The following is a 72,089-nucleotide window of genomic DNA, read 5'->3' as shown; positions in this document are numbered from 1 at the left end:
GTCATTTCGGGACTAACATATAATGCACAGGAGGACCCAGAGAAAACCCCCAAGGTTGAACAGGCAACCCTACTCTTTGCCATGTACATGCGGGGAATCGAAACCATGCCACTTGCCTTAATGACAAACTGTATAATTTAAAGTGCATGTGTTTAACCATTCGGACACCCAATGCCCAAAATAAAACAAGATCTTTGTATTAATCCAATTATTTTCCTCCTGTGGCTATAAATAACGATATATTCTATTACTTACTTTCCTCCCGTGGCTATAAATAAAGAATCGTAGGATATTTTCTTCCCATCGTACATTCTAACTAACTTAGCTTTAGTATCCACGGAAACAACCTTCAACAAGAATTAATTACATGTAGCATAAAATTTCAAACAGTAACATACCTAACTGGATGAACCTATTTCAATTTCAAACAGTAACGTACCTAACTGGATAAACCTATTTTAATTTCAAACAGTAACGTACCTAACTGGAGGAACCTATTTCAATTTCAAACAGTAACGTACCTAACTGGATAAACCTATTTTAATTTCAAACAGTAACGTACCTAACTGGAGGAACCTATTTCAATAGTCCTTTGCTTTATCTGAAAGCTGTGAGACAATGATTGTGTTTATAAAAGGTACTGGTACATAAAAAGCACTCTAAGAAAAATCTAGCTCTCGCAAAGACTCATGTCCCATTTCAGAGGACATTTCAACTTATTGCAGAATTTTGGTTATATTATTTTTCTGACTACAACTTGCATGGTAGGCTTATAATGTAAATTTATTCATAATGACCTCATGACCCTGTCATATTTATAATGTAAATTTATTCATACTGACCTCATGACCCTGTCGTATTTCAATATCATATTTCTTATAAAATTCAGCATTTCGTAAAGCTAATGACTCTGGTTTAGCATCCATTGCCTGAAGAAATAAATAATAAAAAATATTAAACTGATTCAAATAGAACATCATACTCTGAACGGGTCTGAAATATTATTCTTTAATAAAGAACACCAAAGCAGCTTTAATGGTAGCGTACATGATAATTTCTGCCTTTAAAGTCAGTTCTGTGTGTGTGTGTGTGAGAGCTGTCCTAATATTGGAAGTCTTTCTTGAAAATGTCTGTCTTCAGCGAATAGTGTTGTACTGTTTTAGCTGATACAAACTTTACTTAATTTAGGTTTATCATCTGATACAAACTTTGTGTAATTAGGTCTATCATCTGGTACAAACTTGTTTAATATAGGGTTATCATCTGGTTCAAACTTTGCTTAGTGTAAGTATATCATATGATACAAACCTTGCTTAGTTTAGGTCTATCATCTGGTAAAAAGATTTATTAATTAGGTCTATGTTAGATACAAACCTGGCTTAATTTGTGTCTGTCGTACAGTAAAATTGATACAAACCTTGCTTAGTTTGGGTCTATCATAGGGTAAAACTGATTCTTTTGACACAATAATGACACGTCCCGTAAACCCTTCTTGTCGTAACGTTTCTGCACAAACAACTGACGCTGGTCCTGCAAACAAAAATATGACATAAATTAGTATATCTGTTATATGAAATCACAATGTAAAGCTGTCATTAATGTGGAATGTCAGAATGACGCTTAATGATATTAAAGAAACATTTAAAGATACATCCTAACCAGTTAATGCAACCAGAGAAAATACTAGACGATCAAAGGCTGTTCCAAAATATGTACAAAGAAAAGAGTAGATGGGTCATACACCACTTTCCATGCTGGACAAACGACCCATGGTGCTACACCGTTGGAATTAAAAACATGAAATAAAACAAACCTCCGCCAACAAGCACAAAAGTTTTTCTGTTTTCTGGGACACTTCCACACATATTCTTGAGTCTTTTACCCACACCAGATGTTGGAACATGAATATAGATTTTACCGTTCTTAACATTCACCTAACGAATAAAACTATATATTTGAAACATATATCAACATGTTCTGTAACACCTCCATGTAATAGTACACTTCCCTAATGCATTGCTTAGAGCAGTGATTCTCAACTTGGGGAGAGAAAGAGAGAAATGGGGTTTAACGTCCACTTGACACAAACTAGGTAATTTCTGGACTAACATATGGTTCAATTTTATTTCAATAGTTTGTTTGCGTGTAGGGGTCTTTAGCAGTAGGAGGAAACCGGAGGACCCAGAGGAAACCCAAAAGGTTGGACAGGCGACCCTACTTCTTGTCAAGTACAACCGAGGAATCAAAACCACGCCAGTTGATTCTCACTAAGGAAGCCTGCTATTTGACTGATGAAATTTGAAACACTGCGATAAAGTAAGTTCATAGCTGTGTATTTCTTCATTTAGTATGATTCATTCTATGTGACTATGACTAGTCTGTGTCTATGGTTTTATTCCGTCTATGAATTGCCATGTTTTTACTTTGCAAAATTCAAATATTTTTTTCTTATTCATTTAGCCAGGCAAGCCGTTATTTTTTCATGTGTTCCAAAGTGTGGCTCAGAGGGATGTTGTCCCACAATAGATAATTTGGAATGATCATCTGAGAATCTGAATAATATTTTGAATGGCCTTAGGTTACAAACATACTTACATCAAATGTTGGTAAACTGTCGAGTCCTGGAAAATCTTCGATATCACCAGTTTGTACGTTAAAACATGCTCCATGCCAGGGACAACGTACAACACCATTACTCATTGATCCTATAATATAAACATACAACACTGTTACTCATTGATCCTATAATATAAACATATAACACTGTTACTCATTGATCCTATAATATACAACACTGTTCAGTGGCAGCGCCGGTGGGTGGAGAGGCAAAGCTGGGGCAAAATCTAAGGTTAAGGGGGCAAAGGCACAAGCTTCAACTACGGGTAGGGGGGCCTCCCCCAGAAATTTTAGAAAAACAGGCTGAAGGAAATGCAGCCTGGCAGTATTTCAGAACACTGATCGTTGAGATAAAGTGTCAAACGACCGAACCTTACGGACGGTATGGGGGACCTCCCCCAGAAAATTAGACTGTCGGAAATGCTGTCTGACAGTATTTAGGCATTTATGAATTTCAAAATCCTCATAATGTAACACTTATTTGAGGAAAAAAGTTACTAATATATTTGGCTGACGTAGCCATATTCTCTCAATTTCACCACATTTCAAAGAGTAATCTCTCAATTTAAATATCTAATTGACCTATGAAAAGTATTCTCTCAACTTTATAAACCATTTAAGTGCCGTGTTTTCGATTCCCCACTTGTAAATGACAAGGAGTATGATCATCTGTCCAAGCTTGTAGGTTTTCCCTAAGTCCTCTCGTTTCTCTTTATCCGTTATAATCTATTTTTATCAAGGGGAGATAATTCTACTCACCATTAATTAATGGAGCACCATAATGTGTACATTTACCACCGACAGCGAAATATTCCTGTCCTCTCTGTACCAGTAATATCTTACCATCTTCTAATTCTACATCTTTCATTCTACAAAAATATTAATTATAATTAATTTCGTTGCATCATGGACTAGGCCTACATCCTCTCGAACACATCTTCGCTAGCTAAGGGTTATGATTCACTTCTCTTCACCCTTGACAGATCTCGATTACATTTTTGAGTTCGCACGCAATGTTACCTGGTGATATATCGAAGTTGCACTCCTTACACTGCCGTCAACGCTAGCTAATGAGAATCCTTTTGTTATACGTAAGTTGGAGAGTTGTGAACTTCGATAGTTTGTTCAGTTTTGTTAAACAAAAACCACAAACGTGTCAACTATATATTTGGGGAATATAACTCAACACTTCACATAGTTGCTGCCTGACTCCAAAAGTATCTTCGAATATGGTTCTTCTGTGTCGTTAAGGCAATCTTTCATAGCAGAAGCGATAAGACTCTGTGTCCGCTGCCATGTGCTCTGCGTAAAACGTTTTCTGATTGGATACAGCTACTGATAGCTGCAACCAATGAAATCTTGAACTGCAAATCCTCAAAATGTATTCGAGATCTGACAAGGCTATCAAAGATGCTTGAACAAGACTAAACCATGGATGCTGTTTCGGATGTATAAGCTGGACATGTCCTACGCAAGTTGGCAAACGTCCGATCAGAATATAATTACTTCTGTGGCATCATGGACTAGGCCTACATCTGGTGGCTGAACTAAGGAATCAAAACAAAATGAAATAGCGTTTAACGTCCTAATGTTCTGCTCTGACTGGGCTAATGAAGACGGGCATACGCCATACAGTGTGCTATGGAGGAAATTGTGCCAGGACCACATTGCTACGGCCTACTCTTATATCAAATTCCAACTGCCAAGGGATCTTTTACATGCATGCGAACGACTAGACACTGTTTCTTGTCAGATCCCCTGTCTTGCACCACTAACAAGGGGGAACTCTACTAGAATATTATGAGGAACATTCTTGGCCATCACCAGGGTTTGAAGCCAGGAGCCCCTAGTTACCGAGCTAATGCCTTACTGAGCCGCTGTGGCTCCCCCCACCCCATTTTTAGAGAGGACGTATAATGATGTATAGAAAGACTAGAATATCTACCCTCCATCTTGGATATCATCCACACTACATGCCTCTATTTCTGTCATGGTTACTGGTTGATTCTGACTTAAATCCTCTCTATTATCAAGTCTGTTAGAATTCAATGGTACATTACCTGTAAATATAGAAACAGTAGTAAATTTCAATTGGTTGTTATTTTCTTATCTTATGTTTACATGTACATACATAGGCCTACATTTGTCTACATATCTAGGCCCACTTTCTACTGTGTGTAGAACAGCTATTCATGTACGATATGTGTTTCAGTCAGTATGCATTTACAACGGCTTTCCATGTACGCGCTTCAGCCAGTGGGTTCAGAAAAGCTTTCCATGAACGCCTTTCCACACACATTTTTTTTTTTGGGGGGGGGGGTGATGAAAATCGGTGAAAAGTAGGGGGAATCCCACGTTAAGGATGTCCAAACTGAGAAATTATCTTCACAGTGATGAAGACCGACACTAGGTCAATTTTACTTTAACAATTCGCTTGCACATAGGGGTCTTTAACAGTGGGAGGAAACTGGAGGACCCAGAGAAAACCCACGAGGTTGGACAGGTGACCCTACTCCTTGTCACATACAAGCAGGGAATCACAACCACGCCACTTGACTCAATGACAGACCATATGATACAACATGCGCATGCTAACCAGAGAGAAGGAGCGAGAGAGACACACGCACTAACCAATCAGTATGCTATAAATAGTTGGTTATATATTTTACATTTAGAACAAAAATTATAGCCCAACATTACTGGCACTGAGTGAATCATATTCAAATCGTTTCAATGGCATTAAGTAATTAAACTTGGAGCCACAGTAGCTAAGTGAGTAAGAGGCTGGCTCGCTAGCCTGGAGGTCGTGGGTTCGCTCCTGGTACTGCCCAAAAATGTTCATCAGGATTTTCCGCCGTGATGGGCAGAGGGCCTGACAAGGACAGCTGTCTATAGTCCTTCTGATGGTATGCAAAACCTGAGATCCCGGGTACACATTAGCGTGCACATAAAAGATTCCTTGGCAGTGGAATTTGATATAAGAGTATGTCGTAGTGCACTGTCCGGGCAGAATTTTCCTCATAGCACACTGCATGGTGTATGCTCGTATTCATTAGCCCAGTTTGAGTAGTCATTTCATTTCATTTCAGTAATTGAACTGGAATATACAGGTAACAATTCTATGGAGTACAAATACTGTTTGTTACTGAGTAACGTTTAACTATAAGCAGCTCTATAGTCATTATCAATACAATGGAAATCTAGCCAACATATGTTATTGATGGTAAATTCACCTTTTATACATTATATAATTATAAGCTTAAACTTAATAGTTATATTAATTGTAGCTCTAAATATTTCGCTTAAAGGCTCTATACCACTCTTGTTGTAACTGAATAATATGTCCCAATCTTTATTCTAGTCAACAAATTGTACTATTTTACAATATTCCAATTAATTGATGATACCAATTTCATGAGTAACAGTGTTGTATATTATGAAAAAGAAATGGGGTTTAACGTCCACTCGACACAAACTAGGTCATTTCGGGACTAGCATATGGTTCAATTTTATTTCCATAATTCGTATGCGCGTAGGGGTTTTTAGCAGTGGGAGGAAACCGGAGAACCCGGAGAAAACCCACGAGGTTGGACAGGCGACCCTACTCCTTGTCACGTACAACCGGGGATTCGAAACCACGCCAGTTGACTCAATGACAGACTTAATGACACAGTGCGCACGTGCTAACCACTAAGCCATCCAACCCCCCCACTGTGTGTAGAACAGCTATTCATGTCTGATATGTGTCTCAGTCAGCATGCATTTAGAACGGCTTTCCATGTACGCGATTCAGCCAGAGCGTGTTTAGAAAAGCATTCCATGAATGCCTTTCTGCACACATTTTTTGAGGGTGATGAAAATCGGTGAAAAGTAGGGGGAATCCCATGTTAAGGATGTCCAAACTGAGAAATTATCTTCACTGTGATGGAGAACGACACTAGGTCAATTGTGATAAACCCGGGCTTTATCGAAGTATATGTATTGCATACTGAAATTGTTTCAATGGCATTTAGTAATTGAACTTGGAGTCTGAAGGTCGTGGTTTCGCTCCTGGTGCTGCACGAGAAAGTTCATGAGGATTTTCTGGCGAGCACGACTGAGGGCCTGACAAAAACAGCTGTCTATAGTCCTTCTGATGGGATGAAAAACCTGAGGTCCCGGGTACACATTGGCATGCACATAAAAGATTCCTTGGCCGTGGAATTTGATATAAGAGTATGTCGCAGTGCATTGTTCGGGCAGAATTTTCCTCATAGCACACTGCATGGTGTATGTTTGTTTTCATTAGCCAAGTTGGAGTAGTCATTTCATTTCATTTCAGTAATTGAATTGGAATATACAGGTAACAATTCTATGGAATACAATTACTGCTTGTTACTAAGCGACGTTCAACTATAAGCTGCTCTAGTTTTGATCAAATAATGGAAATTTAGCCAACATATTATGTTATTGATGGTAAATTCACATTTTATTTATTTTCTAATTATAAGCTTAAACTTAATAGTTATATGAATTGTACAATGTAGCTCTAAATATTTCGCTTAAAGGAGCTAAATCGCTAATATTTGGGAGCTAGAAATTGACACAAATGGGTCGCAACACATATAATAATGTAATATGAATGTATATAAACTGATTTACAAGTCAGTTATGTTCGACGAAATACGCCATAAGTCTCAATAGAATGGCAATCTCTAGCGTCTGGTCATTCCAGTCTACATATCGATAATATTTATTGCCCATGCTCTCCTGAATATGAAGTCACCATTTGACATGACTTAATTGTGGAATATGTCTAGCCTCGTTCTTCGAGTCCCGTGTTACAAATGGCGCTGAAACGCATTATGGTACACGATTCATGTACCAATGGTAAAATGTTTATTTTGTCTTAAATATTGGATATTAGAAGCCCATTTTTTCCCGGTAAGATGACAACATCAATGTTGATTGAAATTGACAAATAAATTGTGTTTTCAATGTTGAAGATTTTGGATGTTATTGAGTTAGAGACTTAGCTACTTTAAGTTATTGTATGCAAAATATTTAAATTGTCTAACTCAATATACATGATCATATTTATAAAAACAATATATGATTACCTTTAATAAAGTATAGGGAAAGCTTGGAATAATGTTAGTTTAAAGGCAGGAATTTATAGATAAATTTCTTTCCTGATTGTTACTTGATATTAGTAGAGAATAAGGCCACAAAAGATATTAAAAATAAGAGCATAATCTATTAATTGACAAGGAAGGCCCATTAGATGTTCATAGAAAATCGGGGCTCAATAGATATAAACAGAGGATTGGGGCCCAATAAATATTAACAGAGACTAGAAGATGATCAGGGAATCAGAGAGAGAGAGAGAGAGAGAGAGAGAGAGAGAGATTAACATCCACAAACTAGGATATTATGGGACTAACATATAGTTAAATTTTGCTTTTTAAAAATTTGCTTGCGCATAGGGGTCTTGAGCAGTGGGAGGACCCAGAGAACTGAAAACCTTACTCCTTGTCATGTTCAAGCGGGGAATCGAAACCACGGCACTTGACTCAATGACAGACACTGTGATTCTACTAGACCACCTCCCACCCCCTGATGATGATCATAGCCAAACTTGGATCATAAAAGTTTACAGGTCTTAAGATTAAGAATAAATTAAATCTGTAACTCGCACTTTTCACAAATTACAATACCTTTTGTAGCCCTGATTTAAAACAAAACACAACTACTTTCTTAAAGATACATTATGGGAGATTAGATAAAGAGCTGACAGTTCTCGCTATAATAGTTAAAAACTAGATAAAAAAAAGAGAATATGCTGAAAATTTCAGTCAAATTACTTCATCCTGAACCGAGATATTGTAAGTAATTAAAGATACATAATGGGAGAATAAATAAAGAGTTGACAGTTCTCGCTATAATAGTTAAAACATAGATAATGAAAAGAGAAAATGCTGAAAATTTCAGCCAAATTTCTTCACACCTAGATATTAGGAATTCAATTTTAGGCTAGCCTAGATCGTCATTACTAACATTGGTACAATAATAAACAAAGTCTTGCTTATCTTTTTTTACGTTTTTTTCACACACCACAAAACGTAGCCAAATCCATTAATATCGCAGGCATCCGATGCCATTGAGAGTTGATTAAGGCCTGGATCAATTAATTAATGTCTAATTAATAGTTTATATAACATTTCAGGCCTAAAGAAAGACCTACAATAGGCAGATTTAGCTCTTTTATAATGTATGTTTAATAGTTTATATAACATTTCAGGCCTAATGAAAGACGTGCAATAGGTAGATTGTATGTTTAATTTGATATTATTTTGACTTGCATATCTTATTTTGAGCCTTGACATTTGAACAAGCTATTGAAATCTGAGAAGAACATGAGAAGATCAACAATATGATCTGTAAGAATATTATATTTATCCTGAATTAATCTGTTATATTTACATAATCTTACATACTATTATCATCTTATATCATCTGAATACATTCAGGTCTTGAGTTCAAAAAACATTCTCAGAACTAAGTTAAGAATTACTCAACTTTCAATCACTGTTTATGAGAAAGATCTTTGATCTAAATACTTTGTACATAGTTTCTTATTGATGTATTTGATACATTAAAACAACAAAAGTTTTATAAGGGGCTATAATTATTAACTAAAGTCTGAGAATGCTTTGTAAACTCGGTGCCTGGTTGTTTATGTTTGATGGCTTCCATGTATTTTAATTCGATACTGTTTCTTGCTCAATGTGCTAACATTGAGATTTCTTGTAGACCGAACATCACTGAAACCAGTATGATACAACGTACCGGAAATATTTCCCCTTTTTCTTGGATTGTTTCCATTATTCTTAGTTTGTTTTCATTTTGAGCGAAGCCTACCAGCGCAACCGGTAGGGTTAGAAGGAGGGAAGGGGGATGGCAATGGATGGTGGGATGGAGGGAGGGAGGATATCAGAACGAGATGAAAACTATATAAACTGTGGAAAATATAAGAAAGAATAAAAAAAGTAATTCCTACTAAATCATAAAATATAAAACATGGCTGCCACTGATGAGAGATTTAGCTTGCCTAATCAAATCACTAATTAATGGCCTTCAGGGTATAAAATAATTAATAATATGTATATATATAATAAACATAACTTGCACTAAGAGTGATTAACAAATTAAACTAATTACAGTTTTGAATGGTGTGAAAACATCAAATTTATTTTTCATTTTAACCTGGCAACGGATGTTAAGCCCTACGACTAACAACAAAGTAATTTAACTGTAAATAGAATAACAAGATGTGATATCAAATAAAATAAAAAGCTGACTTTATATTTGTGTAAGAGAAAAAAAAGGTGAAGGATACAAAACTCCATAATTATAAAAAAGTACTAACTTTCTAACTGAAGTGTATGTCTATTTCTAAACAACAAACTCAATGAATCTCAATTCATTGATGTTAAAAACTATAGTGACGAAGAGAGAAATGGGGTTAAACATCCATTTAACACAACTAGGTTTTTTGGGGGGCTACCATATGGTTCAATTTTATTTCTATAATTCGCTTGCGTTTAATGTGTTCTGATCAGTGGGAGGACACCAAAGGACCCAGAGAAAACCCACGAGGTTAAACGTACAAGCTAGGAATCGAAACCACACTACTTCGATCAATAAAATGAAATGAAGTGGGGTTTAACGTCCTACTGTTTTGCTCCTAAACTGGTCTAATGAAGACGGGCATACGCCATACAGTATTCTATGTGGCAAATTTTGCCCGGACAGTGGCACTATGGCCTACTCTTATATCGAATTCCAACTGCCAATGGATCTTTTACGTGCACACCAATTTTTACACGGGACCTCGTTTTTTGTCCCATCCGAACGACTAGACATCAATCAATGACAGACCTTATGATCTAAAGCACATGTGTTAAACCAACCCACCACCCAACTTTCTCTAAAAACTATAGTAAGAGGAAAACTATATAAATATCTACTTTGACAACTTCTATATCTACATGTACTTCTACAGAGATTTTATTTTATAACAAATTGAATTTATCGACATTTAATAAACTCTATCTAAAAATCTACCTTGACAACTTCTCAACTACATTTACTTCTAAACAGATTTTAATTATGAAAAAAAGGGATTTTGTTAAAAGAAAGAAATAAACATGAGAGATTTTGTTAAATACAGAAAGATATAAAGATTGGTTCGAACGTCTATATTTTACTCCATATAACAAACCTGATGATTGAGGATTTAATGATTTGACGTATATTCGATACATCCTAATTTTATCACATCAACTTCACTGGAATAATTAAAAAACAATTCAAACATAAATAATAACTAGGGCTGTCAAAAAAATATTGTTATATCGATATATTGCAATAAGATCGTCTGTTTTATTTGAGATTGAGTGAGAAGGTGAATTGCGATACATAGATTCAATGATTATATTGTTTAAGTAGAGAGAGTATAAAATCCACCCAGCACTAGGTTATTTTGAGACTAACATATCGATTATATACAGCGAGACAAAACCATGGAAACATGGAAAATTTCATTTCTTTTTTTTATGTGATGGACAACAACTAAGTCAAAATGAAAATGAAACGAAATGGGGTTTAACGTCCTACCGGTACTTTTCTGCTCCAACTGGGCTAATGAAGATGGGCATACACCATACAGAGCACCATTTTGCTCGGACAGCGTCACTACGACCTACTCTTATATCGTGCACGCCAACATGTACACAGGAAGCTGATTTTTCTTCTCATCCGAACAACTAGATACTGTCTTTGCCAGACTCTCCTGCTCCACCGACAACGAGAAAACATGCCAGAAAAATCCTAAGGAACATACTCAGCCAATTCACAACAGTAAATCTGAAACGTCCCAATTAGCAAGCCAGCGCCTTACTCACGAAGCGCCACCCAATTAAATCAAACAGACATCGTCACTACGGCCTACTGGGATTTATTACATGCATGCTCGGCCAATTCACAACAGCGGTCCAGAAACGTCTTGATTAGCAAACCAGTGTCATACTCACCACGCCAGCACAACACCAAATTAAATGAACCAGACAGAAATAATAAGGCTAAAACCTTGAACATGTAGATTCACATTGTGATATATTTACATACTGTTTATAACTTCAATATTTACTCAACAGATTGTATATGATAAACTTGAAATATAACATCTTATCTATTTACACCATCAAATCAAACATAGTGAAGAAAATCAGTTTAAGAAGCAATGGCGGTTCAGTAACCAGGAAATGAAATGGGGTTTAACGTCCTACTGTTCTACTGCTACTCAGCTAATGATGATGGGCATGTGTCATACAGTGTGCTATGAGGGATATTTTGCCTGGGCAGCTGCACCACGGCCTATATCGAAGGGATCTTTTACGTGCACGCCAATGTGTATTCAGGATCTCAGTTTTCCATCCTATCCGAAGGACTATACATTGTCCCTTGCCAGAGAGGGACCGAACACGGGACCTCCAGGTTAGTGAGCCAACGTGTTACTCACTGAGCCACTGTTACTCCCCAGTAACCGAAAATCTGGGGTTCGATCCCGACTTTGGCTGCAACAGTTCGACTAGGAACTTCCAACATGGTTCCCCATCGTCTCAATTGTACAGAATGGGCATCGTATAGGATGGGACGAAAAGGCATGAAAAACAACCTTTGACAATTCGATGCAGTTGCAAAATGTCCCTTATAGCACACGGCACATGCTCAACTTCATTAGCACAGGCGGTGTATGGCCGATTGGCCGTCTTCATTAGCCCAGTCGGTGCAGAAAAGTTAAACCCTATTTATTTTTAGAAAGGTTTTTGTGTTAGTTTTTTTTACTTCCATCTGCAGTGAAAGTGATTATTTTGGGCCTAGCTGTCTATTTTAGTAATTTTATCTATAATAAATGGATGAAGACGTTGATTTTATCAACAATATTCTACGATTAATTTCTCATAAATAGTAAATACATGTCACGCTTCGCAATATACCTGTCCTAACATTTTATAGTTACCCTGACAGCAATCACAAACTTTGTTCAACCAACAATTTTTTTGCGAAAAATGAGAATAGGGCATACCAATATCGCTGATACGACAAAAATATAAATCATGATAATAATACGACTAACTAGTCTATAATAATTAATCATTGTGATCTATATTTGGTTGGTAAGCTAAAAAAGGTCCTCTTAATCTGTTAACTAAAAAATCGGTCTCCTAAAAAAGCTCTTCCTGTTTGAACAAGGTGAAACATATTCTATTCATTCATATGGCTAGGGTACATATACCGAGATTACATCATTTAAAGGTCAAAGGTCACAAAGTTCTATTCTTAGGAACCTTAAAATAGACGAAAAGCACATGTAATAATAGATAATAAACCTTACCTCTCAACCCTCTGTGTTTCGAGATAAGAGATGATGCTATTAACTTCAACGTTGCACATGTGGGAGCGATTCACACCCGACATTTGTAAACAAAGTTGACAATATTTTTAATCAAAACAACGATTGATTATTGTTATTTATAATATTTCTGCCACACCCAACTTCAATTGAGCATATAATCCTACCTGAAACGGGTACAAATCGTCGTATTTAAAATCGAGGCGTTAAGCTGTTACTAAGACGTTTGATGCTGTCATCATGAAGGCGGGGCTAAATATAAGGCTTTTATAACAGCCAATCAAAAAGGCAACACGTTTCATTAGCAGCTGTAGACATTTTGGCATTGCAGAATAACAAAGCAAAATATAAACTCCGCCCATTTTCCATATATGGTAAAAGGGGCGTGTAGTGTTGGCGCATGTCTAAAGCACGGTAACTATGAATGGATTTCGATGGCGGTGAATGTCAGACAAAAACAACGCTTCATTAATTTAAATGCGAATATTTGGAAAAAGGCGATAGTTGTGTCACTATATTGGCCCCTGTAAGTTTAATTAGTCATAATAGTATAAAATTATTTTATTTTTAAGATGTTACATGTATTAATAAAAAATTTGAGTTTGCCACGTTAAATTGAAGGCTGCCAATCGAAGCTAAAAACAAACACATCAGTATATCTCAACGTTTTTAGCTACGTTCTCGTAGCTAATGCAATAAGTGTGTATATAAAGTTATGTATATTCAATTTCAAAAAAAAAAAAAATATATAATTTGTAATCAATTAATTATGTTTGGTGAAATACAAGAACAGTCTGAATTAAACGGCTACCTTTTACATCTACTATGTCCATACTACATGTTTATTAATTATTGTTTTGTTGTTTGTCAATCAGTCATTAATAACAACTTCCGCATATAGCTAGTAGGATATTTTTGTCTTTGTTCATTACAAATGGCGCCCGAAACCATAGAAATACACAACTCGTGTACTGATTTTAAAATGTTCATTATGTCTTAAATATTAGATATACTGAATTCCAATTCGTGTTTTTAATTTCGAATATTATGGACAATATGTGAGTTAGAGATATGTCTCCTTTAACGACTTCATTCTAAGTAGCATACACAATTACACAATGACCATTTATAAATGATATCATAAAATAAGGAGATTATGTGGAGTAATTTTCAGCTATATGGTGCTTGATGGAAAACTCTCCTGTATAAAGCTCAAATGAGCATCTTAAAATACATTTTCATAGTCTCGCATATAGCAGACCTGCCATAACAAATTATTTGGAGACCAAAAGACACAAAATATTTTCTGAAAGTAGGCAAACATCACAGCCTACAAATTGTTCTCTCTGTATATACTATACTCACTGGGGTGGTTGGATGGCCGAATGGTTAGCACGCGCACGCTGTATCATACGGTCTGTCATTGAGTCAACTGGCGGGTTTTGATTCCCAAGCTGTATGTGATAAGGAGTAGGGATGCCTGTCCAACCTCGTGGGTTTTCTCTGGGTCCTCTGGTTTCCTCCCACTACTAAAGACCCCTACGCGCAAGCGAATTATTGAAATAAAAAAATTAAACCATATGTTAGTCCCGAAATGACCTAGTTTGTGTCGAGTGGACATTAAACCCCATTTCTCTCTCTCTCTCTCTATACTCACTGATTTGTCTCGTTGCTATAAGTATCTTACTGTCATGAGGGAGCAACCATGGCTCAGGGAGTAATACCTCTGTCAGACCGGGGTGGCATCCTTAATGCGCTGCTACGATGATGGAAAATAGTCTAAGAGCGCACCAAGATCAGCATAACCATGTTAAAAGAGTGGTGGAAATGCCATATATCGTGCTGGGGTCTCCATGTTCAAAACAAACACCAAGGTTTTGCGATCTGACTTAGAAAGCTGTGAGAATGCGGCTTTTTTTCAAGTTAATTTTTTGGGACATTTTCTCGCGTTATGTTCCATTCGCCGGTGACCTTGTGTATTTTCTGGTCGCTGTATGGTCGAAACAGTGCAGTAAGGATGCCATCCTGGTCTGACGGGGGCATATGATGTTGCCTAGCTAATGAAACCAGACAGTATATTTTGCGAATGTTGAGAAGTAATTATTTCATTTCCATTAAATAAAATAGAAAAGATTTATTTGGTCTTTGTGTGAAATGAGTAGTACCGCATTTCAAAATGGTATATTAATTTTTAGATCTGGTGGTCATTCAGGGCAGACTTCTTTTCTCGAAGTAGAAAGTTCTCTGTGTTCTGAATGAGTCTGCCCTTGTTAGTGGTGCATGACAGGAGGTCTGCCCTTGTCAGTGGTGCATGACAGGAGGTCTGCCCTTGTTAGTGGTGCATGACAGGGGGTCTGCCCTTCTCAGTGGTGCATGCCAGGGGGTCTGCCCTTGTTAGAGGTGCATGACAGGGGATCTGCCCTTGTCAGTAGTGCATGGCAGAGGATCCGGCAAAAAAAGCATCTAGTTTGAAATTGAGTCAATTGAGCAAATATACCCCAGTTCACTTGAATGTGGCCTTAGAATTGACAACTTGATTGTGGCCTTAGTATTGACAACTTGAATGTGGCCTTAGGGTTGACGACTTGAATGTGGCCTTAGGGTTGACAACTTGAATGTGGCCTTAGGGTTGACGACTTGAATGTGAATGTGTCTGATGTAAAAATAAAATGGGGTTTAATGTCTCCCCTGCTACAAAATACTTTGGACATTCTCAGAAACACACCAATGTCTCTTTGGGATTTACAGATGGACCTCAGTTTTTCGTCCTTTCACAATGACTTTGCGCTTTTTCTTTGAAAGTCCAACTGATACAGGACTCAAATAGATTTTAAAAAAAAAGGATAAAACTTTTGGTTAGGGTTCACCTGCTGAGTCAAAAGCTAAAAATAATGTTGCAGTACGAAAATTTGTATTTATTGAAGCCACACCCCAAGCATAGTTAAACATTGTTATATAATACTGGCATATAAAGTAATGATGCAGGATTTGAAGTCTTTGATAAAATAAATATATCTAGTTTCTCACAGCTTAATCCACGCAAAATATTTACTCAGATCTGATTGATTCATTTGTAGTAGGACAGGGTTCGGATACTGGATGCAGCGGCAGCTAATGTCATGAAACAAACAATAAACAAGATATAATTTGATACTTTTTATTATAAATTAAACAACAATGGATTCTGGAAATGTGAAGTGTGCCCTTAATGTCTCAAAATGATTGATTTGCCTGAAATGCTAAACAAATCATGAAATCTATACACCAAAGTCTATTTCTCAAACTACGAAATGAATTAACCCACTGAGGTGAATCAATTCATCGATCCTGTACAGCCCGTTAACCCACTATTAAAAACGAAATCACCAAATTCTTCCACACGAATCAAGTGAAAAGACCGCAATGCCTATACCTTCAGTGTCTGACAGTAGAACGCAATGTCTAAACTACTAGAACACTATTAAAATCGAAATCACCGAATTCTTCCTCACGAATCAAGTGAAAAGGCCGCAATGCCTATATCTGCAGTGTCTGGCAGTAGAACGCAATGTCTAAACTACTAGAACGCCATTAAAAACGAAATCACCAAATTCTTCCACACGAATCAAGTGAAAAGACCGCAATGCCTATACCTTCAGTGTCTGACAGTAGAACGCAATGTCTAAACTACTAGAACACTATTAAAATCGAAATCACCGAATTCTTCCTCACGAATCAAGTGAAAAGGCCGCAATGCCTATATCTGCAGTGTCTGGCAGTAGAACGCAATGTCTAAACTACTAGAACGCCATTAAAAACGAAATCACCGAATTCTTCTTCACGAATCAAGTGACCAAATTCCAATATCGTTTAGTACGTAGATCAATTCAGCGATCCCCACAGCGAAGCCACAAGTAGATCCAAATTATACTATTGTCTCCCAAATCAGAACTATTATCTAAGAGTAAGAAATGCGCTCAAACAATCTAGCCAAAATATAAAAGAAATGGAAATCAACACAATCTGGTTGATATGAGGTGATTATCGACTCTGACAACCGGTCTGTGTCTTACATATGATAAGGTTACCTTACCTCGGGAGTTACTAACTGAAACACCCCGATGAATGATACGCGCCCAGTTTTATAGTCGAAGCATGCAGGTGCACGATAGTTGATTGGCTCGCATACCCCAAGCAAGTAGACAAATTGATGAGTTTGGCCGACTGGTTTGAAATTCTTTATGCACTTCGGGCGACACTACCACATTAGAGATACATTGTCATGAAAGTATTTATCGGGTGATTATTTCCAATCAAAGTATTGGTATATATAGAAAGTATAGATGCCCAATCTTACTAGAAAAATACTAGATGAGATTGATTATTTAACATTCAAAAAAGAAAACAAAATTAAAATTTCAACGCTAGACGATCTCCCGGGTTGGGAGCTGATATTCATTTTATAGATTTTACTCGAATCAGTATCACTCTCAGATACTTTATATTTTAAATCTTCACTCTTCAGGATTTGTAAACTCAGACTTTTAAGAAATGAAAGTGAAATGAAATGTGTCCTCTACCAGGCTATTGAAGTAAGGCAAATGCCAACTTTTATTTAGAATTCCAACAACCAAGGAATCTTCTATATATGTGCACCCCAATGTTTAAACAGGACATCAGCTTTTCATCCCATCCATACAACTAGGCAGCATTAATTCACATGCCCTCCGTCTGGCACCACTGACAAGGGGTAACCATGAGGTACTTTCTCAGCCAAAAAAGAAAACGAATGTGGGACCACCAGGGCCCTATTCACCGAATCACTATGGCTACCAGATCCGATTTTAAGGAAATTGATGTAGATAAAGATGTCGATGTCTTCGAAATATCTGATAAGATATTTGTAAAGAATAGATTAACATCAATATTCTTTATATTAATGAATTTTTGATAACAAAGATTATAAAAGTTGTTGTTATAATAGGCCTATAATAAGGTTCATGTTTATATTAGTATTACTGAATTTTTGATAACAAAGATTGTAAAAATTGTTATTTGTAATCCATGACTAGCCTAATGACTTAGTCTGAAAAATTCTGCAATTTTTTAAATTTTAGATAAGCTTTAGATCTCTTAACTTGGTATTTAACGATGTTCTCATAGCTCTGCTTATCTATAGTGCATCTTGCAATTAGAGCTGTATAGTATATGCAAACATCTATAGTGCACCATGCAATTAGAGCTGTATAGTATATGCAAACATCTATAGTGCACCATGCAATTAGATAGCCATATGCAAACAGTACAGTAAATATTTCGATTATCAGATAGGCTACATGCTGAATATAACTAATGATATAAATATTGTCATTTTTGAGTGATGGATCAGAATTCTTGGATGATAATATATAAATTAACAGGCCACAGGGTGAATATACCTCAGGTATCATGAGAGGGGGATGCAGTCGGTGCGCCGCCCCAGGGCTTAGTTTATAATTATGGCGGCCCATAATATCAGAGTTCAAAACTGGACAATTATGCATGAATTTTGTTATCGTTCCATTTAAAAAGATTTTTTATTCCTCAGAACATATATAGTACAACTGAATCATCTAGATGTAACTAGTGTTGGAAAGGAGGAGGGGGGGAACAAAAAAGGTCTCGCTCCATCACTTATTTTTTCTTCTCAAGGGACCTGATATAACTACTGATAAGAACTGATATGCCGGCAATTAACAAAACAAGTTATCTAACACCTGTTAAATCAAAAGGATGCCAACACTCAATACAATCAATTGAAAAATACATCACCAAAATTATAAAAAGTCTTTTTTCATAAAAACAGTGCAAGACTGCTGGGAACACCCTTAGAGAAAGTGTCCTGGTTGACGGCCGATATAGTAGAGGGCTTCAAGGGAGCCTTTCACAATGCCAATAACTATGATCTCCACTTTTACTGGGGTGTTATGCCAGAATATTGGTCCTATGCATACATATACAAATGAACTATACATTAAAATGTTGCCATTTTTGATAGAGTGATCATCAGTCATTGAATATACGATAAATAGAATGACTTGAAATGCTTCAGTTATTAACATTTAGCTTAATCATTGTGGTCAATTAACGATGATTTGACAGTTTTATACCACGTTGTTTGGCAGTGCGCTGTGCTTGAATTAACTGTCTAAATTTTAACAACTGTGTGTGTATCAAAACTGAAAAGAAATCATTCAAATCTACAGAATGCTATAAATTATAAAATGCCACATACCCCAGTTGTAAACCAAACACACTAAATATCTAAAGCTTGTTAAATTCAGTCGACTTCAAACATGTCTTAGCCAAATAAACAAATCATATCGCTTTCTTTACACACACACCGACCACATGATGTGTCACGTGACGGCGTACAAACTTGTATATTGTCACGTATAACCAGACACTCGCTGAGACAATTAATCTGATTTATCTAAGGTCACATCACGTTAATTTGTCTTCTTACGCACCATTTCTTAATGTAGCCACAACAAATACCGTCTTAGATAGTTTTCTTTCAAGGTTAAGAAATTATAGTCACTGTTTAAAATGTCCCATGACATTTTGATCACGAGACATTTCGTGCAACCGGGCAAAGAAAATACGTATTCAAATGCATGTATGACTGTGCCGTCTATGCCTGTTGCCTGGCGATGCCCGGGTGAACCCCAAAGCTCAAGCATATATAGGCTAGCGGTTGAAGTCCATATCTTTTCCAATACCACTACCTATGGTAGAACAAAGGTTATTTTGGTATGGTTGGAAAGGAAATTTTTATCGACATAATGAAATCGGTTCTTGGGCGATTTTCAAAATGGGATAATAGTCATTTCTCGTCCATATTTTTTCCAATACCCCCACCTGGTAGAACAAAGGTTATTTTGGATTGTTGGCAAGGAAATTTTATCGGCATTATGAAATCATTTCTTGGGCGATTTTCAAAATGGGATATAATAATTGTTATTTCTCGTGGTTTCCATGACAACTTTTTAAAAAAATCATGAATATCGACCATATGCTTAAAATGACGTCAGTCATCTTTTACAGAAATATTAGAAGATTTTCGTAATTCTCTGTAAAACAGATTGGCAAATCGTGTTATACAACATATAATAGGGACCTTTCGCACCGGTACGAAAACGAATACGAAAATGTCATCGATTCGTGTGTACTTGTGACGTCAATCCGTAATGAGTGTTCGGCCAGTGAAAAACGTTACGCGTATGGAGCTGGATTTACGTAGGTATGCAAACGAATATGTTTCTTGTCTCATATATTGGATTTTTCACCATTTTTTTTTCAAGCTTTTATGTATATTGTTGATTGTGTAGCGTTCGTAGAATGTGCTCACAAGGAATATTCTATTTGATTTGTTGTACGTCTGCCGAAAAATCGATTGAAAACTTTCACTTTGCCTTGACCGAGAAGTTCATGGAGTGGAAATTAAGGCCATCTAGTTATTATCGTACGTCGGATTGCCAAACCGCGTGTTAGAGGATACGAAAACGAAAACGTAAAAAAACATATGTTCGTTTTGGTGTTCGTTTTCGTACCGATGCGAAAGGTCCCAAATATAAACTATAACGCAAAGTAATGGCAGTCAATGTGAGATGGTATCGTATACCACTACCATTCGTCGTAGGCCTGAGTGAAAGTAACAATATAAACAACAGGCCTATTATAATTTAAAGAAAATTGAACATTTGCATGAATAAAGGAAAAAATTACCATTTTACATTTTTGTGTTGTGTTGGTAAAGTTGCTCGTCAGATTTTTTTCATATGATTACTTTCAAGGAACTAACTATTATAGAATCTTCACTGAAAAAATGTCGAATTTTAGATAAAAACCAATGCTTGATTTGTTTCAACTCTTTAGTCAACAAACAGTATGTCAAAAATCCGACATTTGCTGGACTTGAAACTATACTTTGTCGAGCAGAAATTTGTCGTGATGATGTGTATGGAAATGTTTATCCCCACAAGGGCGATATTTTGAACTTCAGGTTAAAAGTCAGGTACCATAAAGCATGCAGAACAAATTACATGTCCAAAAAGAATTTAAATATAAAATCCAATACAGCATCGACAAATACCGAAGATGGAAATAATGAAAAGCGGCTGAATAGGGAACTATCGTCCGATTTTGATATTCGACTGCAGTGCTTCATTTGTGGAACAGGTGGCAGGAAATCTGAAAAACTAACAAATATTTCTACTGGTTCTGGATATTCAACAGCCACCAAAACTCTTAAAGCCGCAGATGATCGCAATGATGAAGTTGTGAAACTAAGAATGTTTTTACACCAAGATTTCGGGGCCTTAATTTAATTGATGGTATGATGTCTTCTGTAAGAAATTTCGCTCTTTTATTATACGGAAATCATACAAGTAACAAAAACCACGCCTGTTGTACCCTTGATGAAATGCGTTATATTATTGCCACTTCAAGCGGCAGCCACTCTTCCTACAGCCGAAGAAGCCTTCCTCCAACACACACGCTGTTACAACTACCAGACATATATATATATGGTGCCATAGTCACCAGGCGAAACCTAATCTCCCTAGCCCAGGGGATCATGGGTGGCGAAGAAATGCTGATGGTGTATTAGTACCCCTTTTATTTGAGAAGGAATCGGCGCCAACATTTAAGTTAGGGAAATGACTCACCTTTTTTGTACAGATACGCGGTGTAACTCGGCAAGATATATTGCCAATGTGTTTCTGTCGGTTTTTAATGTATCGAACACTGCAAATGTTATGCCGAGTGCTCCAAGGACATTTTATCAAGTGATAACGATTAACAACTCCTTGGTGTTATCAATATAGTATTTAGAACATTTGAAATTTCGTAAAATAACGTCAACACTGTGAATTTAAGTTTCTACACTGTAACAAAAATTTCCGTGAAAAAACGTAAAAAATTCCGGAAACAAAAATTACCAGGAAAATTTTATCCGTATTTGTTTTTCCTGTAATTTACAGAAATTCCCTCAATTAACAGAAATTCCATTTTCAAATACAGAAAAAAAAATCCTGGTAAATTTTGTTTCCTGACGATGATGAAGGTGATAAAAATTTCATTGAATTAACCATTGACTTTATATGCGTGCGTGAAATAGCTTTATTTAACGTCCGCTTCCACCGAAGTGATACCGCAGATAATCTTTAAACGTAACCTCTTTTCGCTGATATAAGAATCGAGAGCAAGGTATCACACACCGCTACTCGTCAGTGGTTGGAGGCTTTTACATGCAAGTGTGCGGTATTATCAATTCGCAGGTATGTAGACTCTGCCATAGAGACAAACCGACTTACACTGGCCAACCTGTTGTACTATCCGGATTTAAGCCTACTTGATTACCAGATATTACAACCTTATTTCACGCAGCATTAAAACATATTTTTATATATTTATGAAAATACTTACAATCTGATTTCCGTATGATGAATTACAATACACTTTATAGATCTTATAAATAATGGAAATTAGATATACATGACAATTAATATACCAAACTTTACAAAATATGATTCTTCATATTATGGTTAATAAATTGAAATGAATACTATAACATGACGATTATTAGGAATGATTATATATGTATACGATTACTTATCGTTGCACCGTTTATCCCGTAAAATAACAGACTTAAGTCGATTACAGAACGGAATAAAACATTTTATCCCTAAATTTCAAGGAACTTCCTTGTCATTCCACCGTTTATTCCGTAAAATAACAGAATTAAGTCCATTATAGAAGGGAATAAAACATTTTATCCCTAAATTTCACGGAAATTTCCTGTTTAATACTGAATATTCCACAGAAATACATAAAACACGTAATTTGAAGAAATAATCCACACTATTAACACAATTTATCAAAAAAATCCATCGATTAACAGAAAAAAGGTGTTAAAACACGGAATTCGGCCACATTAAAAATGGATATTTTTTACAGTGTATAGGTAGAATCTTTGTATGGCCAGGAATAAACCATATTTGATCAATATAACAAATATATTAATCCGTTGCAATGGATTATTTTAATTGAAAGTCAGTGTTTTTTTTTTAATAAAAATACCGAAGTTTTATTAACAATTTACACTTTAAATGATTATACTGGTGATCTTATGACAAAATGATAGCGATGACGTCGCTATTACGCCACAATTACGTCATATCTGCAAATTTGCAGGTATTGGCCAACAATAGTAAATTATTTTCAGAAGCTATCCAAAAGCTATCCCTACCCCCATCAAATATATCGTCTTTAAAGAAACCCGGACCACGGGTAAAAGTGCAAAAAAAAAAAATATATATTTTGGACCATGTTGAAAATTTACCCAAGAACCAGTTTTGAGTTCTAGGGATGTGTCTCTATCAGAAAATGTCCAACGTGCTTCGTTCTACCTCTGGTAGGGGTATCTCGTTATTTAAGCCCATTTTGGCGCCTTGGCCGCTAGACTAATAGACAGGGGGGGGGGGCTGAGTAATGTGAGCCCAGTAAGATATTTTAAAGTGTGTATGACTCTATTCTTTGGAACCTTATCATAATGTCTGTCATTAAGTCAGCTGGCGTGGTTTCGATTCCCCGGTTGTACGTGACAAGGAGTAGGGTCGCCTATCCAACCTCGTGGGCTTTCTCCGGATCCTCTGGTTTCCTCCCACTACTAAAGACCACAGCGCGCAAGCGAATTATTGAAATAAAATTGAACCATATGTTAGTCCCGAAAAGACCTAGTTTGTGTCGAGTGAACATTAAACCCAATCTCTCTCCGAGTGAACGCTATTAATTTATATTCGAGTGAACGCTATTAAATTCGACTTTAGTCATAGTAACCACGCGCCTTCTAGTTATATCCCTGCTTCCGGTTTATTGCACCCATACACTCAGACTAGGGCCCGCCGACACTTGTAAACAACCAGTTACTTCCCTTGTGTTATGAGTCGAGTTACAACTGTCGCTGTGCTATTTATTTATATTTATGGATATATTTGAAATGTTCGAATTAAATTGTAGACTATAAAATAAAACAAGTGGATACGTATCTGGATAGATCGGGTGCATTATTAGCAAATCTAGATTGAGTGCAGTGGAGAAAAAAGTTGAGCAACCGAGTCAAGGCACGTGGTTATTATGACTAAAGTCGAATTTAATAGCGTTCACTCGGATATAAATTTAACAGCGTTCACTCCAATATAAATTTTAAAAAAGGGCAGCAATTTGCAGGTTTTTTTATATGGGGGACAATAGAATACCGAACTTATCAGGTAAGGGAACCAATGGCTTTTTAATTGTTTTTCTTTGCTAACACCGAATATGATTGAAGTCGAAAATGAATTCTATTTTAGTACATAATTAAAACTTGCCAAATTCCATCTTACTCTGGACTATCGACGAAAATGTTCTGGGACGAGAAAAATCGTCAAGATATTTTAATGAAATTTCATCGGAGCACACCCCTGGGGTAACATTAATATACAGTCTCTAATGTCAGTTTGCCGTAGATCTGCGGTAACTCGACGAGGTCACTGCCAAAAGACAGAAACTGATAAACTAGACTGCTGGTGCCTATGGTCCATATATTAATTCATATCGATGACTGATGTCATGCAGGGGATCACGTGGGTAAGACGTTGGCTCGCTAGCCTGGAGGTCGGGTGTTCGATCCCTGCATTGGCCGAGAAAGTTCATTCAGATTTTCCAACGTGGTTTTCCCTTGTCAGTGATGCAGGATGGAGGGCCTGACAAGGACAGCTGTCTAGTCGTTCGGATGGGACGAAAAACCGAGGTCCCGTGTACACATTTGCGTGCACGTAAAAGATCCCTTGGCAGTTGGAATTCGATATAAGAGTAGGCCGTAGCGCCGCTGCCCAGGCAAAATTTTCCCCATAGCACACTGTATGGCGTATGCCCATCTTCATTAGCCCAGGTTAGGAGAAGAACTGTAGGACGTTAAACCCCATTTCATTTCATTTCTGATGTCATGCAACTGAAGCATAACTTTTGCCCAAGTTGAAACTTTCACAGAGCACGTCTTTATTTCTCAAAGCACGTTTTTCGCTCATTAGAGCAAGGACGCGGTCAATGGCACGCTAGAATAGGCTCTGAACTGAGTTCAACCGACTGTTCTAGAGACAGTGTAGTAGGACGACGATAATGATAATTAATGAGCTAATTAAAAGTTTACTCAGTATAACATTCAGAACCACCGGAACGTTCGAGGGAGTCTCTCAGCTGGAGAGGGACAGGTCCACTGGAACGCTCGAAGGAGTCCCTTAGCTGGGGAGGGACAGATTAGATGGGTGTAAGCAGTGTTCGTTGTTCTCACCGAGAAATGTTTTGCAATTCTGTTGGAGAAATGATGACATCCGGCGGCTTCTGGCTCTGTAACCACTTAAACCCCATCCAGCCAAAATACGGCTCGGATCACTATAAACAACAACTGATTCGGTTCTCGAATCCGAGTTCCATCTAAAATAGTAACTCGTTTGAACCATCCATAAGCTCAATGACATTTCATTTCTTAAACCATACAACAGAAAGCTTTTATTGTCCTGTCATTTCTCCATAATGGGTATGATCATATCATAGCCGGATTTCCTCAACACAGACGGAACCCCGGAGATTAAGATTCAAGTATTTTATTTGTGAATGTTGGATTTAGGTATAAGTTCTCTAGATGATATATTTAGATAGGGTTCAATTAATACACTGTATTTATCGTTATAGTAAACGTACTATGGTAAGGAGAAATAATGTACTACATACCAGGGAGGAGGGGGGGGGGGGTACAATGTACTGTATACCGGGGTGGGTTCAGGGGATATAAGAACGACTCTACTAGGGGTGGTCGGTGGCTGAAGGATACGGTGTATTGTATGCAATGGGCGGTCGGTGGGTGAATGATACCCTGTACTGTATGCAATGGGCGGTCGGTGGGTGAATGATACGCTGTACTGTATGCAAAGGGGGGGGGGGGCGGTGGGCGAAGAATACACTGTACTATATGCAAGGAGCGGTCGGTAGGCAAAGGATACACTGTACTGTATATTAGGGGTGGGCGGTGGGTAAAAGAAACGCTTTACTTAATATAAGGGGTGGGTGATGGAAACGCTGGACTGGATACCAAGGGCTCTCAGTGTGTGACAGAATCACTATACTGTAGTACGTGTATACACGGGGTGGTGGGTGGGTGAAGGGATCACTGTACAGTGTACCAGGGGGGGTCGGTCAGTAAAAGGAACATTGTACTGTGTACCAGAGGCAGCAGGTGGGTAAATATTTCATAGAAATGGAAAAAAATGGGGTTTTAACCGGAAATGGAAAAAATGGGGTTTTAACCGCCCACTGTTCTGCTCCAACCGGCGCTACGGAGTATTCTAATATCGAATTCCAACTGCCAAGGGATTTTTACGTGTATGCCGGTGTATCGTCCCATCCTAACGACTATACTTAATATTTCATAGACTCAGAAGACAAAACTGTCTTTCTGGGAGCTAACAATACTTGTAGCAGAGTAGTTTTGGCAACTTTACTTACCAACTATAGAAATAATGTGTAGTTTATTTAAGATTCAAAAAAGATGAAAAGTGGTATGGTATGTTTCAGAACACGTGATCATATATTTCCGTTAGCGACGTCACATCCGCTTACCATCAATAGGTATAATAATCTTTATTTAAAACATTGAAAACATAAAAAGATACAAAATATAAGAACGTGTAGACTTTCAAACGAGAAGGGGTATCAGATGTTAGTGACGTCACTTCCTGTAGCTAAATTCAATAAGATATTATTGGTTAGGGTTCAGTTTCCAGACTTTCACGTGGTTTATTTTCATAGCTGCATCTTCGCCATCTCGTTCAAACGGGTTCCATGTTGGGTACCATAGATCTTTACCCGCCCAGAACTCGGACTGCAAGGCCCGAGTCCAGGGTTTAGGGTAGGAGGATATAAAACTATCAGGGAAATAGTTGAGTCCACCCACAGCTACATTTAATATAATATAAAACTGAAACACAAATAAAGAAATTGTTATGTGAAATACCCACTTGTCACTGACAATGTCTGACTTGTATTAAAATAAAATGAAATGGGGTTTAATGTCTTACTTTTTTGCACCAACCGGGATGTTGAAGGTAAAAGTGGTGAAATATCATCGGCTTGATACTTTAGAAATAAAATGGGGTCTAACGCCCTACTGCACCGCCTGGGCTAATAAAGACCGGTATACACCATGCATGGAAATTTAATCGGACAGCAGCGCTACGACCTACTCTTATATCAAATTCTAACTGTCAAAGGTTCTTTTACGTGCACGCCAATGTGTACACGGGACCTCGGTTTTTCGTCCGGTTCGAACGACTCTTGCCTGTTCCCCCGTCCTACATCACTAAGGGAAAACTACGCGAGAAAATCCAGATGATATTTCTCGGCAAACACCACGACCGAACACGGGACAACCGGGCTAGCGAGCCAACGTCTTACTCACTGAACCATCGAGTATCCCTTTAATAATTTCGTCCTTTTGCCAAACGTCTATTAAAGATACCGGTATAAGTTACTGAAACGTTGCATGAACTATTGGCACTGGATCAGGAAGCTCCTGGTTTCATCCCCGTTTGGCCGAGTGAATACCACGAGATTCTCAAGCATGGGTCTTTTTTGTCAATGGTGTACTTCTATCTTCATTAGCCCGTTTGGCACCATATAGCCCGGTTGGGGCTGACGTGCCATAAAACTCCATTTCATTTCATTTCATTAGCCCGATTGAAGTAGAAAGTAGTACCGTACGTAAAATCTGATTTTATTTCATTTCATACTGTAGTTCTAGAAACTATCATACATTATAGAATAATGATCATGGCTTTGTGAAGGTACCTAGTAAATCTATAAAGTTATTAGACTTTTATTAAGATGTTTTAGTTTATCAAGTGTCCGGACAGACTTGTTTCCGCTTACATAAAGGTACCTGTGCGAATACTGAAACGTTGCATGTAATAAACTAAAAAGTATAAATCCATAAAGTTAGCACTTTTATTAATATGTGTTAATTTGTGATGCGTCCCGGCAGTAATTTCTCAATTCGTTCACCGGTTTGTCGCCCCACCAACCTGAACATCTCGGCTGGTAATGCTACGTTTCCATTATCACAATTCGCGCTACGATTAAAATCGTGGTTTTAATAAAGGGGTAATCCTATTAGGTCTTATCACGTATTGCGATCGTGTTGATCATATCTAAACGAATCCGAACGTATCTACACGTACCAGATCGTGGACTCATTACGGACAATCCTATCGTAACACAGCGCACGACATTGGGGACCTCGCATTAGATATACAATATGAATGGTATAGCATCTGACTGGACAGTAGTGATCTACTTGTATTTTGCTTTCAAAAAGTGGACCTTAGATGTCCATGAAATAAAATCTACGAATTCCGAATTGTTAATATACCTCCTGGTCAAAGGGCGCCATCTTGGTAGCATATCTCCACGGACTCTCCATAGTCTCGTCGAATTCGCCATATTTCCAGAATCCACCATCGTCAGGGGTAACTTTTAGAACTTCTTCATCGTCCACAGTGAATCTTCGAAATAAAATAAAAACAATTATACAACACTCAGGCCAACAAACAATGTTGAAATAAAACGGCTTCCACGTGCTGTCCTACTGTTCTACCCCCACTGAGCAACAGAAGTCGGTAAAATAAAAACACTTACACAAACCACATATTAAAAGTAATTAAATGTAATGATATGTTTCCTTCTTGAAAATAACCGGGTCGATTTAAACTAGGGTATTTTGGCACAGGTTGTTGTTGATGTTCTTAGATTTTAACGCCCGCTTCCACCGAGGTTGTTTCGATTCCCCGGTTGTATGTGACAAGGAGTAGGGTCGCCTGTTCAACCTCATGGGTGTTCTCCGGGCCCTCGGGTTTCCTCCCACTGCTAAAGACCCCTACGCGCAAGTAAATTAAACGATATATTAGTTCCGAAATCATCTAGTTTGTTTCGAGTGAACGTTAAACCCCATCTCTCTTAAACACAATCCCCCTGTTTAAAAAAATGACTTACCTCAAGTAATCTTCAGTCCATTCTACGGCATATCTGTGAAATGCGTCAGCAAACGTCGTTCCATTACTCAACCGCCTTTAAAAAAACAAATCAATATTAACAATCTATGGAGACAATATTTAATTGTTTAATACACAGAGGTATTTCTTGTCGCGTAGTAAAATTAGAGCAGTACAATAAGTAATGTTTGCTGTTCTCCATAACATGATCACATGTGCATTGTGGCTTGTTAGAAATATTCATTAAAAATTTGTGGTAGTGTAGATTATGTTTTTGGCACCTTATAGTCTGGTGTGGTGTATTTGTATATTTCTGGTCCCTTGATAATAGTGGTTTAGGATGATTTGATCATTTCTGCGTAACTGACATATGTATTGCTGCAAAGTTTGGCTTTGGGTGAAAAGACGGTTTATATGTTGTCGTTGATGCAGTATGTTTCGGTATTTTAATTGGTTTCGTGTAGCGTGAAGATTTATTGCTGCGATTGTAGGTGGAAGGAGTAATGGGCGATAATTTGGAGATTTTTTGTGCATCAATTTGTAGAATTAGATTAGTTTGTGCTGTGTCGTCTTTCTTTCAATGGGATAAACTCAGATTCTGTTATACTTCTTGAGACATCAAGTTGAAGTTTTTCCAGCTCAATTGTCCCTTGGCCTGTGCAACTGTCTCATAAGACATCTGCGTAGCCAAACAAGAGCCGGATAAAAGATTTGTATATTACTTCGAGTGACTTTCTAGAGAGTCTATACTTGAAGATTCGAATTTAGAGATTCTGGATGCATTTAATGTGCATGGTTTGTCCAATTGCACGATTTTTGAAGATATACACCTAAATGTTTATGAGAAGATACTTCAGTAAGATCAGTAATGTTGAAAGATAATCAAGAGGTTGAAGGGTTTTGTTTTCTGGAGAAAGTGATACTACTGGTTTTATCAGGGTTGAAGGCAACTTTCCACTAAGAAGCCCATTTGTTGATAGTGTAAAGATCTGCGTTTAAAATTCTTTGAGATGGAACGGGGCCTTCAATGACAAGAAAGAAAGACGTATCGTCTGCGAAAAGTCGTATATTTAATGTTATATCGTTAACAAGATCATTTGTGTAGACGACGAAAAGTAAAGAGCAAGAAGACCTCGATGCCAGACCTTATCAAAGCCTTCTTTACCTTCATCAAGGGCTTTATACATATGGTCATGGGCAGATTTAGTTCTTACATAATGTATGTTTTAATCTTACTTGGCGGATGTTGCCTTCAGGTAACCGTTTATCTTCCAGTTTGGTCCATAATGTAGTGTAGTTCCCACGTGATCAACCCCCATTGATAGACCGTCAGCATCGGTATAGTTCAAATTACCTGGAAATATTATCACCGCCATTATTATTATTATTATTTTCTATAAGATTAGATATTTATCACCGTCGTTATTATTATCATTATTTATAAGATTAGATATTTAAAAACGAAACACTAGGTTGAAATGTGTGGTGGTTTAGTCATCTTCTAACATTTCGGTTTAAAAGATTCTTTATCACTCATTTATAGAATTAAGTCAGATTAAGCCGTGCTTCAATTCTTGGGCACTGTTTGTGTTTTATTCTCAATCATAGGATTTAGCCACCCTTCTTGGACCCTGTTCGTGTCTAATTCTTAATAATAGGATTTTAGCCGCGCTTATTGGATGCTGTTTGGGTTTAATTCATAATCATACGACACTATCTGGGTCTATTAGCCGCGCTTCTTGGACACTGCCTCGTCCTAATTCATTCTTAATCATACGATTTTAAAGCAGGCAATTTAGCCTGATATCCCCAACCGCTGCCTGTTTAATTCCCCCCCACACCCTCTCCCCGCACACACTTCTTAAATACAAAAGAACCTGCGAGTGTAAATTTCTATTTAAAAGAAATAATATAAATTATTCCACCCTGCTCAATGCACCACAACCGTCACAATTTCAAGAGGAATCCTTACCACGACTTTCCATAATGTCAATTTCACCGGAAGCTGGCCAACCGCCATAAGCAGCATAGGTCGGCATCATCCAAATAGCTAAAACAAAAATAAAATAACAACCATTCCATATAAATATTCTTATCGATCTTCTCTTCTTCTAATTACAACTGGCACGGATTTGTTTTGTGCATTCAGTCTTCATTAGCCAATTAGGTGCAATAAAGTAGAGCGTTAAGTTTCAGTTTCATTTCATTTCCATGCATTTAATCCCTCGATTGTCTAGGCACACGTCTATTGTTCGTACATCTGTCGAGTGAGAATCGGGACATTCGAACCAGAAAAATCCTAGACTATTTAGGAATTTGTCCATTTAACATTAACGTAGCCAGTCATCAGACGTTGAGTGTTTATTTTATTTGTTCATGTAACATCAACGTTGCCAGTCATTAGACGTAGGATGCTGATTTTATACGATATATTTATTCTAGAAAGAGAACTCCAGTTTCTTCAATGTCTAATTCTCGGTCATCCAGCTTAAAAGATAATTAATTGACTCACCTGGCCATAACCAATCACCCACGGGTAATTTAGCCTCGATTTCAACTTTACCGTATTTGATATTTAAACCACGTGAGCTTCTAAGTCTAGCTGACTGGATGGGATTAACCAAGTTTGATGGTGATCCAGTTCGTGCACAACCATAAAAGGCGTTGCCCGTACATTTGTTATGAGGTGTATGACCTAATAAATATATGATTCAATTTTAGAAATTAACGATGAACCAATTAGTTGTGGTGGGTTGCTAGGCAACAAAACATATGGTAACCAACAGCAATATTCCTATATCAAAGCCTCATTGCTTGCACGCCCTGTACACTGATGTGAAATCCAAGGCTTAGCTATATAGGGTCAGGACTTTGGTCCCGATCGTCCAGTCTCAAAATGTCTCGGAGAACAGGTACTGGAATACGGGATTCATTTAGCCCCAAGCCATCATCGATTTCCCCGCAATAGCTGTGATCGGCTCTAATATTTCCTCAGAGTTGTGTTAGATACAACGGTTTCTGCCACAGATGGAGCTGCATATGACAACGTTCTTGCTCGAAGCATGTATGGGGTCATACTCTTCGCAGTGTTTCGTTTGATTAGAGCTAATCCCACTACTCACTGCTGTAAACAAAGCAAATTCTTGTTCTAAATTATGACTCGTCAATAGTTCGATAAACAACCAATAGCTTACTGCGTAACAATACCAAACAGAGCTCCAAAATGGACCAAATATGTTTACATAACGTTACGTCATGACTCACGATTTTATTATGCCCAATTAACTAGTGCATAGCAGAATATTGCAGAAAAAACTAATTATGTGACAACCAAGGCTATCAACTGTCAACACGATTTTTACTCTGTGAATATATAGTAAACAATATTGTTTTGAGACGAACAACACTTTCACCGTTTTTAATACCTTAAATCACTGTCCAATGTTTTAGGGAAGACCCCTGATTAAACGAAGGGCTGTCATGTTGCTGTGCTTTTGGATAGATTTGATTGAACGTGAAGAATAGACACACTCCCTCAAAAGAGCAAGTATCAGAAGCTAATCCAGCAATGGACAGAGAGGGATTTCTCGGGCCATTGCTTCAGGAATATGGTATTGGGTTAATCCATGAAGTCTTGAAACACACAAACTAAGTACATCTTGCACCACCAACTTCATAGCCCGGTCAGAAAAGCAGGACGTCAAAACCCAATCTTATACCAACCGAATAATTGGATCTTATTGAAAGGTGTTTTTTTTTACGGAGAGAAATCTTACCCCACACGTCAAGTGTTCCAGATTCGAGGAAACCATCACCATAATTATCAACTGTTAGAGTCTGAAATATGAACAATGTATTGTCGTTATAAACGAAATGAAGTTTAACGTTCTACTGTTCTGCTCCAACTGGGCTAATGAACATCGGTCTGCGCCATGCAGTGTGCTATGCGGAAAATTTTCCCGGGCGGCAGTGCTATGGCCTACTCGTTTTTCGTTTTCCGCCTGGCAGTACGCTCGACCGTCCTCCAATTCGTATACATGGACGTAATGACTTTTAAGTTGCAAGATATAAAACCAATACGTTTGACACTTAGATGAATGTTAGTTTTGTCGACCCATATGTAAATGAAATGCGGTTTAACTATTTATACAAGAAACGTGCCCAGAAACGGCGTAGTCTGTTTTGTTGAAATTATGAAGGAAGCTGGTAGAGCTCATGGGGTTTTAATAAATTGTATGATAATTGGTTGACTCACCGGTTTAATATAGAGAACACCGTCTCTAGTATAACTGTTTGATCTGTTATTGGTGTAATGTTGAAATTCCCAATTCTAAAATGGAATAAAATTTTAATAAGAAAGTCAGGGTGACAGAAAATGATGGATGAAATCCCGAAAGAATTTTCGAATAGAGACACGTCAATTTATAGGCACACCAACAAAATTTTTAAATCGCTTCAGCCTTTTATCTATAGAACTGCTATTTCAATTATTCGCATGACCAAAAACGGCGAAATTGTCCATGACAGGAATTCCCAACACTACAATTACCAACAGATGAATTTTCCGATAGAAATGCCCCTCCCCCTCCCTTTCTCTTCCCCCGACCTAATTCCTTCAACTGACATGTAGCCCCTTATGTATATAATGACAACCATACAAAGACATATCAAGGGAAGTTACTCTACTTACTCCGCCCCCACCAAGAGTTATTTCATGCTCCCATATACGGTGATTCAAAAAATCAAAGTTATCCTCAAACACCAAACATGGATAACTTGTACAGGGCGCAGCTTTAAAATCTGAAATATAATAAAATATTCCATTTCATTATTGTACATGTACAGATACTGCATTCCAACGTCTTTACAATTCTGAAAAACTTTTATCCTGAGGGCTGATTTTATACATAGACCAGTGGGGGATGTCTTGGCATGATTGGGACTGTCGTGCTTTCATTGGCGCTTTACATTCCAGTACATAACGAAAAACACGAATAATTAAATATGTTAATGTCAATACAAATCGGTAAAATATAAAATGCGAAAATTAAAAAGAAAAACGAATTGGAAAACGTCTGATTTTAATCAGATTGATACTGATCTGGTAAATGTACAAGGTCTTGAAACTGGATGTTTATGTTGCCTAAGTTATGCACGAGAAACAATACTTCAGGACAGGCTGTAGAGTGGTTGCCAGCGCAGATTATCCACCAAAGCGCATGTCCGTCCTCTTTAGCCTGGTTGTTGAAGGAAACTCCATTTTAAAACTCTATTTCATCTCAATGTCTATTTTATTAAAATGTGCTTACCTTGACAATGTTTTCCTGTATAATGTTGGCTACAATCACATCGGTATGCCTCTGACGACAAGCGTACACATTCACCATTATTAACACATGGCGAGCTGTCACATTTATCTAATATAACATAAAATAAACACGTGGTCACATTTATCTAATATAACATAAAATAAACACGTGGTCACATTTATCTAATATAATATAAACACATGGTCACATTTATTTAATATAATATCAACACGTGGTCACATTTATCTTATATAATATCAACACGTGGTCACATTTATTTAATATATTAAAAACACGTGGTCACAGTTATCTAATATAGTATAAACACGTGGTCACATTTATGTAATATAATATCAACACGTGGTCACGTGTAATATAAAAAAAACACGTTTCCAAGTCTAACCGGATTATATTATAATCAACAATGAGCTACAGAATTGAGCGAGCATTAAAAATTACCGATACTTACTCGCTACTTTACGAATACGGTAAGATGCTAAAAATCCCTTCTGTGAGACGTAAAAATCCGAGTGAAATTTAAACATCGTTGAATTGACAACATTTTCCACTGAAACAGAAATATCAGGAATTATATGTGATTTTTTTATCTGTCAGATTGTCACAGGAACAAATCAAAATATTACAGAGATTACAATCTATGCGCAAACTGACTAGGTGTTGAACAGGTGTAATTAACAGGTCAGGTGTAATTAATTAATGATATCTTCAAATACAAAGCCAGAGCAGTTTTGCGTATCCCAATCTGTTGTGTAAGAGCTATTTGTTGGAGGTCCATTTGAACAATAACACTAGCAACAGGAACACAACAAAGAGTCAGAATGTGCAGCTAATCAGGCAATTATGATTTATGGCGCTGTCTTTGGAAAACAGTGAGGAAAACATTTAGAGGTCCGCGCGCAAAGGGGTCAGGTGGTAAAAGAGGTGTCGTGAATAAAAAAAAGATAGCCATATAAAATCCAGTATGAAATTGTAGTTGTTCGGAAACGCATTTCAGGGGCTGATATCAGATTCATATTAATAATGAATGGCGATTGTATCTTGCTATGGGTTTTGGCTCGAATGGCGATTATAAAATTGACCCATGTTAGGGTTGATCAAAGATTTATATGAAAGGTCGTTTCTTAACGCCCCTTATATCTCACTGAACAGAGCAACAGATCTAGAAAGATCCTTTAAGATTTGTAAAATGTCCGCGAGTGGACAAAAGCCAAGAAACCAAGGATCAGATCTACCAATATGAATTGCAGGCCATTTGACTTTGGCCCACGGATATCTGGAGGCCCACTGAAACTAATTTGTCGCGCAGGTTATAACCTTGTTTCAAGTGTACACCAGGTAGACTGAGGGGTCTGGATCAAGACTGGTAGTTGTGGCCTAGAATTGACGAGTTTGGTATAGGATTGGTGAGTTTGGCCTAGGGCTGATGAGTCTGGCCTACGACTGGTGAGCCTGGCCTAGGACTGGTGAGTCTGGTCTAGGACTGGTGAGTCTGGCCTAGGACTGATGAGTGTAGCCTAGGACTGATGAGTGTGGACTAGGACTGATGTTTGTGGTCGAGGACTGATGGGTAGGTAAATCAAGCTCTGGGGATACCACTGTTTTATGATATATAAAAACACTTACCAAAATATACTTGTGATTTCATGCCACACAGTTTCCTGGTGAAGTCTTTATCAAAAGCGAAATAATCCCAGTTACAATTCGGTTCATATTCTATTTCTAGACTGGAGACGTTTAATACGACGTCATAAGCTGCATCCGCGGGTAGGTGTAGTGTCCATGTGATCTCTAGGTTAATGGGATAATGGATGCCTTCATGAAAACCAGGACTATAGATCTCCCCAGTAGCTGATGTTAAATCTTCATGGCGCACCTGCATCGCTGAATTACACAAAACAATATGGATGAATTAAAATAGTTACAGAATTATGGACAGTATGGACAGATTAGAAAAAAAATTCAAGTGTTTATTTCTTATCAAAGATTACAATGTATTTTACGTTATTACAGTAGACAATGTGACAATTTTGCACATTAAATGCACAAAGTTTTCCACCATAAAAATAGCCTTCAAGAAAGTTACATTGAAGTGTATAGCAGATAGTTAAATGTTAATTAGTATGCTAATTCCAGTTTCTCTATCTCATTATTTATATGGAACACCTCATAACCTTTTGGAGCAAGATGTTGCCAAATATTGCTCCGTCACACCCAACAAGAGACAAGAATTAACAGAGTCAATGGGTAAATAAATACTGTCTGTATTCAGACTGCTGCTGGCTGAATGTTTACTGAAATCGATCTTGTTATATGGTTATTATGGTTACCAATGGAAACAAATCATGTTATAGGGTACCATGGTTACCAATGGAACCAATCATGTTATAGGGTACCATGGTTACCAATGGACACCAATCATGTTATAGGGTACCATGGTTACCAATGGCCACTAATCATGTTATACGGTACTGTGGTTACCAATGGAAACCAATTATGTTATATCTTACTATGGTTACCAATGACCGATAATAATAAACTTACCAGCCCTCTTCTGTCTGTCATTCTGAAATAAACAATAACCACCCATTAGGTTTATCATTCATAGTAATTGCCACGTGTAGTTTTGTGATGTTTATATTTCGTTTTGCTGTGTTTCTGTAGTTCAGACGATACAATAGATTATTGTGTTAATCTTATCGGGTATGTCGATTAATGATTGTTCAAGATCGATACAATTATATATTGATTGCTGTCAATCGGAATTCGATCGGTTGACCTATGATGTAAACATTCGGGACACAGACACAACCATTTGCCAAGGTCAGGGAAAAATTTCTCTCATAGCACACTGTATGGCAGGGCAGAACAGTAGGACATTAAACGCATTTACATTTTATTTCTCCGTTATCGGGGGGGGGGGGCGCTCGATTGTGGACGGGGTTCAGCGGCGTGCTGTCCAACCTATATTTAATGTTAATAGGGGGTTGGATGGCCGAATGGTTAGCGCGTGCGCGTTGTACCATAAGGTGTGTCATTGAGTCAACTGGTGTGGTTTTGATTAGTACGTGACACAAGGAGTAGGGTCGCCTATACAACCTCGTGGGTTTTCTCCGGGTCCCCCGGTTTCCTCCCACTGCTAATGACCCCTACGCGCAAGACAATTATTGAAATAAAATTGAACCATGTGTTAGTCCCGAAATGAACTAGTGTGTGTCACAAACTCTACTGAATGTTGTAACATGGACGGGAAATCTTCCTTTGTTCTTTTCGTTGAATAAGCTGAGTGTTGTCCCTCTCCACCGTGCAATAACTAGACATTTTCAGTGTTATTAGTTGTTCTTGGTGTTTAACGTCTGCTTCCACCGAAGGTGATATCGCAGACAAGTCTTATTTTCCATTTGTATTACCTTAGGGCACGCGCAAGGGACTTTCCTGTGGGATGAAACCGGAGTACCCGGAGTAAACCCACGAGGTTGAGAAGACGCCTCCATCCCCAAGTCACATATGTTCACACCAGGGATCGAACCATAACCGTAAGCCAGAGGTGACCGACCAGCTAGAGGTAGAAGCGTGACACTCTAGACCACTATACCCCCGCCCCCACAATGTTATTATTAGTATATCCCCTGGTACTGTATCACACCCATATCCCTTGGTACTAGATTACACCCCACGGGCCCGTCTTCATTAACACAGGTTAGGAGCAGAACAGTAGGACGTTAAACCCCATTTCATTTCACACCCCACGCGCAAGTCATTTATTGAATTGACCTACTGAATGTTGTAGTGTATGAAACGATATGGAATTAACAACATTCAATTACCTTAAAGGAGCTAGATCACCAACATTTGACACCTAGAAATTGTCGCAAATTGATCGCAACACATATAATGTAATATGAATATATAAAAACTGATTTACAATTAATCGTTTCCATTTTTACTCTAATTTCAAATTAGTTATGTTCGGCGAAATACGCCAGAAATCTCAATCGAAGGGCAATCGCTAGCGTCTGGTTATTACAGTTTTCACCGATAGTATAAGAATATGGTGTTATCGTTTGACATGACTTGTGGAATATGTATAGCTTCGTTCTTCGACTCCCTTGTTACAAATGCGCAGAAAAGCATTATGGTACACGATTCGTGTACCAATGGTAAAATGTTTATTTTGTCTTCAATATTGGATATCAGAAGCCCATTTCGAAGACTTTGGATGATACTGAGTTAGAGACTACTTTAATGCAATTTCTTGGTTAAAAATTCAACGTCCTTCACAATAAGCATATAAATCATTGCTATCAACACTTGATAAATAGTTACAAAAGCTTTGTATTATAGTTTGACTTTACCACCTAGAAACAGATCAACGGAGTGTTTATCAATAGTTTGTATTTTGAATGCCTCTTTTTATTAAATGTAAAATAGACAAAGTATATTTCATGAACACAATAAAACAACCCGTAGAACGTATAAAGGCTGTCTAACAAATGATTTTCTAGGAAAAGAGCAAACGAAATACGTAATACAAACAAGAGCTAATAAATAGGACTGAAGAAATTCATAACCAAATATGGATATATGCTCAGTCTTTTTAGCTCAGGGTGATATATATTACAGCTTATTTACTACCAAATATGGCTATGTATTAGGTATTATACGTCTTAAACATTCTTACAATTAGTCGACAATAAACTAATAAAGGACAGCTTTTTAAATATCATATATGATCTCTTATCGTTGTTTGGTAGGGGCGGGACTCGTTTTGAAATAATAACGTCTAAAACATTATTAATGTTATAATTGTCAATTGATTTTAATTAAGATTATTTATATAAAATTGATGCATAAAAAAAAAGGTCAAACATAAACAAATTCTTAAATGTAACAATGTCATGTTAAAACACGGTTTTAAAATTCTTTGTCGTGAGAAGAGCGGGTGGAACATTTTCTCCCTTTGTCGTTAAAGATGGGTTCCCAGAAAAGTATTTATCGGGTGGTTATTTCCAATAAAAGTATGGTAATTTTGGTATATATGGAAAGTAGAGATATCCAATCTTACTAGAAAAATACTGGATTCCCCGAAAAACACTCATGGAGCGTATACAAGTTGATAAACTTTATGAAGAGTTAGACGTACAACACTTTCTGAGATAAAAATGACGGAAAAATACGCGGGTAGTGGATAATCCGAGAATTTAATTAGGATTCGATATTTGTAACAAATAGTAAGCGATTAAAGACAACATCGTCTTATGTATGCAATGAATTCTCCTCTGACTTCCAAGAGAGGTAAGTCACGTGACGTAAACATGACCTGGTTTGATCGAATTTTTATAGCAGGACATTCCTTCGCAATTACAATGTTTGAGAAGGATTTGAAGCAAAGTTATGACAAATTAATTAGTTTGAATATATATTTTTAGTCCATATATACCATTAAATCACAAAGTTGGTACGCGGGAACCCATCTTTAAAATGCTAAACAAAAAACAGCAGACGAAAAAGAATCCAGTTGCTTCCAATGGAAATAAACTCACAAATCTGGACCTGTTGATTATTTACAAATTAAAATCTGTCCATGCGTTTCATATAAAATATTCCTCAACTTTTACATTTGAATACTTACAAAGCTTGTAAGTTTGTCTGATTCTGTATGTCTCTCCCTACTTTAAACTAGAGTTAGCAGCATTTATAATCCACGAGCTAGCAAGGGTTTAATTACCATCTCGGGTACAAAAGTTTTAATTACCATCTCAATTTCAACAGAACCAGACAAAGAATGAAAATAGAACCCTGGTCTGTAGAACGTTGATAGGGTTTTGGGGGATATTGCCTGGACAGCTATGAAATTCAATAGGTTTCCAATGGGATCAGCTTAACAACCATGGTCAGTTAGTGTGAATACTTAACTCCCCAAAAGTTCAAATTGTTCAGTGTTTACAAGAGTTGTGGAAGAGCGGAGGGATCTACGGAACGATCAGGCCCGTACCTAGCGGGAGGGGGGGGGGCAAGCGGGGAAACCGCCCCCCTTGGAGCAAATCGGCCACCCAATGGGTGTCTTTACCAAATGGGGAAAGAATCGGTTATCCCAGTGGGCGCCTTTGGCACCCTTTCCATTGCACGCAATACGAAACCAACGACCATCTTGCCCCCACCCCACCCCCGCTAGGTACGGGCCTGACGATAGGAGTGGATACCAAATAGTTCCATATTAAAATTAGGCCCCCCCCCCAAAAAAAAAAAAACAAGTTTAAAGATAATTTGATCTAACGCCCTTCTTTGTGATTCATTATTGATATGAGTCATCGTAAAAAAACCTATGGCTTGACAATGGGAATTGATCCTGTTCTATTAATGGCCAAAGACCATTTAAATAGATATGAATTCTGCTTTCAAGGACATAAAAGAAAAACTGATATCTTTATACAGCTATAAAAAGACGACTTTCATTTATAATAATTTATGCATAAATGCATGTAACTACACCCAACACGTGACGAGTCTTTATACATTCTAAACTAAAACTCATAACATGTGATTACCGTATGGTTCTTTCACATACCAACACAATAAGAAAATAACAGATTTATGGAAAGCTAGGTCAACCTTTCATTTTCAAACGACTTCAAAATATTTAAATGAGTAATATATTTCCAGAGAATTCCCAACTAGTTAATCACCTATCCGGTTGTTTCGTGCACGATGCAGGGTATACGTGATCTTACAAGAATACAAGATATCACCTCTCATTTAATGAGTTGGCAGGGTTAATACAATTCGATGAGTTGGGCAGGGTTAATACAATTCGATGAGTTGGGCAGGGTTAATACAATTCGATGAGTTGGGCAGGGTTAATACAATTCGATGAGTTGGGCAGGGTTAATACAATTTTAAATCTGCTTTTTTTTTCAATTATGTCATTTCTTTTATCTCATTAACAATGGATTAAGACTTGCTCTTGTTGTTGTTGTCTCACGCAATAAAATATTTCATCTGGTGCTAGAAAAAAATCTTGCAGATAATTCAAGCAATTTCATATAATAAAAAATACAACGTCGCTGTAATTGGATGAAAATGAAATGGGTTTAACGTCCTACTGTTCTGTTAATAGATTGTTGTCGCCATTATTGACATTTTTCCAGTGAAGAACAAGTTTTGAGTAATATTTATCGAACAATTCAGTCAAAATTCTTTTACAACCATTGTTTTATTGTCGTTGTTGTCCAGTTGAAAATATTAATCACGTTCCCGTTACATTGGATTTATACGCCTTTTAAAGCTTTAATATCTTTGTTGCTATGGATATTTGTTTTATTCCGTCTCCGTTTTTAGTTATATCTGGATGCCAAGGTTTAAACGATTCACAACCACATGATCACCACGATTCTCCGCGGCCATAACATGTTGTAGCTTTAACCACCACGGCTTTCCGTGACTATGACATACTGTATCTTTAACCATCGCTGTTTTCCGCAGCCATCACAGGTTGTATCTTTAACCGCCACAGTGTTATACTTGGCAAGTTGCCAGTGACCTGTGTTTAATATAAAATATTCTGAAAGGAATAATTTTATTTCTGACGCGTAGATTTATTTCTGATAATAATATATCTATTGATGATTACACAATAAAACGTCTCCATGTATTTATTAATGTTACGATTCTTTATTCAGTTGAAAAATCAATCTATTTAATGTCCACGTGCAAATCTCACGTATACCAAAAATTACAGAAAGGTTTTCCCGCGGAATATATTTTCAATTCAACCATATCCTACCTCTAATGCGTTACCCCCCCCCCCCCATCATCTAGCATGGCGATGCAGACCGCATAACAACACCTCAGTATTTTGACGGCAAGATATAACATTAGCATCGACTTATTTTTTAAATGATCAAGTCTAATGTCGCATTCAAACTGTCAATTGCGTGTTTTGAATTAATTTTAGCATCTACTTGACTTGTTTTTAAATAATTTTTTAATAGATTGTTTCGATTGCCTTTCAAAAGCCTTTCGATAATTATGCAAATCTCATTTGTAACTTTGATGAATAGAACCCTTACCTGTAGAATGTGTGAGAGTGGACCTGTAGAATGTGGAGAGTGGGCCTGTAGACGGCAAGAGAGTGGGCCTGTGGGAGAGTGGACCTGTCGTGTGTAGGAGAGTGGACCTGTACGATGTAGAAGAGTGGACCTTTAAATGTTAGGTATCAAATAAACATTTATGTGTTGAGGTTCACTACATAGCATGTTTCAATTTCTATACGTTAGTCACATGATATAATTGGTGGAGATATTTATAGTAGCATTAGTCACCATCTACCAATCATACAGGGCAGAGTTTAAATCACGCCTTATCTTATATTATTAAAATGAATGTTTGAAATGTTACTAGGGGTGACAGTAAACACACACATATATATCTAGAGGTAGACCAAACGGCGAGCGTCAGAAACAATCCAGACAGCAGACGTTAAACAACTGTTCATCTAGAGTTGAGGATTTCTTCAAATACAAATACAGTCAGGTGAATATGATAAAATTTTATATATGTATTTTATCTTTATACAGTAGGAAATATTTTATAATAACTCTATTGGAACATGAGTTTCAAACTTCAATCTTGGTATGACACCCAACCAGTCCTTTTTAAAGACAAATATTCACTATAATATTGGGCTATACATGAGAAAGTCAAAAATCGAAGAAAGATACGAGCACGTGTCAATCGTAACAATTCAGAATACAGTTACATTTATCACTTGATAATTAGTTATATAAATTAAAGTAGCCAAGTCTCTAACTCAATATAATCAACAGTCTTCCACATTGCAAACACGGCTTATTGGTCAGTTTAAATCAACATTGATGTTGTTATTAATTGTGCATTTAGGTATTTTATATAACCAAGCACATGTATAATACACTTAAATATTTTCGATTAACTTCAACGTTCAAGGAAACCTTTGAATACGGACCCAGGTCTCCACCTCCCTAATACCAGAACATACAAGTCACTGAACGAAATGAAATCTAATTTTAATTACATTTTCTTGTTTTTAAGATAAAAGACCAGGTGAAGTAAGATACCTATCTAGGTCCAGAATACAAATAATAAAATTCTGTTATCAAGATGGCAATGTATCAAAGTAAGTAGAATGATGGTAATAATCTACCTACTTTACTCTTAATTTTCATTATGACGTCACACATTATTTTTTCTCAGCGGGCCAAAGGTCATAACCCTTGCTCTTTACCTGTTCGAGTGTCTCGTGAATCACTTGCTGGATTTAAACCAAATTTGGTATTTAATATGTTGAGTGAGTGATTATTTTTAATGAAGTTTGTCGGTTCAATTAAAGACCGCCAATAATAAGACCGGTCCCTTCTTTTGCATTATTTCATTCTTATACTCAGTCGAAGTTTTTTGGGGGGAGCAACGGTGGCTAAGTGGGTGAAGGTCGGGAGTTCGATCCTGCATTGGCCGAGAAAGTTCATCTGGATTTTCCGATGGGGTTTCCCCATGTCAGTGGTGCAGAACTGAGGGCATGACAAGGACAGTTCTCTTGTCCTGTGAGACGAAAACCCGAGGTCCCGTGTATACATTGGAATGCACGTAAAAGATCCCCTCGCAGTTGGAATTCGATATAAGAGTAGGCGATAGTGCCGCTGCCCGGGAAGAATTTCCCTCATACCACACTGTATGGCGTATGCCCGTCTTCATTAGCCCAGTATAGGAGCAGAACAGTAGGACGTTAAACCCCATTTCATTTCATTTCTTTTAATTTTTGTTTTTTTTGTAAAATGACTCACGCCATAACTTTATATTTAATTCGACAAGGACAGCTGTCTAGTCTTTCGGATGAGACGAAAAACCGAGGTCCCGTGTATACATTGGAATGCACGTAAAAGATCCCCTCGCAGTTGGAATTCGATATAAGAGTAGGCGATAGTGCCGCAGCCCGGGCAAAATTTCCCTCATAGCACACTGTATGGCGTATGCCCGTCTTCATTAGCCCAGGTTAGGAGCAGAACAGTAGGACGTTAAACCCCATTTCATTTCATTTCATTTCATATATTTAATTCACCCATAGCTACATAGTTTATTTGAGATTTCTTATCAAGACACATACGATCCTGACACACAATGTTTGGACAGTAATCCCGTTTTTGTGGTCTACATTTAGAGGTTGTCTCCCTTTCCATCAACACAATCATAGGCGCGCGAGCCAGAAGACCCCCACCCAACCCACAAAAAACAACTTTCGGGCAATCTAGCTTTTCGGGCAGATGGATAAGGTGAAAAAAGATGTCATTTCATCTACTTGGGAAAATAAAACAATTATTTTACGTTTCTTTTAATCAATTACCTCGAATTGAATTGAGTATGAATTACAACATTTTGTCTGGAGCCACTCTATTTTGTGCGACATTTTGCGCGCATCGATTATTATTTGTGAATGCAGCTGCAACAGGCTGATTAGATGGTTTCCGTTTCGGTCGGCATAGAGTGTGATTTTGGTTACAAAACCATTCGACAACTTTGGAGTTGCTTAACTCATTGGATAGAATAGCAGAAACATGTATTTACGGCGGTTAAATTTTCAACATTTTCTCCGGTTGTTTGGGATCCAGGTCAGCCACCTAAGGTAGACTATACTGGACCATACTGAAGTTGCTGTATTCACGGGTTGGAATAGCAGGAAAACATGTTTGCAGCAGTTAAATTTTCAAAATTTTCTTTCGACGGTTGCGTCTCCGTGCACGATTGGTAGGTTGATTGAAATTCACGGGCTAGAGTAGCAGGAAAACATGTTTGCGACCGATTTTCCAAAATTTCTTGAGGTTGTGGGGCGGGGGATCCTATACTCCAAGCTGCCCTCCTCCACTCTTGCAGAAGACCGAGGCCGTCGTTTGTAACCCGGATTTTTATTTTCGGCCATGCGCTTATATACATAATCGACATTTTATTTTAATACATCATTAAAATATGAAACGTTATTGATATTTTATTTTAATGAGATTTGAGAATATCAGGAATACAATACAACTGTGTAATAAATTTTTTCAGTAAAACAAAAAGGTCAGATGCCCAAAGACGATTATCAGAAGGTTCAAGCTAATTTCTGCTACCTGGTGGATCATATCAAAGAACCAGTAAAACTTGGTAATAAATTATTTGAAAAAAACGTATTCGACGCAGATGAAAGGGACGAAATAAATAAAATTTACAATACCGTTGAAAAAGGTCGCTGGGCAGCTGCTAACAAGCTAGTGACGTATGTCTTAAACTGTGGCGATGCCTATGGTAAATTCATCCAATGTTTACGAGAACTAGGTTACAAGAAAATCGTAAATGTATTAGAAAACACCACGAATGGTAAGTTTATTTCTATTTTAAACAAGAACACTACACCATATATATATAAACATTGACAACTTGTAAAAACATAAAAAATACAAACGTACCGGTTCTGTTCTTATTGCTTGAATATATCCGATCTTTTCGAGAAATGAATTTTTTTACTTCCATGATTAAAGATCGTTAATTTACTCGCCTACCCATTTTAGATGTTTAAACATCATGAAAATTACATCATAGAAAATATAAATGATAAAAACCTATTATGTTTTCTTATCTTTACTAAATTAGACCTACAACAGATGCCTTATATTAACATGACAATATACTGTATGTGATTATAGCAAAATATAAAAGATTGATACGATGATCGAACGATACTATAATTATCTTACTATAACTGGATTATCTCCCTTATTATTGTTGGCGCTTTTTACATTCTAACTTATGACGTCAGTTGGCAGACGACAACATTTGTGTAACGTCATTTAGCAGACGACGGCCGCCAAGACTGGTTGTTTATGTTCGATGGCTTCCATGTATTTTAATTCAATACTGTTTCTTGCTCAATATGCTGACATTGAGATTTCTTGTCAACCGATCATGACTGACACCAGTATGATACAACGTTCCTAAAATATTCCCCTTTTTTCTTGGATTGTTTCAATTATTCTTAGTTTGGTTTCATTTTGAGTGAAGCCTATATCACTATAGGCCAGGGAATGTAGGCCTAAAGCGTAATGGACGCTAATAGCTAGCACCCGGATCTATTTACGTATTTTGTTTTAATTGAAATGTCTATGTATATTGGAGCCACGGTGGCTCAGTGAGTAAGACATTGGCTCGTTAACCTGGATGTCCCATGTTTTATCCCTGCCTTGGGCGAGAAAGTTAATCGGTATTTTCCGGCGTGGTGCATGAGAGAGGGACGGGCCTGGGCTCTGGCTCCTGGCAAGTGGAATGTATAGTTGTTCGGATGGGACGATAAAACCGAGCCCCCGTGTGCACATTGACGTGCACGTAAAAGATCCCTTGACAGTTGTATTTCGATATAAGAGTAGGCTGTAGCGCCGCTGTCCTGGCAAATTGCCTTCCTATATCACACTGTTTGGCGCGTGTCGGCCTTCATAAGCCCTGTCGGAGCAGAACAGTAGGACGTTACACCCCATTTAATTCAACTATGTATATTGTCTCCTGTCCGTGGGTTTGTCTTGTGTAATTTTGTATTATATTATATTATACAGGTAATAGTATTGAATTGTAAGTAATTTTATCATACAGGTAAAAATAAAACCAATCTGATGTCAGAACAAGACAAGACAAGACATCACCTAGAAGACTTACATAAAGATCGCGACCTTACTAAACAGGAATTAGAGAACCTGAAGAAACAGATGGAAGCACTGAAAACAAGGCAAGATGGAGATTCCAAACAGATGTTGAAGAAAATAGAAAAACTAGAAACATACAAAAAACAAACTGAAGAGAAAGAAGCTCTGACAAAGAAGAGAATTGATGAGTTGGAGACATGTATTAAAACTCTTACCCTAAATGAGGAAGGTAGGTTGATATCTATTTCAAATATATTACGTCATACACACATCGGCACAAGTTATTATGTCATACACCTATCGTCATTGAAGTCAGAAGACGTATAATAAACTTTATAGTTATTCTAGTTAGATGAAAAATATTAAATATGACTTATATATTACAGATACCATTCAGCCACAATTATTACCTGGTACTTTGTCTGGTAATACAAGTGATACCTCAGATGTTACTTTGTCTGGTAATACAAGTGATACCTCAGATAAGAAAGGTAAGTTATTCTAATATATAATATAAGATCAAACACGGACTGGCTTACCTGAAACAATATTAAATATGACTTGATAAACTGTAAATATAGTATAACATGTTATATATTACAGATACACGTCAACAACAACAACAGCAATTATTTGATGCCTGTCTACATGGTACTTTGGATGATATAAAAAACATGGTGAACATAGATGTTAAAGTCAGAGACAGTATGTGGGACGAGACACCGTTATTTAAATGTTGTAGATCAAGTGTAAGTCCTGTAGATAAAATAAAATATCTAGTCAGTCATCAGGCTGATATTAACGCTAGAGACAGTGATAATAATACCATCTTACACGTGGCATGTCTCCATGGTACTTTATCTACAGTACAATATCTTGTTGATGATTTACACATGGATGTTAATACAACAGGTTATGACAACCAGACACCGTTATTTGACTGTTGTAGATCAAGTGTAAGTACTGTAGATAAAATAAAATATCTAGTCAGTCATCAGGCTGATATTAACGCTAGAGACAGTGATAATAATACCATCTTACACGTGGCATGTTTGTGTGGTACTTTATCTACAGTACAATATCTTGTTGATGATTTACACATGAATGTTAATACAACAGGTCGTTACAACAGTACACCGTTATTTTACTGTTGTCAATCAAGTGTAAGTCCTGTAGATAAAATACAATATCTAGTCAGTCATGAGGCTGATATTAACGCTAGAGACAGTGGTAATAATACCATCTTACACAGGGCATGTTGGTTTGGTACTTTATCTACAGTACAATATCTTGTTGATGATTTACACATGAATGTTAATACAACAGGTCGTTACAACAGTACACCGTTATTTTACTGTTGTATGTCAAGTGTAAGTCCTGTAGATAAAATACAATATCTAGCCAGTCATCAGGCTGATATTAACGTTAGAGACAGTTATAATACTACCATCTTACACCTGGCATGTCTAGACGGTACTTTATCTACAGTACAATATCTAGTTGATTGTTTACATCTAGATCTACATGTCAAGAATAAATATAGTCAAACAGTTCTAGATTATTGTAGGTGGTCAGACACTGAACAAGGTGAAAAGATAAAATATATCACAGATCAAATGAAATTAAAATAAACAAGTTATAATAATTCGTGTAAACTAGTCAACATAATGTTATTGTCTCTAGTCATACAATTTACAGTTTTATTGTCTCTTGTCAACAGTTAAAACTACTGATGACGTATTATACTGTCTCTAGTCAACAGATACAACTACTGATGACGTATTACACTGTCTCTTGTCAACAGTTAAAACTACTGATGACGTATTATACTCTTGTCAACAGTTAAAACTACTGATGACGTATTACACTGTCTCTAGTCAACTACTGATGACGTATTACACTGTCTCTAGTCAACAGTTAAAACTACTGATGACGTATTTGTACTTTATCTACAGGACTAATACTGTGTATATATTTATTGTTTATTTTATTGTTTAATTTATTTAAAATGTCTTCAATATTTTATTTGTATATATTTATTTTCAATGAATAATACTGTTGACAAAATCTCGTGTTTATTTTTATACGTCCAATTCGGTCTGTGCGCGTGTGTCATGGTTTCGCCTACAGGCCGCAATTCTTACCGGATCGTTTCGGAACGTTGCATACTTATTCCTTATACCCTAAGGATGACACCGTGTTGTATTTGGTGCATACCCAGGGGCTGAGACACGCCCATATTTCTTTGCGTGTTGCCCACAGACTACTATTCTGAATGGATAGTCTTGGAACTTGTGAAATGAAAAGAAATGGGGTTTAACGTCCTACTGTTCTGCTGCGAACTGGGCTAATGAAGAGGGGCATACGCCATACAGTGTGCTATGAGGGAAATTTGCCCGGACAGCGGCAATGCGGCCTACTCTTATATCGAATTCCAACTGTCAAGGGATCTTTTACGTGCACACAAATGCGTACACGGGACCTCAGTTTTTCGTCCGATCCAAACGACTAGACAGCTATCCTTGTCAGGCCCTCCGTCCTGCATCACTGACAAGGGGGAGTCACGCTAGAAAATATGGATGAACTTTCTCGGCCATTGCAGGGATCTAACACCCGACCTCCGGGCTAGCGAGCCAGTGTCTTACCACCTTAGCCACCGTGACCCCAACCTCCAGGCTAGCGAGCCAGACTCTTACCCACCTAGCCAACGTGACCCCCCCCCCCCCCCTTGGAACTTGTAGGCCTGTGGCAAAAAATTATAGCTTGGTTAGAAAAAACAATTCCGTTGAACAAGCTTTTTTGGAAGTTTAAAACTCCTGGAACACAAATCCATAGAGTTCCAAGCAAAATGTTTGTAATAACTCGATTTAGGGTCTGGTGAAAATCGTCACAATTGTCAAGTATTAATTATATAGTTATACTAATAATTCTAAAGTTGGCATAAAATTAAATATTGGCGAAAACCACCGATGTTTGCATAGAATAGTCAAGGTAGCTGAGATGTAAATAAGGTTAGGGGACGTGATTGTTGGCGAGATTGTGGGTTAGGGTTAGGTCCAGGGTTAGGGTTAGGTCCAGGGTTAGGGTTGTAATTAGTGCTAGTCCTGTTTACATCTCGTGACCTTGAAGGTAGCCTTATGAAATAGATCTAACCCTGCCAATCCCAGGGCGGCCAAATCAGAGTTATCTCCCATAATACTTCAGCGGGATTTTCCAGCATATTTTCACCATGTCCTTGGCAGAGGAGAGAGAGAGAAATGGAGTTTAAAGTCCACTCGACACAAACTAGGTCATTTCGGGACTAACATATGGTTTAATTAATTTTTGGTAATAATTTTCTTGGGCGTAGTGGACTTTAGCAGTGGGAGGACCCGGGGAAAACCCACGAGGTTGGACAGGCGACCCTACTCCTTGTCACGTACAACCGGGTATTCGAAACCACGCCAGTTAACTCAATGACAGGCCTTATGATACAGTGGCGGAGGACCGGGGTCCTAGCAAGAAACAATCTCTAGTCGTGTGGATGAGACGGACACTCCACGCTCCTTGTAGTAGTACACGTTAGCGTGTAAGTAAAAGGGGACCATGACAGGTGGAATTGGACGCAAAGATGTCTTCATTTTTCCAGTTGGTAAACAAAAGTAATACCCGCCAGTGGATTTTTTTTTTAAATTTGATATTTCATTATTTTTTTGCATTAAAAAAATAAAACATTTTTAATTTTCAATATAATTTTATTTTAAATCCAAATCATTTTTGTGATTTTGAAGTATTGGTATGAAATAGTAATGTAGGTCACCATACATCACCATCATCGCTTTCACTACATATACAAACACCACATGGAAATGAAATTAAATGAAATGGGGTTTAACGTCCTACTGTTTTGCTCCTAAACTGGGCTAATGAAGACGGGCATACGCCATACAGTGTGCTATGAGGGTAATTTTGCCCGGGCAGCGGCGCTACGGCCTACTCTTATATCGAATTCCAACTGTCAAGGGATTTTTTACATGCACGCCAATTTGTACACGGGACCTCGGTTTTTCGTCTCATCCGAAGGACTAGACAGCTGTCCTTGTCAGGCCCTCCGTCCTGCATCACTGACAAATGCAGGGATAGAACACCCGACCTCCAGGCTAGCGAGCCAGCGTCTTACCCACTTAGCCACGTGATCGCCCACATCACATGGACTACACTGGCAATTGTAATGTAGAGAAAAAAAAAATCAAATATAGTTTACTGTCTTACTGTTCAGTATAAACCGGGATAATGAAGATATACATACGCCATTCCATATGCTATAAAGGGAATTTGGCCAAAACAGCGACGCTATGGTCTATTCTTTTATGTGCACGCCAGTTTGATATACCATCCGAATAACTAGACGTTGCCCAGGGTAACATAACCATCAAACCTCGTGATTTGTGAATCAGCGTCTTACTCACCCAGCCCTACTTCCTGCATCACTGACAAGGGGAAACCATGCCGGACTAGGACCAAACCCTCTACCTCCCGGTAAGGGAGCCAGTTCAGCCCCTTACTGAGTCACCGCAACTCCCTTGCACTGATGCCATTTGCATGCAAAGCAGGAATAGTACCTGTACAATGCCCCCATCTTTTAACGCATGACATATGCCCATCTTCATTATACAGGCTAGTGTAGAACAGTAAGACATTAAACTCCATTTGATTTCTTTCCCCTTCATTACAATTGTCGCCCCCATTACAGTATTATTTAGTTTTGGTCATATATCTATTTTAGTGAGAAAACTAAATATTTATAGTTGCTATGTTTCACTTTAAATATTTGTTAGAAGTTTAGCCGCAAATCCTATTAGAAAAAAGTTTTATAGATATTATAAGTAAATATAGTTTTTAGGGAGAATTTATAAAGGTCCTTGTTTTTTTATTAAATCCTATTCAGTTTATCGAATAAATTGTTTAAACTAAATACTGTTATCAATAATTATTGATATAGTCCACCAAGGGAGATAACTCCTTGTACCGTAAATTTCCAAAATTCCGTATGTTCCCTTTTCTGTTATGTTTTCTACATTTTGGTTTAAATAAAAATTAAACATGCATTATGTAAGAGCTAAATCTGTCTATTGCAGGTCTTTCTCTGGGCCTGGATTGTTATCTCAATTATTAATTAGACATTAATTAACTTATCCAGATCATAATCGTTAGCCTGTGATATCTAGTGGATTTGAATGTTTTGTGATGGATGGTTTAACCAAGAAATTGTTTATTATCGTACCATGGTTAGTAATGACGATCAAGGCTAATCTAAAATTGCATCGCTAATATCTCGGTTCAGGGTGAAGCAATATAACTAAACTTTTCAGTATATTCTGAGCTGGATTCATTATCTATTTTTTAACTATTATAGCGAGGACTGTCAACTCTTTATCTAATCTTACCTAATGCCCCTTTAGCGAATGTCGTAGATGAAGGTATGGCGTGTTTTGCAAATATTTAATTTATGTCAACTTCACAATTGTTAGCATAAATATAGCATTTACTAAATAATTATAAAGATTTCACCACGCCCTAAACCGAGTTATTGTAAACATTTTGCTTGGAACTCTCAGGATTTGTGTTCCTGGTGTTATAAACTTTCCCAAAATGTATAGTTTGTTTAGCATCGAGGACCCTGTAGCGGAACTTTACGTTAGAAATGTTGACTACAGGCCTATTGGTATATTTATTCCTCATACCCTAGGGCCGGTCATTACTGATTTATTTTGGTGCATGGTCATTCCTCATGGACGATGCCACGTCGACTTTTAAACATTTTGTCTGTAAAATTATCTAATGGTCGCAATTATTAACAGATTTTTTCATGACCAAATTCAGCATGACCAATCATTTTAATAACAGCGGCGTACCTATTTATATTTGTCTATGTCCATGTCCAACCCCCAGGGGCAGAGCCAACCCCAATTTTTGTGTTTATCGTCTACAGGCCGCAATTCTAAATTTAAACTCCAAGTTTGCGATCCTAAGAGGTTTATTAGCTAGGATCTATGTTTTCAGGGACCATGGAGTGAGAGGATGTATGCTTTCAGGGCCCGTAGAGTGAGAAGGGGTGGGGGACACCTGGAGTGACCCGGAGGTATGCCGAGTATTGTTCTTTTTTTTAAAAAAAAAAACTGTTATCAACTGATATAAAACATACAAAGTTATTTTATTGTGAAGTAGAAGTAAACCCGAGACTTTTCTCAATGTGGGGTACCTAGTGGCGTGGGGTAGGATTAGGATCAGATTCTGTCAGTTCACATTTTTAAAAAAAAAATGGTGAATTAAAAACTGTAAGCCACCTGCCCGGGTCGTCGGTCCGTAATCGTTTCGTTTGGGGCTCTCGTCAGTGTCAGTGTATACAGGCCTCTGCGTGTGTTCGGCACCTTATAAGATCGCAGATCGGCCGTAGAGACTTTTGGTCCTTCACATACAAATTTCTCACCCGGTATGTTGCGGCTGGTCTGCGAGCTACCAATCCCAAAGCCCCGTGCGTGTCAAAACACGTACGTCGGGTGTTGAGCCATTTGCACTATTATGGGGGCCTGTTTGACCCTAAGAGTTTTCACGTTCGTATAAAAAATGATATTTTTATGTACCATGTACTGTACGAGTGGGGTTTCCCTCAAAGTTGATTTACGATAAGATTGTGTCTGTTCGTTTACTACTCAATATTCAGATTAGTTGAAAGTTGTTTGTTTAATCCGAACCTGATCTGCATATAAAATGTAAACCTGATATTCCAAGCTGGTTTTATAATCTAACCACGTGACCACATTACTGACCCTACAGGAAAATACCCTTAAAGCAGCTAGACCTTCTACTCAGTATTATCCATAATATTAGAAATTACAACAGAAATAAAAAAATGGATCCATTTCAATCAATCTGGTTAAAACACAGATCCTATTTCGTTTCGTTTTTTGTAGTTTAAAATTTCGTTTTTCTTGTCTTTACTACACTAGGATCTGGAAGAGTTGTTATATTACAGGCTGTCTGGTTGAAATGGGGATTATTTAATGAAACGGTCTGTTACGTGCGATGCATGGAGCTGTGGGTAAACAACTAGAAACGTCAACGCTGATTGATTAATCAATGTCTGACGTCATAGAATCAAAAGACACTCGTACGACCCCTGACACGACTTTCAGTACAACTGGTCAGATCTTCATGTAGTGTAGGCCATCGAAAGTATAAAAATACGAAACGAAATGTAGATCTGTACTTTAATTAGATTGCATTTAAAACAATATTGACGCTGTTATCTGACCATGAAAAGCGGCATGCACTGGATGTGGACGTGGCCTGCCTCTGTTTTTGTACGCCGTACAATCGGCATGTTGGCCCTACAAATTGAAAACAAGTATGGCGATTATTTAAGGCGTTATATTTTTTTATTTAATTATTTCTGTAGTTTGGTAATTGGAGTTCAGCTTTAAATACTATAGCGATAATATTTGAATCTTCGACATGGATTGTTTGAAAGTTAGAAATTCAGCGAATCAATTGTTAATCAGTAAATTACCGAGTTTTCTCTATAAGAAAGTTACATCACTCTATCATTCTCCTGTTTATTTTTATTAGGGTTCTCAGCCAACCATTTGCTTGAGCTGTTTTGAAAAAAACTATTTGTAAATGTTGATTTATAGCATATCCCGATGTTTCTAGCTTATGGGAACTTTTAGTGCGCCTAATTTCGGGGCTACATTATGGAAAGAGTCCCCAAACCACACGTGTTAACATTAACGTTTTAGAGACTGGCCATCCTTGAATTTAATCCCATCTAGATTGTTTGAACGTCACTGCACTTGGCGATTTGTCTTGAAGTGGTGCTGGACAGAGGGCCTGGAACGGGGCAGCATATATATAGCCCCCAATAGCCCATTTCGTTTCATTTTACTAAGAACTTAGGCTACTTTGGGCAGATTTTGTGATTAAATAAAAGATACAGAACTGTAACCCTCGAAATTACCAATTAATCTGGCCTCAACATCTAATGCACATAGCTAATGATATAGTTATCTAATACGCATTGACATCTTACTGCATAATTCTAATGGTTACTACATTCAATATTCAACGGATTGTTAAAGAACAGAAATGTCAGAAAAAAAATATCACGTTGGGGGTGAAGAGACCTCGTCCCTGAAAATTAGGAAAACTGGACTGCCGCAAATGCATTTCCTTTTATTCCACGCCTGGAGTACAGGAGAACTTATCGATGTCGTTTTGCAACCTAATTCCGGATTTTTGAAGCGGGGGAACATGAATGAAAAGATAAACAAATTCTCATTTCGAGTCAACTGAGTATCTAGAGTAGTTTCAATACAAATACGTGGTACTCAATTAAAATAAAAGTAAAAGTAGAGTCTTATTAGATTTCGGGTACTTTTTTTTTTTACAAATTATCATTTTATTTTTCGCATTGCCCGTCTGCCGAAAAAGCCACACTGCCCGAGAGTTCACCCTCCACCCACCCCGTACCTCCCTGGCACGTACGCTTATGGGGTCTGTTATTAACAATATATATGCCATATTCTTTCGCATCTAGTTTAAAAGTGCCTTTAATACCGTTTGATTATTTTTCAATACCTAACGTCCTACTGTTATGCTCCTAAACTGGGCTTATGAAGACGGACATGTGTACACGGGACCTCGGTTTTTCGTCCCATCCGAACGACTGGACTTCCTGGGCCAATACAGGGATCGAACACCCGACCTCCAGGCTAGCAAGCCAACGTCTTACCCACTTAGCCACGTGATCCATCCAATACCCAATATAATCTTTAGAAACTATTAAATCCATTCCGTGTATTTCCATTTCCAAAAATGAGTTTAGGTAATGCAAATAATATTTGTAAATCATTGTATTTGTACAAAAAAACATTAAAATAAGACAAATACAATATTATGGATAACAATCACTAGGTGTAACTTTAATACTGCAATGTTTCAACAAGTATTGACTAGCATATTTAACATAATAATATAACTATAAAAAAAAAAGAACACCAACTGAACTAGTCACAGATTAAAATGTGTGTGTGTGTGAGAGAGAGAGAGAGAGAGAGAGAGAGAGAGAGACATAGAAATGGGGTTTAACGTCCACTCGACACAAACTAGGTCATTTCGGGACTAACATATGGTTTAATTTTGTTTCAATAATTCGCTTTAGCAGTGGGAGGAAACCGGAGGACCCGGAGAAAACCCACGAGGCTGGACAGGCGACCCTACTCCTTGTCACGTACAACCGGGGATTTGAAACCACGCCAGTTGACTCAATGACAGGTCTTATGATACAGCACTCACGTACTAACCATTCGGCCATCCAACCCCCCAGATTAAAATGTAACAATTTTAATACACCCATTATCATAAGAAAATGCATGCAATTAAAGGGCATATAACCCCAATGTTTGATGAGATAAATCAAGGAATGTAGTTTTTCGCTTTTGTCAAGTAAACCACATGTCGAAGTTTGTCCTTCATTTTTATGTGAGTCAGTAACGCTGGTTTTGTCGCCTAATGTTATGAATTGGGGATGAGGTGGTCTATATGTCTAATTTTGTATTTTTTGCACCGTTATGAATCATGGTTTTGAATTTTGAAACTAAACGTAGGCTGTTTCACATCCACAACAACCGATACCGTGAACCGTACATTTTTACCCCAGTGCTTTGTTTTAACATGATGATGTTTGTAATCGGAATCAAGCGTTTTGTTATATTGTAAACAAATAACCTTATTATCGATACGCTTGTAGATGTTTCTCTGAATCAAGTATGCGCGCCACCATCGTTACACAAGATGAAGATAACTAATGAAGTCCGATCGTTTAATCTGATTAAAACACAGATCCTATTTCGTTTCGTTTTCTATAGTTCAAAATTTCGTTTTACTACTACACCAGGATCTGGAAGAGTTATTATATAATAGGCGTTCTTATTGATTTGAGGAATAAGCCAATGAAACGGTCTGTTACGACGAGCTTTAGACGTGTTTTGCACGGAACTGTCGGTAATCCACTAGTAACATCAATGCTGATTTCTTAATCAAATGTCTGACGTCATATGACCTCTGACGTGACCTATCGCTACAACCGGTCAGATCTTCATGTAGTGTAGGCCACATAAAAAACGAAACGAAATATAGATCTGTATTATAACCAGATTGTACGATCGATGAAATCGGAAATCGATAGCAGCTAAAATCGACGTTGACTATAAAAGCGCAACTGAAAAAAACATGACTTAAACAAAAGGAAGAATCAAGAACCTCTGAATCAAATCTAAAAACACACTTATAGCAAAGTGGAACCAGAAAGCGGTGTTCGAAAAATGAACACAATTCTATGTAAAATTCTTGTTTGGATCTAAGAAATTTTTCTAAAACCTACTCGGGCCCGGATACTCGTTTAATATCTAACTCTGATCTCACAACTTCTATTTTTCATTGCAAATCTTATTGAACATATTCAAAGCTACTTTGATACGATTTATAGTTTATTTATTACCTCTCGTGTATTTAAATTATATTGTATATTTTGCTTAAAGTAGCTAAAGTCTCTAGCTCAATATCATCCAAAATCTTCGACAGTGAACACGAATTATTTGTCGATGTAAATCAACGTTGATGTTGTGATCTTACCGGGAAAAAGATGGTCTTGTGATATCCAATATTTAAGACAAAATAAACATTTTATCATTCGGCGTCATTTGTAACAAGGGACTGGAAGAACGAAGCTAGACATATTCCACAAGTCACGTCAAACGGTGAGGTCATATTCTTATCTGGAGAGAATGCGCAATAAATATTATCCTATCAGTGTAGACTGGAATAACCAGACGCTAGAGATTGCCATTCGATTGAGACTTCTGGCGTATTTCGCCGAACATAACTGATAAGAAATTATTGTAAAAACAGAAACGATTGAATGTAAATCAGTTTATATACATTCATAATACAATAATTATATGCGTTGCGACCCATTTGTGTCAATTTCTAGATGCTAAATATTAGCGACTTAACTCTTTAAAATTGTAATGATAATAACAATTTGACTGATCCTTTTGATGTTTGTCAATAAAATATATGTTTAAACCAACCAGACGGCTGTAACAGAGTGATTTATACCTGAAGTTGACGTTTAAACTCTCGACAACTTCTGTGAAGACACGTTCTTAATAAACATCTAGTTTATTCAAGACGTTCTTTAACAAGCTACACATGATCCGCGTGTAACACTAGACTGAATTTCAAAGAGAATGTATTAGTGGTCAGTTCATTATACCTTGACCTGACAATGACTTTCAAAGAAATATACAAACACCATAATTGATAATGAACAATACCATATATGATTATCACTCTTGTCCACCTCAGCTAATTGTTAGAGGCTTTATAAGCAACGTTTACTGACAGCAAGTCAGACTTGGAATAGAGCTCCTCTCGATTTGTGTCTATTTCATGTTTACAATAAAGTTCTTATATACATTATGATATTCTGTTATCTGTAAGACATAGTGTTACACGGCCCCGGCTGGCGGCCGAGAAAGTTGTCCGTCGTTAGGATTTCCTGACAAAAAAACAGCGTTTTATCGTCTAACCAAATCTTTGGTAGTTTAAATGAGTAAGTCGTAGTGCCGCTGCCCGAACAGAATACCCCTCGTGGTACATAGCATGAGGTATGCCCGTCTTAATTAGTCCCGAACACAATACCCCTCGTGGTACATAGCATGAGGTATGCCCCTCTTAATTAGTCCCGACCTAGTAGAAAAGCTGGACGTGAAACCCAACTTTGTCAAATTGCGAATCATTAAAAATCTCTCCAATAACTAAACAATGCGTTAGAATGAACCTAGAATTTTCCAGAAAGCGTGATCTAGAAGGTTTCACAGAAAATGGAGTCTAACGTCTTAATATTTCTGTGTTGACGGGGTTATTGGAGGCGAACGTGCACCTCACTGGGTTAATATTCTTATTTCCATCTTTTACATGTATTTACACTTGATCTCCATTGTTGGTCCCGTCCGAACGACTAGACGCTTTTATATACAGGCCCGTAGCTAGCGGGGGGGGGGGGGGGGCAAGGGGGTGTGGCAGCCCAACCAATGTCACTCGACTTATGGGGCGCTGATAAATATATGCCCCCTTGCCATCCCCCGCTAGCTACGGGCCTGACATAAGATGAATTCAATGTGAAAATTCTCGAACAACTTTCTCAGCAAACATTCGGCATCTCGTCGTCAGTGAAACAACGTCATATTTACTGATCCACCGTGGCTTCCAAAGTCTCCCAAAGACAATATTATTGGTTACTACCGGATGACCAGGCACTGCACGGGTTGAAAGTAAAACAACCCAGAAACTGGACGCGATAGTCCAACGCCACCTGACCTCTGGTACTCCGTGGTCCGAGCTACGCCCTATATACCAAATTTCAGCCCCGGGACAGCCTTAGTGTAGCCGCCAATCCTGATCAGACACACAGACAGACCAACTAACAAACGACAGTCACACATATTGGTATAAATAGACATGGAAGCAGATGGGTTAATCAAATGGCAACAGTATTTAATATTACCTGACTGATGCCATATCCAGAAATTACAGCTACCACTGCTGAAGCTAACAGAACCAGACTCCACATCATAACGGTCACCTAAAGTTATTTAACCAATATATCACGGATCTTGGATTGTTCAACTACGGTTATTTAACCAATATGTCACGACTCCTGGGTTGTTCAACTATAATTATTAACTAATATGTCACAAGACCTCGGTTATTTAACCAATAAATAACGGGTCTTTGTGTTTTAGGGGGTTTATATAGAGACATACAGTTCAAGGCTACCGTATTTGGAAATGGCATATTCTTTTACAAATAAAACCCCCTAATAATCTGGACACCGATACTAGATCAATATTCAACGGATTGGTCAAACAACTCCTCAAGTATAAAATTACTGGTGAAGACAAATCGTGTCAAATATTCAAGAACCGTGCCAAATTATGTGACAGTGTAGACCTAGAATTCGGGAACTAAAGTTACTGGTTAGGGGAAAACTAAGAATGGATTAAAATTTTGTTTTGTTTCTGATTTCAAAACCTCATTTCCTATTCTGCATACGGAGAACATTCTACCGTATAAGAGCAAAGTCCCTAACTTAATATTTCCCATAATATTCGAAATTAAAAACACGAATTAGAATTCGATATTGATCAATTTCAATCAATATTGTTGTTATCTTGCCGTGAAGAGGTAGGATCCTAATATACAATATTTAAAGGACAATATTGGTGCCAGTTATTACCACATATGTGATAGAACTGGTTAAACACGTTCCAAATATTATTTTATCACAGAGATCTTTGATACGATAGATGCGTAATCAATGCTTCAACAATCGGAAGTGACGAACGCAAAAGGAAAACACCAGTTATCCCACTATATAACTGAATGAAGCTAAAAATGGAGGAGGGAGACTTAGCTTCGAACAACCAGTAAGGTGGTTGAAATTATTGCACACGTCTTGTCAAACCTTCAAAGGCTAATATCTTCGCTCGCAATTACTCTGTAATTTGAATGAAATTTTCAAATTATTCATTTTACATTATCTATTTTCGAACTATTATAGCCAGCTCTTTATTTAAAGCTTACATAATGTATCTTTAAATGGAAGCAGAAAAAATACTACTCAAAATTCTGGAAGAATACATTGCATATTCGAATCACTTGTCGACCTAAGAATTAAAATATCGGTCAACCAGCTTAGTTTCTCTTCTCATTCCGGGGCCTGTTTCACCAAATTTTAACTAAGATAAAATCCAAATTTTAGTTATTTGATCGGATAATAAAAGATTTATTTTAGTTAAAATTTCGTGAAACAGGCCCCTGATCTATTAAAGTAAAATATACCCCCGCCCCGCCCCGCCCCGCTCCAACTAACAAACGCAGCACCGTGGAGGGTTGTCTTCAAGTAATCTAGGTCAAGGACCATGACGACGCATAAAAGTGACGGGCCACGCTCGATAAGATTGTTGAAATAGAATACAAAAGCCTTCATTCATAGATTGCATTTAGGATTTTTATATCAGGGACACTAACATAACATCGATGGCTGAGTCAAAACAATCGAGGAAATCTGGCCTTCGTGGCTTTAATAATAATGATTGGGTGGGGTGGGGCAGTAACAAAACCAAGAAAAAAATGTTTATAGGGGGTTCCGCTTAAAGCGATAATTTCATATTTTCTAAGAAAGTCAAAACATAATTATTTCTATGTCTTTTGCTCAATAGGTTGTCAACTCACTATTATACGATCATAGGTATTATTCTCCCTCTTAAAAATCCTTTGACCCCGGAAATAATAACACAATTACCTCCCTTGTTTTTCTACCCCCCCCCCCCCCATGGAATAGCTATCTTCAAACGTTTGAATTTTAAGTTGAAAATGATATTTTTGCCAATTTCTCACTGGCAATAGTGAATTATAGGATTAATAGGATTATTCTTTAACAAGGTAAGACTTTTATAGATACCATCTATTTTAAGGCTTTACTTTAATAAATTTTAAAAATATAACTTAAAAATATGAAATTGCAACTTTAAGACTATTAGCCAAAATACAACAAACCTAAATATTTCTGACGTACTGAGGGCCAAAAAGAGCGATGACAACACACTTCCATAAAAAAGGTGATCATGTTATGAAACGAAGTTGAAACGAAGTGTACATAGGGTCAGATTACCAACACGATGCCGGTCACTAACAGAAGATTTATATACATTTAGGTAAGTAGACTTATAAAAGTACATATTACCTATACACCGTTAAACTGATATACAAATATTAACAGCACGAGATCAGATTCCCATACAGTATGTGTTTAGCTATTTAATCACTGGGATTAAAATGAACACAAGGCTCGGAGTGTGCTCTTCGTTCAGTAATGGGGGAGGGGGGTGGGTTGGTGCGCGCTGTATCATAAGGGCTGTCATTGAGTCAACTGGCGTGGTTTCGAATCCCCGGTTGTACGTGACAAGGAGCAGGGTCGCCTGTCCAACCTCGTGGGTTTTTTCCGGGTCCTCCGGTTTCCTTCCACTGCTAAAGACCCCCTACGCGCAAGCGAATTATTGAAATAAAATTAAACCATATATGTTAGTCCCGAAATGATCTAGTTTGTGTCGAGTGGACGTTAAACCCCATCTCTCTCTCTCTCTCTCCCTCTCTCTCTCTCTCTGGTTCAGTAATAGTAGTTCTGGATCTAACTATGGTTCTGTAGGAAAGTGTTTGAGTAGGGGGGGGGGGGGGTGAAGAAATGATCTAGTTTGTGTCGAGTGGACGTTAAACCCATCTCTCTCTCCCTCTCTCTCTCTGGTTCAGTAATAGTAGTTCTGGATCTAACTATGGTTCTGTAGGAAAGTTTGAGTAGGGGGGGGGGGGTGTTGGGTGAAGAAATGTTTAGTAGGTGGTTTAGTCAGTATTCTGGACTTGGGTGGACACTCACCACGTGGTAGGTTATTCCCTACGACGTCATCAAAGATGGCCGCCGACGTTATTTCAATTTTATCCTACCTGCTATAGTTTTCTGTCCAATGTCTATGAAATAAAGGTCAGAATGAAGCTGTCTATGGGAACTAACGTGAAAAATATATTTATTATTAAATTTTTTTAAAATTTTTCACGAAAACTCATACCCAGTGTGGCGTTTCGGAGAGCGTTATCTCGTAATCAGTGTGTTTTAGTGATAGAGGCGAAATATGATGAAATAACGAATTGGACACCCAAAAAAACACATCAAAAAATGTATTTTTCATGCCAGCTATTTCGTAAGATAAAGATAAATTTTGAAAATCCAATACAGCAGAAATTCAAAATTGCAGTCAAAATGGAATTCAAAATGGCGGATTTAAAGTTAGGCTTAATCGTCATTTTGTCCTATTTGATATGTCATTTATATGGTTTTCGGTGTCGCTGCGTTCAATTTTGATCTCAAAAACACAATTCAAGAATCAATGATGGCAGAAATGCAAACTGGCCACCATAATAAAATCCCAAACGTTGGAATTTTAATTAATCGTCATTAGTTTTTTTACTTCCGTTAGATATGACTTGTTTTATAGCCTATAGGCTAAGGGTTTTAAGGGAGTAGAATTCAATTTTTATCCAAAAAAATAACAACAACTAATTATAGATAGTCTAGTTGGGGTAAATGAAAATAGAATCCAATATGGCAATTTTTGTTCTTTTGGATATTCCTTCAAAAATAAAGTTTTCAGCGTTACTGAATTCAACATGGTGTTTAAAAATTAATTTCCGATAAGATTGTCTGTTATTCATTTCACAAGTTCTTGTGATTGCCACAACAATACTGTTTTCAATCAGCAATGGACACTAGACAAAAAAATAGGCAGAAATGAACCTGTGGTTAATGTCGGTCCTAATGATACCCCAGGGGCTAAGTGATCCTTGTTCCGTAAGGGCGGGGGTCCGGTGGTGTTCTCTCCGAACAGGCGCAAAATGTCTTTAGAAAAACTGACTGTAAATTGGGATTTATAGAGTATATCTTGGTGTTTCTATCTTCTGAACATATTTAACTTGCGGCAACCTTAGCAATTCATTAAACACGTCGTAAATTCATGAACATTTTAGTTTCAGGACCCCTGAAACTACCATACTCGCTAAAAAGGGATGGGAACAAGAGGATGTTAAAACGTGTTGCATATTAATCATCAGTAGAAAGACGCTATATAAATTGATAAATCGTATATTATTTTACAGGTACAAAATAGAAAGAAAGATATGTTTCCGATTTATCAAATAAACAACTTATTGTTATTTCATGCAGAAAGATATGGTGTTAAAACGTGTTGCAATGTTTTGTATTACATGGTAGGCCTTAAATTATCATATAAATTAACACTTGGTATTTTGATCGAGTATTTTACAGCAACAAGAACGTTTCCGTTTAATCGAAAATTCCAATAAACAATTTATTGTTAGTTCGAGTGGAAAGTGCCACAGGTGATAAATAATATGTAGATGTTGTTTAAATGCGTATTTTCATAAACTTATTATGCAAGATAGATGTTTATATGGAAGGTCCACTTGGATATAAAATAAGATTGTGTGTGAAATAGGCGTCCTGAATACAATGCAACATAGGAGGCTAATGAAATTTTACTGTCTAGTAGTTTATTCATCCACTGATTGTGTGAAAAAAAAAAACATTTTGCCACGAAAGCCGGTTTGAATACTGTTTGATGCAAAGTGAACATACCCTTTTCTGCGTGCCCAGATTGCGATATTTTAGTATGTTTACGGTAATAATATGTCTTAAAATGTTTCTATTATAAACGTAACAATTGATACACAGACATTATATATATAGGTTTCATTGACACTAGCGATATTTTTTCTAATTTCATTTCTCAGCCTCCATGAACTACAACATTTCGAAGGATGATGGAATTAGTGTTGAAAGGGTTGAAAACCCTCCAAATGTGTCCTTGTTCAGACTCAGGTCACTTTTTTGGACATAATTGGACATAAGGTATCCGCCATGGGCATTGAATGTGATCCCATGTAAACTGCAGCCGTCTATACGTGGGCGAGCCTCCATATAGTAAGGAGGTGAAACAATTTTTAGGTCTGTGGGTTATTATCGGAAATTCATTGAAAATTTTGCTTCCGGTGCGTATCCTATAACTCGTTTAACTCGGAAAAATGTAAAATTTAAGTGGGATAGTGATTGTAGACAGGCCTTTCATAACCTTACTTAACTCCGCCTATACTCACCTTTCCAAATGAAACTGATGAATTCATTCTGGTGTGGCTTTGGGGGCTGTGTTGTCTCAAAAACAGTGGGTGAGGGGGCAGGAAAGGGGTCATTGCTTATGCTAGCCATACGCTTAGTCAGTCACAGATTAACTATTGCTGGCTGTTGTAGTCTTCGTTAGGCATTTTCATTACGATTTATTTGATCGTCACCTTATTTTAAAGACGGGTCATGCATCGATGAAATGAAAGGTATGTTGGCGACGTGGTTGACCTATGATTTCTCCGTTGAACTCCGTCAAGCGAAACTGCATGGTAATGCGGATGCCTTATCACGAGTTCCCACTCATCAATGTATTTATGATGCATGTAAAGACTGCTCCTCTCGACCCGAAAAGAAACATGGTTACCGGGAAACGCGAATAAGAGTGAATGCCGAGAGTTTGATACAGGCAAGTTCAAATTTTCCGCTTTGTCAGGCTTCGGCAGCGTCATATGGGGATAATTGGCTACCTACTTACACTACTGTGGAACTTCAGGAAATGTAATTAAATGACCCAAGTATAGGACCCATCTATCAGTTTAGGGTAGAGAGAGATGGGGTTTAACGTCCACTCGACACAAACTAGGTCATTTCGGGACTATTATACGGTTTAATATTTTATTTACATAATTCGCTTGCGCGTAGGGGTCTTTAGCAGCGGGAGGAAACCTGACGAACCGGAGAAAACCCACGAGATTGGACAGGCGACCCTACTCCTTGTCACGTACAACCGGGGATTCGAAACCACGCCAGTCGACTCAATGACTTTATGATACAGCGCACGCACGCTAACCATTCAGCCACTCGAACACCCCCCCCCCCCCCGTGTAGGGTAGAACAACTTGAAAGACTATATAATGAGCCTAGGATTCTTTGTTTGGGCGCAATGGGATAACCATGTGATAAAAAAAATTCTAATGCTCTAAGACAAATGGCCAGATACATACTGACCAAGAAAGGGAATTTGAATCCCAACTTTTATCTGCAATGTATAAACTGACTGTAACAATTGTTGTCTTGCCGTATTGACTGAATGCATAGTCAAGTATGGATCGTGTTGTATTGTATTGTTTCCTAGTGCTACTACTAGTGGCAGTAGTGGAGTTGCTATTGGGAGCAACCGGGAACCCAAACCACGCCAATTGACTCAATGACAGACCTTATGATACAGCGGGCACGTGCTAACCATTCGGCCATCCACCCCTCCCCATATAACTACATTAATACCAATATCTAGTAATGAATTACGACGAAGATGATTATAAAGAAAAAATATGATTTTAAGAATATGTGAAGAAAATAGCCATAAACTGGACTCCTTGCATTATTCCTCGATCCAAGAAAATTATAAAAAAAAACTATTTCGTTAGAGGTGCACAACATTGTAAATACACAAGTTGTTAAATGCGCCCTAGTTTTCTCGACGAAAAAGATATACCAGTTGTAAAATAAAGAGGGTAACTATTAAGGACTGACAGATTAAGTACCATTCATCGGTAGATTTACGCTGCTTTTTTCTGGTCGCCCAGTTAGCCACGGTGACTTAGTGGGTAAGACGATGACTCGCTAGCCCGGAGGTCGGGTGTTCGATCGAAAGTTCATCGGAATTTCCCGAAGTGGTTTCCCCTTGTCAGTGATGTAGGACGGAGGGCTTGACAAGGACAGCTGTCTAGTCGCTTGGGTGGCGTATGCTATAACCACGAGATGTGTTTACTTCAACAGCTGGGGTTTAACATCCTACTGTTCTGCTCCGATTAGACTATTGAAGACTGACATATGCCATAGTGTGCTATAAGGTAAATTGTGCCCGGGCAGCGGCACTATGGCCTATATATCGATTTCCAAATTGCACGCCAATGTATACACGGGGCCTCAGGTTTTCTTCCCATCCTAACGACTAGACACGACCTCGCGTTTTCGTCTCATCTTAATAGCCTATGTTGTTCATTGCCAGGTCCTCCGTCTTGCATCACTGACAAGGGAATACTACGTCGAATAATCTCGGTAAACCCGCGACCTCCAGGCTAGCAACCGTGACTCCCTGGGCGACAAGACTAAAAGCAGCATAAGTCTGAAATAATGTATCTGAGATTTCAACTTTAAAGTCTAGGAAACATTATCACGAGAGGTCATTTTGACAGGCCATTTTGAAAGTAATAGTAACCTTGTTTATAAACATACAATTTTCAAACATAAATTTAGTTGGTGGATTTGACTCGGGCAGCGCTTTTCACGGTTATTCTTTTTCAAATATCATACACGGGCTAGACCATGGGTTTTTGTTTTCCTGCCCCACACGACTTTGTATCCGCAAATGATGTAAGGATCATCCACATTTTGGTTCAAAATCAGGGGCATATCAACACGTGAGAAGGTGACATTTCACTGTTGATGGCTACACATATATTTCATCTGATAAAACATAATATAAATATAAAATATCTACACGAGGTTTCATTCTATACCAAATCAGCTGATCCCTAATCAGGTAAGTTTTAACAAAATACTTTGACACGTTCCAGAGGCAAAGTCCGTGTACTAACCTAATTTCATTTTTTGTATGGCCCAACATTTTATATTACATCGCAATTACAAGCCAGTTGGCTGAAATTCAGGTTTAAAAGGTCTATAGGAGGTCACGGTGGCTAAGTGGGTAAGACGCTAGCTCTCTAACCTGGAGGTCGGGTGTTCGATAAAGTACATCCAGATTTTCCGGCGTTGTTCCCCTTGTCAGTGATGCAGGACAGAAGGCCTGTCTAGTCGTTTGAATGGGACGAAAAAACAAGGTCCCGTGTACACTTTGGCTCGCACGTAAAAGATTCCTTGACAGATGGAATTCGATATAAGAGTAGGCCGTAGAGCCACTGTCTCAGCAAATTTGCCCTCATGGCACACTGTATGGCGTATTCCCGTCTTCATTAGCCCAGGTTAGGAGCAGAACAGTAGGACGTTAAACTCCATTCCATTTCATTTCATTTAAAAGGTCTGTAATTTGAAGTATGATCATCGATTTTAAGGGGATACTTCATCGATTGTTTTATAAAAAGCTTTATTTCCCATATAAAAGTGAGTGTTTTGTCCCCCGTCCTGCAGCACTGACAAGTGGAAACCACGCCGGAAATACCCTATGAACTTCTACGGCTAATCTGTGACCTCCAGGCTAGCATTTCGGTGCCTTACTGACTGCGCTATCGCAGCTCCGTCACTTGATTCATATTAAAAATGAAATGGGGTTTAACGTCCTAATGTTCTGCTCCAACTGGGCTAATGAAGACGGGCATACGCCATACAGTGTGCTATGGAAAGAATTTTGCCGGGATAGCAGCTCCCCGACCTACTCTTTCATCAAATACCAACTGCCGATGGATCTTTGTGTACACGGGTTCTCTGTGTTTCGTCCCATCCGAACGATTATAGCGTACGTTGTTCCCTGCCAGGCCCTCCGTCCTGCACCACTTTCTCGACGAACGGAACGATCGAACACAAGTCTTTCAAGGTAGCAAGCCAACCTCTTACTCACTGAGTCACTGCCGCTCGCCACTTTATTCACTGCCACCAGACCTTATGATCTGACCACTCGGTCATGCACCACACCCGCCGCTAAAATGTAGTACGATAGCTATTGTGCAAATCAAACCATTATCTGACAATTTTGTTTACATAAACAGGATGTTGGCTGTTATCCTGCTTTGTATGACATGGTTGCCATTGGTAACTAGTATCTCTCAACCAGTTATAATTCCCATCACCCCGAGCGGTGTTAGATTTGAAATTAAAGGTAAATATTGATTCATTTTATTTTTTGAACAGTAGCAGAGAAAATAAACACACGGAAGAAAAAAAAACAATTATAAAATTCATAGCGTCAAATATGCAACGTTGCCATTGGCGATAACGTCAGCTTTAAAAAATTGCAAAACGGTACACCCTTGTTAATTTCTCCATATTTGTCAGGTACATGCAGGCCCGTGCGCCCCCCCCCCCCCTGCAAAAAGTTTCCCCCCCCCTCCCCGTGAAAAAATTGTCGACCCTAAAAGCAATAGATATACATTGTCCGTTAATTTTACAGCACCCCTGAGAACACTTCGCGTCCCCCTCGTAGCTCTGAGCTAGTTACGTCACTGGGTACATGGCGGTTTCAGGATCAATGCGATTTGATATCATCAATGGTATAATAGAGAATGGAAGTATTTAATTATTCAACATTAATATGGTCGTTTGGTGCTCGAAGGTGAATTTTGCCCTGGCAGCGGCGCTTGTTGTTTATCGAATTCCAACAGTTAAGGGTTCTTTTACGTGACTATCAATGTGTACCGCAATGACCTCTATTGATCGTCCCATGCGATCGACTAGACAACACATACGCGCTACCAGGAACGCTGCAGTTTAGAGTACAGTCCCCTTATGTTCTACAACGCGTCCATCGATACAATGGTAAAACAAACCCCGCCATAACATAATTTAGGCATTATGGCGCTTTAACATATGAATTACATATATATCTATCTATATATATATTTTACAACTTTAATTATAGTTTTCAATTGTAACCCATGTAATTCTAGTTTTATAGATTAAAGTAGTTTTATATTTACATATAACTGAAGTTTTACAATTTTAAGTTCTAACCCATACTATTGTGTATTTTAGACGAAGGTTACGACCTGGTTGCCCTTCACTACAGTATCAACAAACCGGATGCGGGCGTCCAGGCCGGACAGTTCAACTTTGATCTTAACACCAAGGAAGGTCAGTAAATATGTATTTCGACACATCTCTACGTGAGATAAGTAGGGGTTTCCCCTCCACCCAACTACGTCATTCTCTTACACACGTCGTGTCAAATGATTTGGTGCGTGTGAAATGATTGGGTATAGGGTCGTCGTGTGAAATGATTGGTTATAGGGTCGTCGTGTCAAATGATTGGGTGTATGATGGTCGTGTCAAATGATTGGCCCATGGTCCTGTCAAATAATTTAATATGGGGTCGTCCTGTCAAATAATTTAATATGGGGTCGTCCTGTCAAATGATGCGGTCCATGGTGGGTGTCGTATCAAATGATTCGGTACACGGTGGTCATGTGATGCGTTTGTATGAGCATTACCTGTTCTATAACCGGGCGCCATTTTCATTAGCCCAGTTGGCGCAGAGCAGTAGGACGTTAAACCCCATTTTATTTATAACCCAGTGATATTCATTTACATTACAGGCGGTAAATGGATCCATGTGAATAAAGCTGTTACACTTCACCCAAATGACGTCATCAATTATTGGGTATACGCACTCGTAAATGGCCGCCCACAACAATTATTAGACCAATCATGGTCAATGTCATGTAAGTTCTTGTTTTATATGTCAGCAAATATTCCCAATATATTTCTTGTGTGACATTCTTAAACAAAAACATTCACATGTATCTTCTGATGTGTTATATAATAACTTTTTTTCCATAGCTCAGATTAGGCAAAGAGCAGCAATGTAAAGTTTCCCATCTTAATGTTATTAAATTTAATTATAGTATCACTAGAATTCAGAGGTATATAAAAAATACTGATCGCTTTTCTTAAAGATACATTATGGGGGATTAGATAAAGAGCTGACAGTTCGCACTATAATAGTTAAAAATAGATAATGTAAAAGCAATTGGCTGAAAATTTCAGTCAAATTTAGTGATTGAATTCTCGGCCTATACTAGCCTCGATCATCATTACTAAAGTCGGTACGATAAAAAATCATAGCCTCGATTATCCATTTCATGATTAAATCATAATCCAGTAAATATCGCAGGCTAGCGATGACATCGAGAGTTGATTATGGTCTGGATAAGTTAATTAATGTCTAATTAATAATTTAGATAACATTTCAGGCCTAAAGAAAGACCTGCAATAGACAGATTTAGCTCTTGCATAATGTATGTTTAAAGATAGATTGCAAGTTCAAATAATACTCACTTGTGTGAATGTTTTTGCAATAAATATTCACCTGTAATTATTTGTTAAGAGATAATTGCTAGGTTCGATGGATGATCACACATCTTTGTTATTTGTGTCACGAATCAGGGACAAAACACAATATAAAAATTTTGTAAATTAAATGATATAATTACTCTGCACATATCCGGAATTTATATCTGATATTATGAGTTTACATATGAGAATATATAGTGTACAATTAATCCATTAAGTACACGTGGTCTGATAGAGTCTGCCTGATTCGTGACACAATTAAATTGAAATAATTTGATAGTGTACTTTGAAATTATGATAAAATTAAATTTCACATAGTTTCTACACTTACTTTACTAGTGTTATTTTTATCTTTTTCTTTCTTCATACTCAGATATGCAAAAAGGATTTGATTACAAATGTAATGTTTTCGATTATGATTATTTATAAAATGTTATTTTTTGTCCAAAATGTATGGCGGTATATAAGATTCAAAATTCTAACATGCTATCGTCTAATTTCTTACTTCCATTCATGTAATTTCTAACTTTCATTCATGTAATTTCTAACTTCCATTCATGTAATTTCTAAATTAAGACAATGTATAATCCAACTTCTTTAATTGTTCAATGTAAATTTTAATTCTGTTTCATCTTATTTCTATTATTAAGACGAAAAATGTCTACTTCATTGTCGCTTTACATGTTAGAATTTTGATACTTCTACCCACCAACCGTCATTATGACGTCGTTTGGTGTCGCCACCGTGTGCTCAATTTGGCGATTGAACACCTGATCGGGACCATTCTGTTGATACAAACGACTCGCTCTTCGTCAGGTTGAATGGTTTGGCGGAGTGTTAAAATTGAATACATCGAGAGAAATGAAATGGGGTTTAACGTCCTACTGTTCTGCTCCTATGCAGGGCTAATGAAGACGGGCATACGCCATGCAGTGTGCTATGAGGGAAATTTTGCCCGGGCAGCGGCACTATCGCCTATCTTATATCGAATTCCAACTGCCAAAGGATTTTTTACTTGCATTCCAATGTATACATGGGACCTCGGTTTTTCGTCTCATCTGAAGAACTAGACAG

At 37.7% G+C, this 72,089-nt stretch overlaps 4 protein-coding genes across 6 annotated transcripts in view; 2 read left to right on the top strand and 2 right to left on the bottom strand.

Moving 5' to 3' along the window:
- Positions 1-1,333, bottom strand: part of LOC126823526 (apoptosis-inducing factor 3) — a 13,757-nt gene extending 12,424 nt beyond the window's left edge. Inside the window, exons 1-3 of the mRNA XM_056101891.1 lie at positions 1,309-1,333; positions 843-929; positions 256-347 (exon numbers count right to left, since the gene is read on the bottom strand). Coding sequence (XP_055957866.1) covers positions 256-347; positions 843-926 — 176 coding nt within the window. The 5' untranslated portion in view covers positions 927-929; positions 1,309-1,333. The remainder of the gene's footprint in view (positions 1-255; positions 348-842; positions 930-1,308) is intronic.
- A 25,435-nt stretch (positions 1,334-26,768) lies between these two features.
- On the bottom strand, positions 26,769-59,953 carry LOC126823515 (beta-1,3-glucan-binding protein). The gene is made up of 14 exons (XM_050552412.2): positions 59,808-59,953; positions 37,047-37,068; positions 36,129-36,386; positions 34,954-35,052; positions 34,485-34,592; positions 33,866-33,975; positions 33,431-33,505; positions 32,952-33,012; positions 31,688-31,870; positions 31,148-31,225; positions 30,412-30,529; positions 29,177-29,251; positions 28,557-28,689; positions 26,769-27,107 (listed from the first exon to the last, which is right to left on the bottom strand). The coding sequence occupies exons 1-14, from the start codon at positions 59,874-59,876 to the stop codon at positions 26,889-26,891; spliced, it is 1,608 nt and encodes a 535-aa protein (XP_050408369.1). The 5' UTR covers positions 59,877-59,953; the 3' UTR covers positions 26,769-26,888.
- LOC126823512 (poly [ADP-ribose] polymerase tankyrase-2) lies at positions 42,885-49,267 on the top strand. Of its 3 annotated transcripts, XM_050552405.2 has the most exons (6): positions 42,885-43,034; positions 43,572-43,656; positions 45,579-45,887; positions 47,151-47,429; positions 47,587-47,691; positions 47,804-49,267. In XM_050552405.2, exons 2-6 carry the CDS (start codon positions 43,641-43,643, stop codon positions 48,829-48,831), a joined length of 1,737 nt encoding a protein of 578 aa, XP_050408362.1. In that variant the 5' UTR covers positions 42,885-43,034; positions 43,572-43,640; the 3' UTR covers positions 48,832-49,267. The 3 variants fall into 3 exon arrangements, with proteins under 3 accessions (XP_050408362.1, XP_050408363.1, XP_050408366.1); XM_050552406.2 differs by lacking the exon at positions 47,587-47,691; XM_050552409.1 differs by lacking the exons at positions 42,885-43,034; positions 43,572-43,656; positions 45,579-45,887 and having other exon boundaries at positions 45,894-47,429.
- A 10,309-nt stretch (positions 59,954-70,262) lies between the features above and the next one.
- Positions 70,263-72,089, top strand: part of LOC126823521 (beta-1,3-glucan-binding protein) — an 11,415-nt gene continuing 9,588 nt past the window's right edge. Inside the window, exon 1 of the mRNA XM_050552421.2 lies at positions 70,263-70,384. Within this exon, the coding sequence (XP_050408378.1) occupies positions 70,378-70,384 (7 nt within the window). The 5' untranslated portion in view covers positions 70,263-70,377. The remainder of the gene's footprint in view (positions 70,385-72,089) is intronic.

Source organism: Patella vulgata, chromosome 6 (genome assembly GCF_932274485.2).
Source record: "Patella vulgata chromosome 6, xgPatVulg1.2, whole genome shotgun sequence".
Taxonomy (NCBI): Eukaryota; Metazoa; Mollusca; class Gastropoda; family Patellidae; genus Patella; species Patella vulgata.
The sequence above is the reverse complement of the archived record's forward strand: the minus strand, read 5'-3'. Positions and strand labels throughout refer to the sequence as shown.

Bases quoted from the DNA above. Each gene is read 5' to 3' on its own strand.
- LOC126823512 (XM_050552405.2), top strand. The intron at 45,888-47,150 runs GTAAGTTTATTT...TTTATCATACAG, and splicing joins ATTAGAAAACACCACGAATG to GTAAAAATAAAACCAATCTG. The intron at 47,430-47,586 runs GTAGGTTGATAT...TATATATTACAG, and splicing joins TCTTACCCTAAATGAGGAAG to ATACCATTCAGCCACAATTA.
- LOC126823515 (XM_050552412.2), bottom strand. From the start codon at position 59,876: ATGATGTGGAGTCTGGTTCTGTTAGCTTCAGCAGTGGTAGCTGTAATT. The intron at 33,976-34,484 runs GTAAGCACATTT...ATTATATTTCAG, and splicing joins TACAGGAAAACATTGTCAAG to ATTTTAAAGCTGCGCCCTGT. The intron at 33,013-33,430 runs GTGAGTCAACCA...TTCATATTTCAG, and splicing joins GTGTTCTCTATATTAAACCG to ACTCTAACAGTTGATAATTA.